Consider the following 72089-nt stretch of genomic DNA (forward strand, 5'->3'; position numbering starts at 1 on the left):
TCGAATCCGGTCCGGTGCATGCACCTCCAACTTTTCAGTTGTGTGCATTTTAAGAAATTAAATATCACGTGTCTCAAACAGTGAAGGAAAACATCATGAGGAAACCTGCACACCAGAGAATTTCTTAATTCCCTGCGTGCGTGAAGTCTGCCAATCCGCATTGGGCCAGCGTGGTGGACTATTGGCCTAACCCCTCTCTGAGAAGAGACTCGAGCTCAGCAGTGAGTCGTATATCTATACTAATATTATAAAGCTGAAGAGTTTGTTTGTTTGATTGAACGCGCTAATCTCAGGAACTACTGGTCCGATTTGAAAAATTCTTTTAGTGTTAGATAGTCCATTTATCGAGGAAGGCTATAGGCTATATATTATCCCAGTATTCCCACGGGAACGGGAACCACGCGGGTGAAACCGCGCGGCATCAGCTAGTGGCTTGATAACGAACGACGACGAATTAATAAAAGCTAAGGATTTCATTGAAAACTTGATTTAAAAATTATGTATTTTTAAAATTTTTCCAAACGTCAAAAATGCTGTCGTCAATTTTGTGACATCACGATGTTACTTGATGTCACTAAAGGAATATACGTCAAACTATTTATTATATATATAACTAATAACTTTGTCACACACTAAACCGTTTGGTTAGTGATTAGTGACGTCATGAAATCTAAATGTATAAATTCAAAAGATCATTCATCACGAAATCTCATAAACCTCTTGACGTACAACGATGAAATTTGGCAGGGAGGTAGTTTATTAGAGGTCCGCTAAGAACTGATTTTGCGAGAGGGCCGGATTAAGGAGGTCTGAGGGCGGATGAAGTCGCGGGCGTCCTCTAGTGATAAAATATAGACCATCGTAGACGATTATTACCAATACATTAAATTAACTACCCCATTGGTACCATTTTGTATGGGGCGTTTTTCAGGGACCCCCGGCAGCACCACTAATCTGACCCTTTAAATCCCTGTAGCTCCGAAATTAATGATCGCAGATATCCTGTTACTTTTACAAAATTGATTAGCATATTCTTAATTTATATACAGTTTAAAAAAACTGTCATCATCCTTAAAGATGCCTATTCACTCTTGCTATGAAGGTATTTACAAATTGTAAGTGTCAGAAAACACAAAAGGCGGAATGTCATTCCAAATATTTCGAATTTTAAAAACTAGAAGAGAAACCGGATTTTGTATCACGCGTTTGTATGAATTTCCTTTTCTTTGGGACGGCTTACCTTCATCTTAATTCCATTCTTCGCCACTGGTACCTACATACCTATAAAGATAGATGCGAACTCAAAACTCACTTTGTCGAGTTTGTATTTTAACTAAATTTTTACTATGTTATTAGAAAAAGTTGGATGATCAGACTCATTCATATGAATATGAAAATAGAATGGACTGCACTTTTAGACCAGGCACTGTGAGCTATTGAGTGTGCATTGAAATCCGAGGACCACATTCTGTTTACAGTTTTAAACTTACAAAAGCATACAGATTACGATTCTGCATGTTGCCATGAGGTTGTTCGTCCATTCTTTTGTTATACCCTTACCCAATAGAAGGACTGAACAAATGCTTTGTAATAGTTTAAGAAAATTTAGGAAAAATAGAAAAAAGTTAAAAGCCTTCTGGACAAATTCAACTGAAACTTGGCACGATTCATACTACGTTGAAGATTATAAGATAGGTACTTTTTGTTGTGAAAATTACTGTATGCGGTCCTCGGATTATGCACATTCAATACCTCTGAGTGCCTGGTCTATTTAGTATATATCGGTGCAATGCTTCCTGGGAAAAACAATAGACACTCAATCGGTTAATAAAATTGACTATTATGATATTGCAGGAGCACATAATAGTGCTTGTTGACAACGTATACCTCTCGACCGAAATTAGACATATGCCGCCACCGTTACAATTGGAAAATTGTCCAATTGCATTTTGCTTCCCGAAGGATATTCAGTATGTACTGTCGTGCATATAAATGTTTATTCGCGCGATTCCAAAATTAACATAAAACTGTTTTCAAGTAGGCTTACACACGGTAGTCCAGATATATAGATAGATAGATACATTCTTTATTGCACATAAAAGATATAAAACAATATTCATCAAGTTTTGCAGGACCTTCTTTTTACTGTATCCTGCAAAACTGGACGATGTCTTTACATGGCAGTTCAGTTTTGCAGAATCCAGTAAAAAGCTATCATTCCTACGCTTAAAAACATTGTCCAGCAAAAACCGCACTCAGGAAGCCCTGTGAAATAAATGTGTGATTAAACGAGATCCCGCTTTGTACTGGGTTACGGATCCTAGTGACAAAATCGGATGGCACAATTCAATCGGAGCGGTTTTTTGCATGATCCCGCATGCGAGATGCTCGTGTGAACGCTAGCATATAAACACATTGGACTTGTGACCAATGCGTGTAAGGTTAAGGATATCCTTGGCAGAATACTAAAACTCCCCTTCTCCACTTGTGTTTTTCTCCCTGCCTAACCAAAGTCATCATCATCATCATATCAGCCGATGGACGTCCACTGCAGGACAAAACGCCTTTCGTAGGGACTTCCAAACATCACGATACTGAACCACTTACATCCAGCGAATCCCTGCGACTCGCTTGATGTCGTCAGTCCACCTGGTCGATCAACACTGCGCTTACTAGTGCGGGGTTGCCATTCCAGTACTTTGGGACCCCAATGTTTTTCGGCTCTTCGAACTATGTGCCCCGCCCATTGCTACTTCAGCTTCGCAACTCATTGAGCTATGTCGGTGACTTTGGTTCTTCTGCGGATTCTCATTACTGATTCGGTCACGCAGAGATACTCCTAACATAGCTCGTTCCTTCGCCCGCTTTGTGACTCTGAGCCTTCTTATGAGGCCCATAGTTAGCGACCAGGTCTCGGAACCATAGGTGTTTACTGCCAACACGCACTGTTCCAAGACTTTTGTCTTCAGGCACTGAGGAATTTCGGACGAAAAGATGTCCCGGAGTTTCCTGAATGCATCCTAGTTGAGTTGGATTCGGCGGTTCACCTCTTGCTTGTCCTTCCTTTCCTTTAACTCCTTTAACTGTAATTTACTGTCTACAAAACACCTAATTACCAGCATAACATTCAAGTTGTTTAAAATAACCGCACACAATTCAACAATTCATACTAATGATATTACTCGTAAGTAAGATATTAGCTTTGAACAACGTGACAAGAGCAATTAGACATGACAGGAAACTGCAATAATAATATAACGCTACAGTCTTTCTTTATTGGTGTATCCTCGGGATAAGACGTGTCTTTAGATTAAAGTTTGACGACCTCTCTGACTCAACTCATAGCTCAGGACCAAGATTCGACATCCAGCTCCCATATTTAACCATATACCAAAAAGGATGAGGATTTTATATTTATATACGTTCACCGATATTAGATACCTACCGTCAAACCATAGATCGATCTAAGAAATCTCTTTTGTTTGAAATTGATATTCCAAGGGTGGTATCGAAAATTCGTATTAAGGCCAACTTATGGCCCAAGTTATTGAATTTTGTATTTTTCTTATTGATACAGCAGCTCAGGTCCGGCAACTCAAGTCAAGAGTGAATAGGAACCTTCAGTTCTTTTGAGTTATGTTCTTCCTTCTAGAGAAGCACGTTGCAACATTCGCTTACCATACAACAATACACCCAAGTGGCAGGCTTGGCCCTATAGTCGGCATTTAAAATAGTCTGGTAATAGTGATGAAGAATCTGGCTTATCATTAAGAACTACTAAAAAAATCATCTAGCACAATCAAGAGGTTTGCTAAATAAAAACATAAGAAATCTTTCTGTAACTGTACCTTGTGTGAAAATTGTTCTCATTTAAGCGACCCCAGGATTTCAATTGAAGGAGCAGAAATAGTGGCGGTGAGGTACATAAAGGTTGTTTACACTATTTACATAATTTAGTCGGCGACTGCACCGCGCTCGCTATGTATCTGACCGCCATGTTTCTGTGGCTGTTTTTTCTTGGTAACGTGAGTTCTTCGCCGACTGGAGATGAACTATTTCGGAGTCTTATCAACGAAGGAGGTAATGAAAGATGAAATATTATTTAGAAAATTTTTGTTGTATATGTAGCTACTTAATTATATTTATTTCCTGTTTTAAATGAATCATAATTGACTGTATTGCTGGTCCATTAATTTTGGCAAGTAACATGAAATCTCGGTTTCGAGTACTAGGTCGGTATACTAAATATTAATCTTTTTTATTCCTAAGAAATTGTCAGTAGAATTAATCATCAACATCTGATAATGATCTTTATAAACTCATACATTATCACCCTAACTGCGCCAAACCAGCCAAACTACAAACAGGTTTAATATTCATATTCCACTATATGGAGGGAAGCCTTGCTATATATTATTGCAGGCTACCTAAAAGGAAATTAAAAAAAAAATCTTTGCATATTGTATTTTATTTTAAAAAAATTCTCCTCTACCAATATTTATATGGTTTCAGAACTTGCGTTAAACGATGAAGCTTTTATCAAGCATATATTACCAGGAGTACTACCTCCTCAAAAACCTGCAACGCAAATCACTCTACAACTAGAAGATGACGTCAAGCATAGAGTGCTAGAGTTGCCTACTTCTAAGGAACCCGAAATGCAAAGCATACCAGAACTTGAAGATGAAATCAAGCATGTAGTGCCAGAGTTACCTTCTCAAAAATCCGAAACTCAAAGCAAATCAGAACTAGAAGATGATATCAAGCATGAAGTACCGGGGTTGCTTCCTCCTCAAGAAACCGAAACGCAAAGTATACCAGAACAAGATGATGAAATCAAGGATGTAGTACCAGAATTGCCTTCTCAAAAACCCGAAACGCTGAGCATACCAGAACTAGAAGGTGACATTAAGCATATAGTGTCAGAGTTACCTCCTCAAAATCCCGAAACGCTAAGTACAACAGAACAAGAAGATGAAATCAAGCAAGTAGTATCAGGTTTGCCACCTTTTCAAAAACCTGAAACGCAAAGCATACCAGAACTAGAAGATAATATCAAGAATATAACACCAGGGTTGTCTACTGCTCAAAAAACTGAAATGCAAAACATACCTGAACTAGAAGATCACATAAAACATGTACTACCAAAAGTGCCTTCTCCTCGTAAACCCGAAACGCAAAGCGTATCTGTAGTAGAAGATGACTTCAAGCATATATTACCAGGGTTGCCTCCTACTCCGAAACCCGAAACCCAAAGCATACCAGAAACAGAAGATGAGATCAAGCCCGTTGTACCAGAGGTGCCTCCGCCTCAAAAACCTGAAACGCACAGTATTCCAGAACTAGAAGACATTATTGATAAGGTAAGCTTAACTTACAGTTAGAGCTTGTATGCGAAATTGTCATAACCTAACCTGCTTCGCTTCTGTAGAATAGTTATTACCTTATTGCAGGCACCTATAACGATGAAATATAAATTATAAGGAAATTTAATTTAAATATTTATACTATACAGTTAACGTAAACGTCAGCTTTAGCGTTTTAAATGTCGGTGGGTTATACATGTAAGATTAAAGGTTAATTTATTTCATTAGAACTAAGAGCTTAATAAAGTTGCATGCGGTATGGTAAATAGACTTACACGAAAACATTTTGCTATTGATATTCATCTTAAATTTATATTTTATAAATCTAACGATTACACATAATAAAGCCCGACAGTTGTTGTCCTGTCCGAGCATTAACTATCAATTATTATTTATTTTTTGTGTTTTTGTAAGTTAGTAATATAGGGGGGTCATAGGGTGATATAAATTACGGTTTTGGACAAAACTAAAAAAAATGTTACAGGTTCACTGTTACTTTAAATTTGAGATCATGTAAATAAATTTATCACAAAAAAACATTCAACAATATAATTGACCGCAAGGGATGAGCTCGTAACAAACGTCAATTATTTTGTATTTATACGGATTAATATATTTCAGGATAACGAACATTACAAGATTTTAAGTCAACATTTTGCTGCCGGTCACACATTAAAAGGGTTGACATTTACAATTTATGATGATAATATGAGAGAGGCTGCTGTCGCGCTCTTTCGTATTTTACAAAATATTGATGAAAGCAAAATAACCATTATAAGAGAATGGGCTCGTAAACATATAAATAAGGACATCTTAGAATACGCTTTACGGCTAACATCACTACACAGACGTGATGACGCTGTCAAGGAATTGGAACCACCCTTTGTGACGAAGCCAAACTTATTTTTGAACAGTGAAACAATACATAAAGCATTAATGTTGAAAATTCATAATGGAAACATCGATCCCCAGGAAGAAGAAATATATCAAATTTTTAAAGAACAAGATCTAGTTATCATAAACACAAACTACTCAGGATGGAATCAACAAAATTTGAATTGTATAGATTATTTAGATTATTTTAGACAAGATATTGGTCTCAATAGCTATTACTATGGAATGCATCTTCTCTATCCATTTTGGATGAGCAATAACGAGCTATCAGCAATAGATTCGAGATATGCTGAGCATTATTATTATATACACAGACATTTAATGGCAAGATACAAAATGGAGAAGCAACATCTTTTTAAGAAATCTATAATTCCGGATTCTAAATGTTATGATGACTTTATCCCTAATTTATCATATGAAAATGGTTTGCCGTTTCCGTCGAGATCTTCAGTACAAGCAGGTTTGAATGAAGAGCAAACCCGTATGAAATCTATAGATATTGCTATAAAAGAATGTATTACAAGAGGAGTAATATTTATGGTAACATTTTTTCATTTACCAAACTAGAATTTCTGGAATTCACATAGTTTTGAATGTTTTAAATTAAATAGTTTATTTTCCATGATTACAGAGCCTATACAGATTTAAAACATATTGCACCATATTCATTTACATTAATATTAAAAAGTAAAACATAACAACCGAACAAAGAAGCTTCTTTTTTTGGGAAAAATACTTTCGCTTTATCCGTTTTCTGAAACTAAAAGAAACTAAGCCTTAACAAGTTTTAAGGTAAGAATATTTAATAATTCCATGACCTCAACTTCATTATTTTCTTTTAGGAGAACGGAACAAAAGTTGATCTGACAGAAGAGAATTACGTGGAACTTCTCACTAAATTGATCCGAGCGAATTATGAGAGCATTCAAGCAGCGAAATCGTTAAGAGCTCTTCTTGGTTATGGAGGAAATGGATATCTCTTAGACAGGTATCGTTGGATCTCATTTTACCAATAAAGATATGTAATAAATAATACTAGACTCGCTTACCTATGTGCTACCTTTACAGCAATTTTTTTATTTGTTTGTTTGGAATACCTATGTCTAGTCATAATTTCTTTATTTAGTAAGAATTAAAATAATTTCTTTAATTAGAAACTAATTGTTCGTTATGAATCGTTTTAGTTACCTGCTACCTAAAAGCCACCACGGTAAAAACTCCAACTCCATCACGTTTTTGAAATTACGCTTTTATGTTTCAGTTACAACCCAGCCCCTTCGGTTCTACATCACCCGCAAACAACACTACGTGATCCGTTCTATTGGACAATGATCGAAATGTTGCTGAAGTACTATAAACAGTATTCACATATTTTGCCACCATACGATTTTTCAAGATATCAAAGTGAAGACATTGCCATCATCGGCTACAGTATTCCACGGATTACCACATATTTTGATTATTATCAAATTAGTATGAACAACGTTTTTAGAAACTATGACCAAATTAATACAGACGTTATATATACCGCTAGGCAGAAGCGAATTAAGCATTTGCCTTTTAATTTTTCTTTTAGTGTTGATTCAAAAGTTAATAAAACTGTTTTAGTTAAATTGTTTCTAGGACCAAGTTGTGAATATGTAAGGTGCTGGGATTTGTATTCTGAATTTTATGAACTTGATGCTTTTACACAAGAACTAGAAGAAGGTCTTAATATTGTTAAATGGTCTTCTGAAACATCATCGAAATATTCTATAGATGACTACTTTAATGTAGAATTGAAAACTTCTAGAAATAATAGATTTAACATGTTCAAGTTTCCAGAAAATATGATCATACCCCAAGGTTTGAATAATGGACTGAACGCGACTTTATTCTTATTAGTTGTGCCTGAATCTGCTACTTATAAAGCACCTTTGGGATTTCCTTTTCATAGACAAGCTTTGATTAATTATACCGAAACCAATAATTACAAGTTTTATACTATTTCAATATACCACAAAGAGAACACAAGAGAAATGGAAGGATATTATTCTCCTCATTTAAATTAGTTAAGTAGTTTAAAAAGTATGAATTAATTAAATATAATAAGTTGTTCTATGTATAATTTACTGGGATGGTGAAAGTAAATGAAAATAATATGTTTAATTAAACCGTTTTTTATTTTTCAATAGTACGGCATTACATTATAATAATATTATTAATATATATTATGTATATTATATTATTGATATATATTTATATAGCAAGATTTCTCTCTCCCTCCTTAATGTTTAGCCACATCGTTGTAGTGGGCTGTGTAGTAAGGAACGTTGTATTTGTAGGAGAATTCTTCTCCTTCGTGGTACACCTCTACATCTTCAAAGAACATGTTGGGCTGCTTGAAGTATACCTCGTGAACTGGACGGTCGAATGGATAGCCCAAAGGCTTGTTGTCCCAAACGAAAGCCTTGATAGAGTCGTATTTCTTTTCTGCAGCAGTGAATGGATAGATCATCACGAACATTTGGTATGGGAATCCACCCTTGTGACCCTTAGGCAGAAGGAGCCTCTTGGGGAATGCGCCAGACTCAATTGACATATCAGCTGGTACTTTTCCATCTTGGAGGAGCTTCTGAATCTCATAAGTGGGTGCGGAGTCCTCTTTGTAGAAGAAGAAGTCGTTCGACGAACGCTTAAACTTGTTCTGTCCCTTGGTCAGCTTCTGTACAAACCAGTCGAATTCAACGAAGTTTTGCCAGTTGTTTTCTAATGGGATAGGGTAGCCCTTGCTGTCGTATTTGGGTCCGAAGAAAACTTTGACAACTGCATCGCCTTCAACGTCAGATTTAACATCAAATTCAATATCGAATTTCTTGTGGTTAATACGTGGCTGGCGAACGGAGTACGTTGGCATATTTCCACTCTTGAATTCCTCCTGGGTGTAGAAGACGTTGTTTGAGACATCAAAGTCGTAGTATTCGAAGTAGGTTATCAGCTTGTCAACTTTAACGTCATTGATTTTAACTCCAACGTAGTGCAGAGTATCTTGGGTGTAGGGAGTCAGGAACTTCTTGTATTCAATGAAGTACTTGAGAACCTTGCTGTACAGTTGATAGAAGGCTGGGTCACGCAGAGAAGTCTGGTAGAAGTCAAGTGCTGTCGGTACGAAGGTGTACCTGTTTGAAAAAATACATTTTAAAAAATGTTTTGGACATTATTAATTACGAGTCTACTGTTACGAATGATTGGCTTAGATCAGCAACTCTGCATCCAATTAGATTGGTTTGAATTTTTTAAGTTTATGTATTTTGACACCATTTGATACTTACTTGTCAACAGGTTCAGGAGCAGCACCCAAGATACGACGAGCAGTGACTTCGTAGGAGTTGTGGTTGTCTCTGCGGCCAACCTTGCCTTGCCAGTCAGCATTCGCTTGCCAGAAGTTTCCAACAAAGTTAACAGATTTGGAGTTGCGGAAGTCGACATCCTGGTTGAACTAAAACAAAATAGTTTCATTAGTAATTAATCACCATCATGATTTAAATAAAACTGAGAAGTTAGAACTACAGCACAGTAAACTTACAGCCTTGAAGTGTCCTTGTTCCAAGTACTGGATGAAGGTCTTTTCGTAAGTGTCAAGAAGTTGTAATTCTTCGTCGTATTTCTCTGGGATTGGGTAGTTCGCGGGCCTCTGGACGAAGGAGGAGAAGTAGTTGACGTATGGGCTGTAGCCAGTTCGGATCGGGTGCCACCAAGAAAAGTCAGGAATTTCACCTAATCCGTTAGATAGACGTTCCAAGTAGTAGCGAGCCAAGAGTTGTTGGTAGAAGTAGTAGTAGACCTCTCCACGACGTTCCTTCATGATTGGGTAGAGATCGCCGTCCATCCAGAATGGGAAGTACGAGTGGAAGTAGTAGTAGTAAGCGTTAAGACCGATATCTTCCATGAAGTAGGAGATTTTGTACTCGTCAGTGTGGTAGGTCAAGTAGTCAGAGTAGTTAGAGTAGACATAGTAGTGGTTGCCTTCTTGGACGATGCCTTGTTCGAATCCAAAGTCAGGGGTGAAAACTCCTTTCTGCATCTTTGCGCGGAAGATTTTGTACCAAACATTGGAGTTGGTGAACAGTTCGGGGTAAACTTCGTAGGGTGCGGGGACGACAACTCCTTTGGTGTCAGCACGGTGGAGCAACGCAATGTAGTATGCGTACAGGAATTGGCCTTCGTTGATGTGAACACGGGCAAATGCAGCTGTCTTCCAGAAGGTTTCGAAGTCCTTGGCGTAGAACATAATGTGGAATAGAGATACAGCTTCCTCCCTCTGTCTTTCGTAGAAGATTGAGAAAGGAACATTCTTGGGTAGGAATCCAGTCTTCCACAAAGTCCAGAACTCTTGGACAGCCTTCTTGTTCTGTTAACAAATAAGGAGAATTAAATGTTAGAAATGATCAATATTAATTATCAAGTAAGCTTGATGTGCCATGTGATTGATTTTGCTAGCAAAGAAAAGCCAAAAAAAATTAAATTTTTCCGTTTATACTTTGCAGTAATTATTATCTTTAACGCTATTCTCATTTAAATGGAATGCTAGTAAAATTTATGTAGATCTTACGGTGTAGTTGTCAATGTTCTTTTCGATGTCATATTCCTTGCCAATTTTGTAGTATTCCGCCTCAGGGTTAACTTGCTCTGGATGGTAGAATAGCTTCAGGATCTGTTGCTGCTTCTGCACGAACTCGGCATCCACTGTTACAAGAAGAATGAATCACGTAACATACGAATAGTTTAAACATACTTTATGGAATAAATACAAAAAAAAACAAAAGAGGTAATAATCGTTAGACTATGTTAGGTTAGATAAATTGATCCTATGATATCACTAATGACGCAAGTGGAGCCGCTGGGTTTTAGTAGATATTCAAAAGTCTCAGCGAGTCCCACATCTAACGATGAGACTTGTTGGAGAAAAAGTTTTTGTGCTATGCGATGAAATGACAATGTAGTGGAGTTGGGCAAAAGCTAACAATACAAAAATATTTTTCAAAGCTCTAATAACAAGCTTGTGGGGTTGTTGGTACGATGTTGAAGTTTATGAGTGAGGCTTTTAGCTTCACCCATAAACTTTATTAATACTACGATTAGTTACTAAACTCACTAAGTATAAAAGCACTACTTGAATAGAATTTCTAAAAAATACCCCATAGTAAAGTTATTTGGAAACAGCTTCTAAGAAGTGGAAATTGGTTCTTAAATAAAGTAAAGTTATTTGGGAAGAAGTTGTTAATGCAATTTGCTTGTGCATAAAAGAAATGATTGTAAATTGGGTGATTGACGACAACAAACCATCTAGGTGTTGAGGATACTAGGCAATTTTTAAGCGCTAATTATTTTTTTTGGGCAATTTTTTTTGAGGCATTGGGCATTTTTTTGGGCAAAATTAATATTTGGCAAATGAACTATTTAATTGCAAGAAATTAATTAGTGTGACTTACCAGGCTTGGTCTTGTAGACCGTTTTTGTCGGGACCACGGAGGCCCCGACCATGGCGAAGGCCAGGCAAGCTAAAACGACGGCAGTCTTCATTGTGCTGAGACCAGAAGGCGACTGTGCTCCAACCCTCGTTCCCTGCACTATTTATACCAACTGGACGCATCTTATCAGCCCCCAAACGGATCAATTCCATAGTAACAATAACTTGCGATTTCTCTTTATCAGTTATCTGACTTTCTGTGACCGCGCGGTTCGAGAGACAAACACGTCTCGCTTACCTACTCGATTGCATCTCGAAAAATTATTACGTAATTTTTCTTCCACTTAGAATTTTTTTACCAAGTAAAACTTGCCAAGATGTGGTGTTCATTTTAAACATACGTAACATTTATTTTTTTTTATTTTATTTTTTTGGCTTGTAATAAATGTATTTAGATTATATGCAAATTTCCAGGGTTGTACATTTTTTTTATAGTAATCATTTATGGACCCAGGGCATGCCTTGTTGTTTCCGTCCGCGTCACCACATGGCTCCACGGAAGACCAGCGCTGCGCTGGTGCATCCATCACTAGCGTAGCACAATATGCTGAGTGGTGACCATTTTGGTACCACACATATAATTTTTTTTAATTTATTTAATTATTACTTTAATAACTTTAAATTAATAGTTTACTATATTTTTTAAATTTCTTTCTTTTGTTTTAAGTATTTGTTGTCTTTTGTGTATTTTGTGTGTGTGTGTGTCCAAATAAAATAATTTTAATTCTTTCTTTCTTTCTACATAGTACCGTCCTGTGTCCATCAACCTGAGGCATAGGTGTTAAACCTCATGCGCATGCAACCTTGAACTTCAGACCGAAACCTAATAAAGCTGATTGTAGGCCAAATCATCATCTTCATTATCAGCCGATGGACGTGCACTGCTGGACATAGGCCTCTTGCGTGGACCTCCAAACACAACGGTCTCGAGCCGCCAGCATCCAGCAGCTCCCAGCAACACGCTTGATGTCCTCAGTCCACCTAGTGGGTGGTTACATTCCGGTGTGGGATCGCTATTTCAGCACTTTGCTGGAAATTTAGCACTTATTTACCTAATTCCTACCTCGCTGGCGCAGTTCTATCTATCTTTCTTTTTTAAAAAGAATATTTGCCATATCTTTTAAACATGATCAATATTTCCATTCCAACTAGTCAGGAAAGTCTGTATTAGGAGTGGGTACGACAATAGACCAACGAGTCGGGGATCGAACCACCACCCGTCGATGATGAGTCCGACCGCTTTAGCGTTCAACGCTAAAGCGGTCGGACTCATCCTGTTGAGGCTTTTTAGTTGGCAGTGTTGTGTTCTCAACTAGGAGGTCCCAGGACCTACGCAACATCGTACCGGAACGCTAAATCGCTTGGCAGTACGTCCTTTGCCGGTAGGGTGGTAACTAGCCACGGCTGAAGCCTCCCACCAGCCAGACCTGGACCAATTAAGAAAATCTCAGTCGGCCCAGTCGGGATCGAACCCAGGACCTCCGTCTTGTAAATGCACCGCGCATACCGCTGCGCCACGGAGGCCGTCATAAAAGATGGGAGTTCTGTAGTTTTTTTAGCGATATAGGTACCTATACAACCATTTCGATTAGGTAGATTAGATGATTTCTATCAACCTAATTTACCTACTTAATCCAATAGGTCCCCGCGACGCTCAAGTTAGTACACGCTTAGCAGTTTAATTTTTGTCACAAAAGATCAAAAATCATAATCAAAATTTGTTTTAAGTAGAATTAGTTTTCCCCGCACCAGGAAACGCAGTGTTGGTCCACCTCTCACCAGGTGGACTGACGACATCAAGCGAATCGCAGAGATTCACTGGATGCTCAGTATCGTGATGTTTGGAAGTCCCTACAAAAGACCTATGTCCTGCAGAGGACGTCCATCGGCTGAAATGTTGATGATGATGAGACTTAGTTTACAAGTACTTTTGAAACGTTTGGCTATTTGTAAAGACTCTACTATCCGTTCGGAAGGAAGGTTCTTTTTTTATGTAGTATAGGCTTACGGCTTACGGTGTGATAGACCTCTGCCTCCGATTCCGGAGGGTGTGGATTCGAATCCGGTCCGAGGCATGCACCTCAAACTTTTCAGTTGTGTGCATTTTTAAAAAATTAAATATCACGTGTCTCAAGCGGTGAAGGAAAACATCATGAGGAAACCTACATACCAGAGAATTTCCTTTATTCTCTGCGTGTGTGAAGTCTGCCAATCCGCATTGGGCCAGCGTGGTGGACTACTGGCCTAACCCCTCTCATTCTGAGAGGAGATTCAAGCTCAGCAGTGAGCCGAATATGGGTTGATAACGATAGGCTTACGCTTGACCACAATCCAGCCTGATGGAAAGCAATTATGAGGTCTAAGATGAACCGTGCTTGCCTAGAAGATGCCTATTCACTTTTGCCTTGAAGTTGCACAAATTATACGTGTCAAGAAACACAAACTCCGAAAGCAATACGCATTGCATATTTTTTTGTGCGGTTGACAACAAAAGGACCGTTGTCGAGTGCCGTAGGCTCCATACCTCAGTGGCGTCACCGGGGGTTTGGGCGAGCGCAGAAGCATCGCCTGATGGGGCCCGAAGGCAGAAGCAGAGTAGATGGGCGAAACGACTCTCTAAGGGCGTCTCATCTGAGACTCAGACCTCGGCTTAGAGGGCCGTTCGGGAAGGGTGTTTTGGCCTGAGTGTATCAGTTAGGGCGCCCTCGAGATCGTGAGTTAAAAAGCCCTTGTCTGGGTGAACGGCGTCTCGCTGTTCTGTGGTAAAATTCTTCTTCTTCTTCTTAAGGTGCCTCTCCGACTAGCGAAGGTTGGCAGTCAGTTTCTTGAACTCGTCTCTATCCTTCACGACGCGAAATAATTGTGCGGCGCTCGCGATCCCGGTCCACTCTCTGATGTTTCTCAGCCAAGACTTCTTCCTGCGACCAACGCCTCTTCTACCAGCAACCTTTCCCATCAAGATGTGGGGCACGTGCCCTAGATACGCGACTTTTCTCGTCTTGACGGTCTGCAAAAGTTCACGCTTCTGATTGACGCGGTAAAATGGGGATTGTGGTAAAATGGGGAAGGAAAGGTTTATTAAAGAAGGAACCTCTATTTTTAGCAAGAAAATAATAAAAGTTGTTATTGTGTCAGTGTAATATTCCAACGAGTGTGACCTCCACCGGTAATCTTCCGACGGTAGCAGTCGCTGTATCAATTGACGAGTTCAAGACGAAAGTAGGTATCGATAACCGAATTAAAAACATATTTTTTCCACTTCTTCTTGCTCTATCATCTATATTCATCATTGACAACCCATATTCGACTCACTTGAAACTGGGCTATCACTTGAGAGCCGTGATAGCCCAGTGGATATAACCTCTGCCTCCGATTCTGGAGGGCGTGGGTTCTAATCCGGTCTGGGGCATGCACCACCAAGTTTTCAGTTGTGTGCATTTTAAGAAATTAAATATCACGTGTCTCAAACGGTGAAGGAAAAACATCTTGAGGTAACCTGCACACTGGAGTATTTTCTTAATTATCTGCGTGTGTGAAATCTGCCAATCCGCATTAGGCCAGCATGGTGGACTAATGGCCTAACTCCTTTCATTCTGAGAGGAGACTCGAGCTCAGCAGTGAGCCGAATATGGGTTGATAATTCCACTCACTGTTGAGCACGAGTCTCCCCTCAGAATGGAGGGGTTAGGCCTTAGTCCACCACGCGTCAAATGCGGATTGGCAGACTTCACACACGTAGGGAATTAAGAAAATTCTCAGGTGTGCAGGTTTCCTCGCGATGTTTTTACTTCACCGTTTGACACACGTGATAATTATTTTCATTATTCAAAATGCACATAACTGAAAAGTTAGAGGTGCATACCCCGGACCGGATTAGAACCCACGCCCTCCATAATCGAAGGCAGAGGTCATATCCACTGGGCTATCACATCTCCCATCGTCATCTATATCTTGTATAAATAAATTTACTTACGTAATACATACTTTTTCCTTTGTGCAAACAAACTAAGCGAATAGTACTTGTAGAGCTTACTGTGCCGTGGGAGACTAACATTCCGAAGGACACAGTTTGAAAGTGAATAAATATTATGACCTAACAAATGAACTAACTAAAAATGGTTATGCAGTCTGTACGTCGTAGAAGTAGGTACGAGAGGATTACCAGCAAAATCTCTCTATAACCTGCTTAAAGACCTTGGCCTCTCTAGAAGTGCAGCTAGTTCTACATTAGAACGAGTATCCAAAGATGCTCTAATATGGTACCAATAATATAATACATATAATAAATATATGTAATAATAATCTTACCAAGGAGTCAAGGAATCCCTAACCCTATATCCTGTAGTCACAAGTTCGGAACTCAAACTCAAACTCAACTCAAACTCTGCTCGGAGTTTTTAGTCAAGATTGAGATGTAGCCAAGGGCTAACTTGTAAAGAATTAAAAAAAACCAAAAGTTTAACGAGTATAGTATGTATGATAATATTCGAGGATCGAACCTAAGGCCTTTCGCCATATCAGTGGTGCTATTTAGGCTATCACTATCCGTAGCCGAACAAGTTGACCACGAAACCAATGGGACATTCATTTAAACAACAAAAGATAACCCTTACTTATCACTACGTGAGAGACAGTTAAAACATTTGTTAATATTTTTGTTTCACCTACCAATCAATGAAAAGACAATCTTTACCGATAAATAAAATTTTAATTGTCTTTCGACGATATAGAAACAAAAAAAATATTTGACAATTCTGTTTTTCACAAATCCCGCGGCAACCAATTTTTTTTCGGGATAAAATTTTATATGTTGCTTTACTCTTCTATCTTTTAGTGAAAGTTCAATTAAAATCGGTTCAGCCCTTCCAGAGATTAGCCTGGACAAACAGACAGACAGACGGACGGACAAAAATTAAAAAAAAATACGTGTGGCACTCGGGGACTAGTATTTTTTATCGACTTATGCAATTACCTATATTTATTTATTTATGCAGTATTTTTTTCTTTAGAAAATAATAAAAGAATAAATAGATAAATAAAAATAAATAAAACAATGTCTTTACGTTGAGCTGGAATCGAACTCTGTTCTAATGAGTTTTGGCCCTTAGTTTCACACCACTTGTCCATTTGAATCGATATGATAATGTCGAAATGTGTTCACTTAATACACGGCTTGGGTCATCATCATCATCATCATATCAGCCGATGGACGTCCACTGCAGGACATAGGCCTTTTGTAGGGACTTCCAAACATCACGATACTGAGCCACCAGCGAATCCCTACGACTCGTTGGATGTCGGGCTTGGGTGTTAGGTTTATATACGTTACGGAATTTCTTGATTTCTGTATCGATGACACAGAAATCAAAAAATCCCGGCCCCCCTTAAGTGTAAAAGCAAAATATAGTAACATTTAACCCCCAATCTGACTTAATTTGGTGCTTCCCGGAGAAAAAAAAAATTTAAGGAGATTTGCGGCTCGTCTATTGGGCCTCCCAACTTTGATACAGGGCCCCAATGCAAGCTACGCCACTTTTAGAAAGTATAAAATCCTTACCCAAGCTGGGAATTGAATTTAGGACGTTTCTGTTGAGAACCTCGACGGCCTCCGTGGCGCAGTGGAATGCGCGGTGGATTTACAAAACGGAGGTCCTGGGTTCTATCCCCGGCTGGGCGGATTGAGATTTTCTTAATTGGTCCAGGTCTGGCTGGTGGGAGGTTTCGGCCGTGGCTACCACCACCACCCTACCAGTAAAGACGATTTAGCGTTCCGGTACGATGCCGTGTAGAAACCGAAAGGGGTATGGATTTTCATCCTCCTCCTAACAAGTTAGCACGCTCCCATCTTAGACTGCATCATCACTTACCATCAGGTGCGATTGTACTCAAGAGCTAACTTGTAAAAAAAAATCCACATCACTACCAATTGAGTTAAAGAAGTCAAAGGTTAAAAGTCCCAATTAAATGTAGGTAAATAATCCATACCCAATATCTCCAAACAATAATATCAACATCCGATTCAATATCAAGATCAAGGTTAATTTTAAGTCATACACAATAGTAAACGCCCGCGGCTTCGCCTGCGTGGAATTATTCTTACCTCAAATAACATAGGACATGTCCCAATTTTGTATGGATGCTGGGCCGAGTGTTAACTAAGCAGAACAAATTATTTATAGGGCTTTATAGGGCTAAAAAAAAATTAGAACCCGCATTTTTTTTAATTATAGTACGCGCGTTAACAACTGAGTCTTAGGGCCATAAATCATTTCTCTATATCTATCTCGCTTGCACTTATGGGTCTTATGGAGCCGTCTATAGTATGCGCGTTATCATCTGAGTCGTCCGGTCATAAAAGTCAAAAAAGATAGGAATGTGCAGCGCGCCTACCTGCGCACCCTAATTATCGATAAACGGCTACCTGCGCACGTGCTAATGATGAGTCAATAATGATTTGGACGATTCTGATTGGTCGGTTTCTAATGTAATTGCATTGCGTATTTTTTTTGCTATAAATGTGTTTACTGCAATTAAATAAATACATTCATGTGTTACTCGTTGCGCACTATGGATACTTTATTTTCTAACGTTGATCTGAAGAAATTACATGGCGATATTAGCCCTCAAGCTCGAACACTGATTCACAACGTATTCCTGTTTCTCAATGAATTGAAAAGTGATCCGAATAAAGTGGCTTCTCTAAATTTCAACAAACCACGTGAAATGGCCGCATTTGTTTGTGGTGTGAGCAGAGCGACAGTGGACCGAATCAAGACGGAAGTATCACAATCAGGCAGTACCTGTATACCAAGAACAAATTTTAAGAAACCACAAACCGTCACTAATATTGACGATTTTGATAAAAGTGTGTTGAAGCGAACTGTAGCTTCATTTTATGAGAATGGAGAGTATCCATCCGTGGCGAAAATTTTAGAAAAATTCCGTGAACAATTACCCGATTTTAAATGCGGCAACACTTCAATGAGAATACTACTGAAGGAGGTTGGGTTCCAGTATAAGAAAAATAGCGAAGGACGTAAATATTTAATGGAAAGAACTGATATTGTTTGTGCTAGAATGGACTTTTTAAGGAAATTGGATTTACTTAGAAGAACTAACGATCAGCGACCACGTTTCTATCTAGACGAAACATGGATTAATCAAAACCATGCAAGAAAGAGGATGTGGCTTGGAAGCAACGATGAAGGAGGTTTCAAGAATCAGCCTGTGGGAAAAGGCCAAAGATTAATAGTTTGCCATGCGGGTTCTGCAAGGACTGGCTTCGTTCCAGATGCGAAGCTAATATTTAAAGCGGTGAAATCAAAGGATGCTGATTACCACACAGAAATGGATGGCGAAACATATATGGCATGGTTTTCCGAATTCCTGAATCTACTTGAAGAGCCCTCAGTTATAATTGTCGATAACGCAAGCTATCATTCGATACAGTTGGAAAAGATACCCACAAGAAACACGAGGAAAGCTGAAATTCAAGAATGGTTGACAAAGAAAAAGATTCCATATTCCAGCAACGAAATTATTGAAGAATTAATAAGAAAAGTAAAAGCCAGTAACCCGCAGAAGGTCTACGCTTTAGACCATCTGGCAAATGAACGAGGTCATGAAGTAATAAGGCTCCCTCCATATCACTGTCAATATAACCCAATAGAATTAATTTGGGCACAAGTAAAGGGAGAAGTTGCGAAGAATAATAATACCTTCAAGATAGCAGATGTCGAAAATCACCTCCACCGAGCCATAGAAAATGTCACACGAGAAGACTGGGCCAAATGTGTTAGGCATGCCGAAGAACTTCAAAACAAAGATTTACAAAAAGCTCTAATTAGAGATCACGCGCCGCTTATAATAAATTTGGCAGAAGACGAAGATTCTGATGATGAAGACTCAGATGAAGATTAATTTTATTTAGTTAATAATTATATAATATGAAATATGTATTATATTAAATCAAATATTGTTAATTTTTTTAATTTTGTGAACAAGATACGATAATAAACTTTACTTATCGATAATATGTCTTTCATTGTTACACCCTTCACTAGACGGCTCCATAAGACCCATAAGTGCAAGCGAGATAGATATAGAGAAATGATTTATGGCCCTAAGACTCAGTTGTTAACGCGCGTACTATAGTGAAGGGTGTAACAATGAAAGACATATTATCGATAAGTAAAGTTTATTATCGTATCTTGTTCACAAAATTAAAAAAATTAACAATATTTGATTTAATATAATACATATTTCATATTATATAATTATTAACTAAATAAAATTAATCTTCATCTGAGTCTTCATCATCAGAATCTTCGTCTTCTGCCAAATTTATTATAAGCGGCGCGTGATCTCTAATTAGAGCTTTTTGTAAATCTTTGTTTTGAAGTTCTTCGGCATGCCTAACACATTTGGCCCAGTCTTCTCGTGTGACATTTTCTATGGCTCGGTGGAGGTGATTTTCGACATCTGCTATCTTGAAGGTATTATTATTCTTCGCAACTTCTCCCTTTACTTGTGCCCAAATTAATTCTATTGGGTTATATTGACAGTGATATGGAGGGAGCCTTATTACTTCATGACCTCGTTCATTTGCCAGATGGTCTAAAGCGTAGACCTTCTGCGGGTTACTGGCTTTTACTTTTCTTATTAATTCTTCAATAATTTCGTTGCTGGAATATGGAATCTTTTTCTTTGTCAACCATTCTTGAATTTCAGCTTTCCTCGTGTTTCTTGTGGGTATCTTTTCCAACTGTATCGAATGATAGCTTGCGTTATCGACAATTATAACTGAGGGCTCTTCAAGTAGATTCAGGAATTCGGAAAACCATGCCATATATGTTTCGCCATCCATTTCTGTGTGGTAATCAGCATCCTTTGATTTCACCGCTTTAAATATTAGCTTCGCATCTGGAACGAAGCCAGTCCTTGCAGAACCCGCATGGCAAACTATTAATCTTTGGCCTTTTCCCACAGGCTGATTCTTGAAACCTCCTTCATCGTTGCTTCCAAGCCACATCCTCTTTCTTGCATGGTTTTGATTAATCCATGTTTCGTCTAGATAGAAACGTGGTCGCTGATCGTTAGTTCTTCTAAGTAAATCCAATTTCCTTAAAAAGTCCATTCTAGCACAAACAATATCAGTTCTTTCCATTAAATATTTACGTCCTTCGCTATTTTTCTTATACTGGAACCCAACCTCCTTCAGTAGTATTCTCATTGAAGTGTTGCCGCATTTAAAATCGGGTAATTGTTCACGGAATTTTTCTAAAATTTTCGCCACGGATGGATACTCTCCATTCTCATAAAATGAAGCTACAGTTCGCTTCAACACACTTTTATCAAAATCGTCAATATTAGTGACGGTTTGTGGTTTCTTAAAATTTGTTCTTGGTATACAGGTACTGCCTGATTGTGATACTTCCGTCTTGATTCGGTCCACTGTCGCTCTGCTCACACCACAAACAAATGCGGCCATTTCACGTGGTTTGTTGAAATTTAGAGAAGCCACTTTATTCGGATCACTTTTCAATTCATTGAGAAACAGGAATACGTTGTGAATCAGTGTTCGAGCTTGAGGGCTAATATCGCCATGTAATTTCTTCAGATCAACGTTAGAAAATAAAGTATCCATAGTGCGCAACGAGTAACACATGAATGTATTTATTTAATTGCAGTAAACACATTTATAGCAAAAAAAATACGCAATGCAATTACATTAGAAACCGACCAATCAGAATCGTCCAAATCATTATTGACTCATCATTAGCACGTGCGCAGGTAGCCGTTTATCGATAATTAGGGTGCGCAGGTAGGCGCGCTGCACATTCCTATCTTTTTTGACTTTTATGACCGGACGACTCAGATGATAACGCGCATACTATAATTAAATAAAATGCATTTTTTTCATTAGCTGACAACATTAGTTGAGAATTTTTGTAATGGCAACATGCTCGCAATTTACACCCTGACAGTTCGTTTAGAGCGTTTTTAAAGCGATTTAAAGAATTGTTTTGTTTCATGCTTCTCTGTCTACAATTTAATGTTTCTTTTTTTAACTTGTGTCTTATTGACATTTGACAATATTACATGACATTGACATTGACAGTTTACACCGGGTATCAATTCAATTCCACTTATTTTTATTGGTACTTACTTACTTACTTTTGAACACTTTTATGTATTGTCTATGTTTTATTTGTAGACAAGGGGGTGAAACGAAATATATCTAATTCTCAGAATACAGAAAACCACCAGAAGGAGTGATAGCGCAAAGAAGTGAAGCCATTTAAACTACACATTTTACGATTACTCACTCTGTGTTTGTCGTGTTGTTTGACGTGCTATACAGGTGACAAATTTAATTAAATTAAGCCGTCTTGTGCTATTCCTTCGTGTAAAAATGCCGTTGGTAAAAAAAAGAAACTGAATAGGATCACATTTCACGTGTAAGTAGCACAAATAAATATTCCTATGTTAAAATAATGAATAATTTTTACGTGAATTTAGTTGTCATAGAAACCGATGACTTCATTTTTTAAGTGTTGCCAATGTAATTGTTTTGATTTTCCCTACTTTTAATTTCAATTCAAGGATTTATTATTTATGTAAAATATTAATCAACTAAATAGGTAGGCATAGGTTCCGGCAATTAAGTTGAAATAAAATTGTGGTAATCAGCGCAGATAAAGAAAGTGTAAAATAATCTTAAAGCTTTAAAATTTTACAAATAACAATGGCGTGCTATATTATAATAAGTTCGTTCGTTCTTGTCTGTTTGTGTGTTTGTTTGCACATTTGTTTGTTTTCGTGTGCTTGTTTGGTCTTTTGTTTGTTTGTGTACCTACTTGTTTGCTTGTTTGTTTGAGCAAGAGGATTAAATAAAATATTTTTATCTTCAAAACACATTCTTAAAAGATATTAAACCAATTAAATGGCCTTATTTATACTTGAATTTTAAGAGACATAAAACGTAGAGAAATAAGACGAGATAATAATAACTGTGCACGCGATTGAAATACATATTTATAATAATAATATAATATAATTATATGGAATATATAAAATTATTATTGTAAATATGTATTTCTTTAGTTTGTTAGTTGATAAGTTTTATAATAACCGTCTTATTATATCTATTATTTATTTGTCCTTGTCTTAAATTTTTTAGAGTTCATTTTCTTGCTGACTCTTAGCAATCACTAGAAAACCGGTCCCACTGTTTTTATTATTTACCATACAAGTTAACATTTAATGTGATGAACTGTACACTTATTGTTTTCCTTTTAACATTATAAATTTTTACCACAAAATAGGGAAAAATTTAACAGCCTCATGTACTAGCAACATTACGCGGGTGAGAATTGCGACGAGTGCAGGCTGTTGTGTACAATTTTTGGACACACTGTGCACTATAGAATGACATCTAAACGTGGCTTCTGGTGGTTTTCTGTATTCTGAGATCTAATTAATGCGGGTTCCAAAAATCTGAAAATTATATTCTCAACAGCAATTCGTATCTTCTATCCGTAAAAAATACTATTATTGACCTGCTTAAAAATTATAAATAATAAAGGCCCATTTTGGGACATTTTCATACAAAGTTCCGCCGCTTCTTTCCCGTCACAGTCTAAGATCAGAACTAGAAAAGATCTTCACTCATCCGTTTACTGAATGAAAATAATGTCTCAAAACGGTGAAGGATAAAAATTGTGCGGAAACCTACATATCAGAAAATTTTCTTGATTCTCTGCGTGTGTGAAGTCTGCCAATCCACATTGGGCCAGCGTTTTGGACTATTGGCCTACTCCCTCTCATTCTGAGAGAGACTCAAGCTCAGCAGTGAGCAGAATATGGGTTGATATTGATGATGATGAAGTAAGTTTTCATTACGATATAATCTAATCGTAGAACAGTGGTGTTGTGCATCTAACATAACAATTTTATACAGTGATGCTACAGTAGTCTGTACTTACAGTAGTCTGTTATAACTTATTGTTTATTCAATTACACGATAATGAAGAATGAAGATAGTTCATAACTTCATAGAAGACAGATGCTGCGGTGGCTTCTTTATGTTCTAATACCGACAATATCTTTTGCATTGACGTTTCTCCCAACAGCTTGTGTGCCCTTCAATCATTAAAGGTTTTTGCTCAGATCGATCTGAACAATCTATATCTAACTTATAACAAAGCTATAATACATTATTTTGCAATTTGAGATTTTACTTATACCATTTGTAACACCAAACGTTACCGTGGCATAACGGACGCCAGCGCCATCGAGATTCTATACTAATAATACGAATTCTGTACATTTTGTACATTCTGTATATTGAAGATTTTTGTTGGGGGGCATTATATAATCGATACTGAAGCTAAAAATATTTTTTTTTACGATTCTTTGTCTGTTTGTCTTTTTTGTTATTCGGGCATCACGATGAAACTACTAAATGAATTCAAATGAAACTTGGCACGGTTTAAGACCATAATACTGAGAAGGTTATAGGATACATTTTTTTTGCAAAAAAATAAGAAGGGGGTGAAATAGGGTTAAAAGTTTGTATGGAAGTTCCTTCAGTTTTAGAGTTACAGTTTTAAGAATTTGCTCATAAATCAAAAAAAGAATACAAAATATAATGTTATTCAAAAGCTTTTAAAATTCAACCCCTAAAGAGGTGAAATAGCGTTTGAAAGTTTACATTGACGCGGACGAAGTCGTGGGTGTACGCTAGTATTTTATAAAAATATTTTGATATTTTTATTGAAAGCTCTTTTCACTGGAAGTCGGTTAAATGACATACCTCCACATAATCGAACTGTCTCTGAGATAAAATATTGGATGACTAGTAGTCGCCGCGCGGTTTTACCCGCGCGGTTCCCGTTTCCGTAGGAATACGGGGATAAAATATAGCTTATAGCCTTCCTCGATAAATGGGCTATCTAACACTGAAAGAATTTTTCAAATCTGACCAGTATTTCCTGAGATTAGCGCGTTCAATCAAACAAACAAACAAACATACTCTTCAGCTTTATAATATTAGTATAGATAAGAAATATTTCGATATTGACCTAGGTCAAATACTCGCTATCTCCCAACTTACCTATATAATTAAAACGATTTTTTGCGTATCATTTATGTTGATTATGTGTTGTTTTATAAACATTATGTACTTACAGAACGTAAGTAGGTAACAACCTGGGTATGTAATCTTAATGCGTGTTTTTTTTTCACGTATGAAATCCGTGATCATTATCAATATTATTATCTAGCGGACACCCCGCGGTTTCACCCGCGTAAGCCCCATTTCATTGGGATTTCAGGGATAAATTACTCGCTGATAATGTAGGTTTCCATCAGCAAAAGAATTATTGAATATTGTTACATTGCTTAGGCGTGAAAGGGTAACAAACAATCTCACATTCAAAGATTTTTTAATAAACAGCAAACTCAGTGATAGCCCAGTGGATATGACCTCTGCCTTGTAGACGTGATAGCTCAGTGGATATGATCTCTGCCTCCAATTCCGGAGGGAGTTGGTTCGAATCCGGCACGGGGCGTGCACCTCCAACTTTTCAGTTGTGTGCATTTTAAGAAATTAAATATCACGTCACGTGTCTCAAACGGTGACGGAAAACATCGTGAGGAAATCTGCACGCCAGAGAATTTCTTAATTCTCTGCGTGTGTGAAGTCTGCCAATCCGCATTGGGGCAACGTGGTGGACTATTGGCCTAACCCCTCTCATTCTAAGAGGAGACTCGAGCTCAGCAGTGAGCCGAATATGGGTTGATAATGACGAAACTCAGAAAGGTTTTTTCTTTGTTAGTTTATTAAATACGGACGCCCGACATTTCGTTCGGGTGGAAATCGGTGTAAGCTTTCAAACCCTGTTTCACCTATTTCCATTTATATTTTGTTGTTTTATAATTATAATAAAAAGTTCAATAAGTAATCATTTTACAAAACTATAACTCAAAACATGAATGATTTAAATATTAAAAAAAACTTCAACCCTTTTTTAACCCTTTAGGGTTAGAATTTTGAAAAATCTTATTTGACATTAATTATTTTATCCCTGGAGTGGTCGCGTGGATTACAGGGGTAGTCCACCCAAAATGGAAAATGGAAAAACGGTTAGCCTTAGCTTATTGCACTTCTAGGTACTTTCAAATGGACGTTTGAGAGATACGTTAAAACTCGCGTAAGCACCAGTCCACAATAATTGTGTCACAGGAGCTCCGCAAAGTGTGATGGATTACATATGTAGTCCACGCGACCACTTACGTTAGTATTTTTGACATATCGATTGAACCAACAATAGCAGCCTTATACAGTTGCAGTCGATGTTGCGTTTAAATACGCAACGTCGACTGGCCTGAAGAGTGCGCGAAGAAGCACAATAAATTCGTGCACAGGGTGCAAAAAGTTAATTTTTGGGTATCATTCATGTTCCGAAAATAGTAATTGAAGTTAGGTATTACAAAATTTTCGTGATAAATGTGGAGATGATTTTGTTTGTGCTCATTATTTTCGTAATCTTTATACAATTAGATTTTATGACTTTATGTAATAAAGAAAGCTACATGAATTATATTATATTTCACAGTATAAAAAAATATGCTCAAATATGTTTTTATTTTACTTTGGAAATGGACTACATTTGTAATCCACGCGACCACTGTAGGGTTAAGTATTTTTCGTGATAGATTTAGAACTTAGCATACAATTGGATTTTATGATTTTATGTAATAAAGAAAGCTACATGTTATACATACATACATATTATATTTCACACTATAAAAAAAGTATGCTTAAATATTTCTGTAATTTACTTTGAAAATGGACGACATTTGTAATACAATTCCAAGTGACCACTCCCGTTACTTTTAGGTACGCAACCACTGTAGGGTTAAGTATTTTTCTGGTAGAACACATACAAATTTTTACAAATTTAACTTGACAAATAAAGGACTTTCCATATAAACCCTTTTCAACCCTTGTTCTTCTGATTTAATTTTTGCGACATGAAGTATCCTATAACCTCCTCCGTATATATTCTCAAATCATGCTAAGTTTCATTTGGATTCATTTGGTAGCGATATATAATGCCCTCCAATTAATTAATATATTTTCAGTGTAAAGAATTATACGTGTTACAGTTTTATTATACTATGGACATGATAGGAGTATGATGGGTTATCTTACTTTATACCTATGGTAGGAACATGGGTTGATACTAAGGTTGCCAACATTTTTCTTAATAAATGTAGTATTTTTCATATTTAAGCTGTAAAAAATATAGTAGGTACACATAAAGAAAATATTGTATTTAATAGAATAAGCAAAATTTAGACGAAGATAATTGCATTTTTAATTAAAAAATTTTATTAAATTAGGATTAAATTTTTTTATTATATTTAGGATTAAGTCACAACTAGCATATTGCTTTCTACACCTCTGGTTAAATCTTGTTTTTTTTTTCTTTTCAGTTAAAATGTAAATGATTCGCAATGAGGTTTTTTTTTAAACACACGTGGGAAAATGTCGTTCTTGTCTTGCAACACTACTGCTCTCTATAATGAAATACTAACAATTCTTAGTAGTTGAGACAACCACGTTGTAACAATTCTTAGTAGTTGAGACAACTACGTTGTAATGTGTGCTATGCAAAACAGATGGCGCTGCACACAGTGCCATAAACAGTTAACAGATGGCGGCTAATGTTGCATTGAGAATTTAAAAACAAAAGTAAAGTCCTTTTCATGAAAGAAGTCTCCTAGACGCGGCTCTAATGTCTTAATAGCGCTCATTGATAATTGGTAGGTAATGGCGGTCTTATTGTCATTTGTGTAAGGCGATGTCAATTTTAATTCAGGTTTTAGCTGACTAGTTGACTGGTTTGAGCGGGACTTCTTTCATGAAAAGGACTCTATTAGCATAAACGTAGTTACCCTAGACCAGGGTTTCTCAAACTTACGGCTTCATGTACCTCTATACCATATTATTAATATGATAAATAATAGAAGATAAGTAGGTAGGTACTTAAAGTTTGTGGTGGTCTCAGGATAATCGAAATCGAAAAGGAAATACCGTCTACAATGTCGAGTTGTGTGTTCAGGAAGTGTAAAAACTATATGTATATACATAAACAAATAATGGAGTTAAAGACAAAACTGTGCATGTGTGCGCTCAGTTTTGTAGCCTATTATTCGGACCACTTTTTTCGGTGATTTTGTAGGGACGTAACCGATTTATAGTATAAAATTATCATTATCTTGAAACCTCTTTTACCAATATTTTTAATAGTTATTTTTACAATTGTATGTGTAGAAACCGATTTGCGTGGCGAAACATTCTTCATATCTTACTGCATAAAAACCAGACAAAGACATCCTCTTCCATTCAGCTTAATAAGTTTTATTTACAGACATTAAATATTTTACTCCATCTAGTTCTTCAGCCATGAGCCATTTGATAGGTACTACTGTCAAATGCAGAACCACCGGAGGTTTGTGAACCCCACTTTGAGAAACCCTGGCATCGAGCAGATCCACTTCCTAGTTGGTTCAGTGGTCAGCCTTTGTGCTTTCAGATCACGGGGTCCCAACTCTCATGTTAGAGTCTTAGGTATAAAATACTGAGGTTAATTAATTTTCAGAAATTTGGTGAAAAAATAAAAATTTGGTGTTGCTACTAACACCCTCGTCCACGGAATACACGTTAAGCCGGCATTCCTGTCATTTATCGTTAACATCATCAATAGCACTAGCTAGCACTATAAGCCCGCTAACCCACATTATAGCGACATGGTGTGTAAGTAAGCTAAGCTAAGCTAAATTAAACTAACTAAATCTAAGCTCCATATACCCTGTTCTATAAGGTGCACTGCCCATGCAGTGGGCCGTTAGATATCAATGTTTACTTGCTATTACAACCGGGTGGGCGATTTCAGGGGAACTAACTGTAATTCCCTTTGACATCGACCACAGCTCACAGTGCGAGGTTTTAAACGGAAATAATACTTTTTGTTCCGTATATGGAAATCAAGTGTCTGTATGTCCGAGCTATGGTGGTGTGTATGCAGTGAAGCAAGGCAAGGCATGGTATCTTCGTGGTATACGAAGCGGAGATCCGAGTGACCGGGGACTTTGCTTTGATAGAACCGTATATTATACTGATTTTCGGAACTATGTTGAGTGGATAACGGTATCTTAAACACGGGCTAGTAGTTTCGGAATTAATTCAAATGCTTTTTTTAACTTTATTATATAAGTAACCTGGTTTTGTTTTAAACAATCTGATCTATATTATAAAGTTTTTATTCAAGAGAGGATAGCGAATTTTTAATAAACCAGAAAAGAACAAGTTGTTAAGAAACTTCATTATTCTTAGTTTTTACAAGTACCTATTTTAAGTTTTGAAATAAAATTATTTCTAAGTTTCTAAGTTGAATTTTTCCAATGTCGGTCTTTTCAGTTTATTTTGAGTTATATACAATAATAAACTTGTAGATTTTTTTTTTTATATTATAATTTATACATATTTACCTTATTTAGTAATTTATTCTATCTTACTATTGCCGTTTAAGTACCTATGATCAATTTAATACAATGTAAAATTTAATTCAAAATGAAATAACTTTAAAATTATTCCTATTTTTAACAGACTTCAAAAACGAGGAGGTTCTCAATTTGGTCGGTCAATATTTTTTGAGATGATGACTATTTGTGTATTTTTTAATTTAGACACACACACACACCTACTAAACGTAACGTACATACAATGTGGGTAGGAAAATAAAAAATTTCTAAATACATATTTTCAAATCATTTTATTTCTTTCTTCTAACAACATAATAATCTAAAACATTTAATATTAGATAGGTGCAATGATTAAGCGGACGATAGAAAGAGCTATTCTTGTAGTGTTTCTGCTTGTTACAGTCAAGTTGCGTAGACCCGTAGACAAATCAGAGTTACCAACATAATGCAAACCGCAAATAAGTGACCATTGGACGACGACGAATGGTTCGACGAAATGATAGACATTAGAACCCCAGACATGCAATTCATTATCTTTAACGTATGTTAGTTGACATAAACGAAGTAGGCAGATGACATTTCTCAATTGATTTGATGTTTATTTCAATAGGTTGATAATAAAGACCAAAATAGTGAATAGGCCAGCTGGGTGTTAGAATGTAACACAACGATACACGAAGCACTTCACTTCCCATTATAGGTGAACCGACCGTCATAGGGAGTCGTTGGATGCAAGCAGTGGAATTCATAGACGTTGTGGGGGCGCCCCCAGGGGATCGTTCACCGGCTGAGTGTCGAATTTAAACTATGCGATTGGGGATTCGACACTCAGCGGGTGAATGGTCCTGGGGGTGCCCCAGGTTTGGTAGTCCACACATAAAAAAGGTAAAGCAGTTTACGTCTATCGGCTGAGATGATTGGTGATAATGAGTATGACGTCATAATATACAATATATATACCAAAAGTCTTAAAATAAATATTGAGATCTATTAACGAGCTGATTGCTATGTAGATTGTAGGTAGTGCCTATTATTAATTCGAGAGCTGAAAGAATTATTCTGTAACTGTTTTATGTACTCGACAGTGTGAGTATCGAGTTGGTTTCTATCTCTCTTTCGTTACAGATAGAGAGAGATTAAATGTTATGTGGGCTATAGTATTCTGGGCATAACTGAAGGGGTTTAATAAGTCTTTGGTATTAAAGCAATAATAAACACGATGTAATTAATAGGATGAACAAAAATATACTTATGGGTAATGTCATTCAATAAATATTATACATACTATACAAAAAAAATTATAAGCCTTTATAAAATGATGGTAAAACGATAATAGTCTATCCCATTGAGCAATCATAAGTTTTAAGTAGCTGATAATATTAATTAAAAATGATAATTAATCAGTCAAATCTCTAAAGTAAATTGACGAGATTTATACTATTTATTTATAGCATCAATGAGAATATTTGTACATTGTATAGTGAAAAGGTTTCTGGCATGGCCGTTTATTTGTATAAATAGTTTTTTTTTGTTATTGTTATTGCGCGTTTACACGGGAAATTTATGGAGCAGCCATCGCTTGTCAACACCATTGGATCAATGCGCAGCAATTAATGAAGGAACCTGGAGCAATTTCAATAAAGTTCGACAATTTTACCGGCAATATTGATTCAAATAAATTATATTGCATATTGCTTAATGTCATTCATAAGTAGATATTGCTGGATAGGAAATTTTCCCAAATTTCTTTCTGTCTTTTTCGTCTTACTTTCGCAAGGACGGGGTTTTGCCAGCCACTATATTAAAATAATTTCAATCAATGTATGTTCCCAGTTTTTTTACACGTTTCTGAATATGGCGTGGTGCTAAATGAAGCAGCTGGCGTTTCCTGATATACTTAGCATAGCTGATTCTGGACATAATATAACAAATATTGCCTATATGGGAGCATTTTTAATTACCCGTGTAAGTGCGCCTTAACTTTTTGTGCTCTTAAGCGAACATGGAGTTAGGAACAATGATGTCAGGCGTAGTCTTATGCGTGATTTGCACCTCCTGGAGCCAGAAGTTGGTCAGTCTCTTGATCTGCCACTCATGCAAGGGTCTGTCCAGGGGGAACCGCAGCGGGTAGCTGGTCATCCTGTTAGCACCAGTACCAATGCCGTACGTGTTTTCAGGGTTGACTCCTGTACCGTAAGGAGTGGCTGGTGCGTGGAACTCATGGATGTATACCAGGAATTGGAACGGCATACCACCGACACGTCCTGTAATAATAGAAAAATTATAATAAAAATATATGTTTACAAAGAGATCCGAAATACGAGTTTTCTGAATGATTATTTTAATTTTAACAGTTGATTATTATCAAGCAATAATAATTAGTTTTTTGAAAAGAGTGAAATAGAACATTTATGGACTTTGTGCCAGGCTTTGTTGCTTTCTGCAGTTTCACGTCTGCCGTGTGTACATTTCACACACATGAATTTTTTTCTTTTTAATTTCAGTAAAAAAGTTATAGACAGGATCTCTCGTGATGATGTTAGTATTGTAACGATATTGAACTAAGTATTATAAATTAGATGTTACAGGTAACATTAGAATAATTAAACTGAAAGTAGCACACTACTTTTGTCTTAATTATATAAAACAACTCAACAAGTAATCTATACTTACACTAGCTAACGCCGCGCAGTTTCACCCTCGTGGTTCCCGTTCCCGTAGGAATACGGAGATATTAAATAGCCTATAGCCTTCCTCGATAAATGGGCTATCTAACAGTGAATGAATGTTTCAAATGGGACCAGTAGTTCCTGAGATTAGTGCTTTCAAGCAAACAAACTCTTCAGCTTTATAATAATAGTATAGGAGTATAGATTAGAAAGAGAAAAGATTTGATTGTTTGTTTGCATTGAATAGGCTCCGAAACTACTGAACCGATTTCGATAATTCTTTCACTGTTGAGAAGCTACACTATCCACGGGTACTTTTATCCCTGTATTGATACGTGAACGGGCACTATGCGGGTGAAACCGCGTGGCGTCTGCTAGTATGATATAAATATTGTTGTATTATTTTCAACTGATGATGCAAGCCACAAGAATAACCACACGAGTGGATACGTGGGAAGCTGAAAACTATGACCTTTCGAATTACAGTCCGCCCACTAGGAATTATAACAGATTCGCGGAACAAGCAGGTATGTGTGGAAATAAACTCATAACAAGTTCAAGTATAAAGCATATTTTTAGGGTTCCGTAGTCCACAAGGAACCCTTTTAGTTTCGTCATGTCCGTCTGTCTGCCCGTCTGTCTGTCTGTTCGTCCGTCTGTTCGCGGTGTAGCGCAGAGACTATCACTACTAGAAAGCTGTAATTTAGCATGATTATGAACATGAAAAATGTCGACAAAGTCGTACAATAAAATTATGAAAAATATTTTAGGGTACCTGACCTACGAGTACTTAAATTAAAAATGGGGATGATTTTTTTTCGCTCGTTTAAATATATATATATATTCACGGTAGTATGGTATATATTGAAATATTATATTAGCTAGAAAAACTATTTGCAAGAAAAACTATATTAGCTAGCTACCAATTCTTAAAGAATTATAATCGATCGACGTAAAAAACATAATTTAAACTTAAAAATTGCATACAAAATCCGTTGCTAATTAAATAATAAAATCGTTCTTAAGATTAATCAGATTCTCTCAAAACTAGAACTATAGATGGTAAAAAAAAATTAAATACAAATCTTTTTTGGGGTTCCTTCCCTACATGTAAAGTGAGGATGATTTTTTATCTCGTCTATCCCATAGTGTGGTAGCATGTGCCACTATCGGTATTTTTGCATTATAAGGGTAAAAGTGCTCATTTTATCTACGGAACTCTACACTGCGCGTGCCTTGACACACTTGGCCGGTTTTATTATTTTTAAGGATGGTAGTGTGAGAAAAATAGATTAAAATTTAATTAAATTTTTTCATCAAAGCATAGTACATAAAGTTTACTTTACTTTGAAGATAATTAAGGCTTAAATTTCTCTAAGGCCGCAAGGGTTTGTCTCTCTGGCAAACATAATAACATAATATCTCATATATATTATTTACTCCAAGAAAATTGTATGTAAATCCAAAATATAAAAATTTCGTTTCATGATGTTTGATGTCTGAATCTCCGATCACTCGACCGATTTTAATTTATTTTTTTGGATTTTTGTAGATATGAGAATATATCGTAATAGTATATGTATATATTACTGCCCTCTACCCCTGTTAAAGTGAACGCAGCCATCCCTGCATCTGACATTTGGAACGCTGTATACGCTCTTGTCTTGTCACTGTCAATGTCATGCCAGTAATTGTACTCGGCCTTCTGCTATCGGACAGATTCAAATCCAAATCGCATCTCTGTTTTGTTATATTAATCATATTTCTACTAATTAAAGTGTATATTCATACATCTTTGTTTCTATTATTTCTCAAATAGTTCTCATTAACCCCCACCCTACGATTATTATGAGTATTAATTAGTATTAGTAATGAATGTTTTTTACACGGCAGAACAAAATTTGCCGTATCAGTTGATAAGGTTAATTCTTAATTATTCTTCACTTACCCTTAGGTATCAAGAGTCGGCGTGGGAAGCCATCAAAGAAGTTGTTGTTATCGATAACGAATTGGCCGTTTCCGTGCAGAGCGTTGTATGCCTTCCTGTATATGTCATAGCCAGACGTCCATTTGTCGACCTTGAATACTTTATCCGCGTCCGAGTCCCGTTGGATCACCGTCTCTCCTTGTGGTACTGAAAATTAATTTTTAACCTTAGGCTAATAACCTATAGAAGTAAAGTAGTTTAAGGATAAAATCCGGAACGAGGAAATCCGTAGGAGAACGAAAACGTAATTGATATAGATAGGTATAAGCTTCGATAGTCCTAATTGTTTTAAAAAGAAATTAGATAGAGTTAGATAGTGTTTTGTTTTTGTTTTTTGTTCTATACACACATATTGAGTTTTACATGTAGTTTAACTTTAATCTAAATTTAATATTGTTCTTTTTACATTATAATTCTGTATTAATTATAAATTATTTTATATTATTATACCTAGTTCGAACTACTTTCTTGTTTTAGTCGGGTGCCAACGATTTTTGGTTTTACCGCCCAAAAATCGTTTGTACTCGGCTGGATTACTGGAGTAGTGCGAATTAGGCCTTATCCTTATCCTTAGTGCATGCTGTGACAACCAATAAGTGAGTATGCAATAATTGCCGTAACTTATATATTTCTTTATATTTTATTATAAGATTTTTATTGTAACCTGTTGGTGTACTGTTTAAAATAAATAAATAAATAAAACTTGTGGTTAACAATAGTGGGCCAATAATGACAATGCTGCAACATGAAACCACGGGCATGTCTCTCAATAAGCTTAAAGTTTATAAAAACTTTGAGCTTATTTCAATTAGGCTTAACTTCCGTATAAAAAACGCAAGCTAAGTCTAATTGAAATAACTATATGACTTCAACTTTGATGATGAATGAATAAAACATCTAGAATGAATAGAACATTCAGTTCTACTTACGTTCATAGACGAACTGATCGAACTGGAAGAAGTTTTGTGTGTTCTCATGCAGAGGGATTTCGAAGCCTTTGCTGTCATACTTGGGTGCTAAGAAGAACTTCACAACTACCGTCTTCGGGACTTCGCTCTTGACATAAACTCGGACCTTGAACTTCTTGTGGTTCAGTTGTGGACGTTGTACTAAGACGCTGAACTCGTCTGCTTTAACTTTACCTGCAAAATTGTTATTAATAAACTGTAGGTACATATAATGATACGAGCTTTTGTACGAGTATTTACTACTTCACATTGATGGTAGGATTCCACTGATCCGCATCGTAAGTATCGGATGCGTCGCATCAAATGGATTTTTAATTTGACGGTAGATAAAATCCCTTCAATGGGATCCGTAGGACAATGCAGATCAGTGGACGCTCTTACTCACTTATTCTATACAAAGAATATAAAAATCCGTTAAATGCGATGCGTCCGATGCATACGAAACCGATCTGTGGACGCCTGCCGTAAACCGACACCGATCGCTAAAGTGCATTTCTTTGCAGACTTTTTTGTACAAAGTCTCGAGCCAGACATAGATAGCTCATTCACTCGTTCATTGAAGTTATTCTGTGCACTTAGCATATACACTACATAAGCATGCATAGCACTGTGTGCAGGCTAGTTAAGATGACAAAAATAAAAAAAAACATAACGCATTAATGCATGTGAACGACTGTATGTATAATAAAATTGTATATTTTCTGATGTCGGCTAGCTTCAAACACTTGAATGAAGCTTTTCTGGCACGGAACTTTGTTTCTTTGTCCAAATTGTCGCAAAGAAATGCACTTTGCCAAGCGAGGTAAGTTGTAAGACATATACCTATTATCATCTAAATAAATATTTCCATATCCTAAAAACAAAGTCTTCCGCCTGCCTTGTCTGTCTGTTTGCAATGAATTCAAAAACTACTGAACAGATTTTTCGTCTATAGATAGATGATTCATGAATAAGGTAAGATTAGGATAAACAAGTGTAGTAGCTAAATTGGAATCACTTTTTGCGGTGATTTTGTAGGCACGTAACGTAACTAACGCTGTTACTAATAAAAAAATGTCTACCTACCAGTAATTATTGGTTCCAGGCATAATTACTTACTTTCAAACTCGTTCATAGGCAGAGCACTAGTAACATTGAGATAAGTATGCTCGAAGTAAGTGACCAGTTTATCAACTTCGACTTTCTGTATCTTGAGTGTGGAGAAAGCTAACTCTTCAGGTTTGTAGACGGGCAGGTAGGACTGCCAGAGTGTGATCAGATCGAGGACTCGTTTCCATATCATGTAGAAGGCTGGGTCACGTAGAGTAGTCTGATAAAGTTCTAACGCTGAAGGGCGAACCAGTGGGACTTGGCTGCAAAACAATCGATTCAATTTATAACCGGTCAAGTGCGAGCCGGAGTGGAGCACCTAGTGTCTAGAAGGTAGGAAGGGTTTTTAGCCTGTAAAAGTCCGGCACTACCCATCACGGATGTCCATGAGGATTTTCCACCCTAATAGGAAAAAAAAATAATAAACTGCGAGTTGTAATGTTGAGTAGGTACAATTTAAGAAAGTTAAGTGTTTACCCGAAGTTTTTTTACCAACTGTAAATAAGTTTATTGGATAGTAAGTAAGTCTTGATTATTTGATTTTTTTCCTTTAGTCAGCTTTGTTATATTTTTTTGTTTAATTTTTCATAATTTTAGATCAAATCAAAATCCGGTTTTGATTCTCTTGAGCATTTTTTGTTTTAGAAATTATGTTTCTATATAATTGTGTTACTTTTAAAATTATGAGAAACATAGTTATTTTCAACAACTATTAAAATAATGGAAAGGAATGGCGTAAAAAGTATCCAATAGGTACCACAATTATAAGCTATATGTTTGAGTGATGTATATAAAATTCAACTCCAAATATTTAATTTTTTGGAAGAGATCTACAATTATAAATATTATATAATTACATAATATAGTGATAATAGTAAGATAAATAATACATACTCATGCCAATAGTTGTATTTAGTCGCAGCCGAGTTTCCTAATAGATTTTTCCAGGCTGTAATAACACTGCCATAGTAATAGATGTTGGGAGAATCAACATTTCCTTCTATAGCTTTTCCTAGTACATCAATGGCTTCTGGAGTTCTTAAGTCAATTTTCTCACCTTTTTGCTAAAAAAAGAAAAATCCTTCAAAATCAGACAATAAATAATAAAAATCATATTCCGGCTTTTAAACCATTTTTGTTAGGATTTAGTTAGAGAAAAGTTACGAAAATTAGTTTTATGTCATTATCAAAGAATTAAAGCTTCATAACATGCATCTACTTCTAAAATTAAAAATAAAATTATATTACGTTAATTTCTTGTACCATCTTTGCCTTTCAAGTATCATGACTTTACGCTTAGTCAATACATTGATCTAAACATTCGTTTACAAAAATAAAACCTTAGGTATTGCTAAATTCTACTTTGTAATAATGACATGTATCTACATGTAATATCATATCATATAATGCCATATCATCTAGTATTTTGACCAAAAACCATACAGAAATATAGAATTTCATTTGAACTTACATTAACGAAGTATCCAATCTCGATCGCATCCCGAATTCGCCTCTCCAAAAGCTTAACCTTTTCAACGTATTTGATGAGTTTCGGTTGGTAAAGGTAGAAAAAGTTAGGCCTGTCAGGGAACGGAACACCGTTGTAATGTACTAGACCACTCGAATACCCCTCGACAACGAATTTGAGGTTGATATCCGAAATCTCATCCAGTCCATTCGACAGACGTTCCAAGTAATAACGAGTCACAAACTGTTTGCTGGCGAAATAGAGCATTTCTCCGCGTTTGAATTTCGATAGAGGACCTTGCTTCCCACTCATCCAGAATGGATAAGTCAGGTGATAGTTATAGTAAAGTGCGTTCAGAGCATAGTCATTCAAATAGTACGAAACTGGGGCGTAGTTCTCTACATAAGGCCAGATTGTCGTGTTCCATTTGATAACCACATTGTCTTCCCAAAGATATGTCTGGGGATACTGCTTCACGTAACGCTTGCCATGGCTGTTGATTCTCTGTGCAATGTTCATGATTTCCGCGTTATGGAAATATGATGGGAACACTTCGTATATGGGTGGAATAATGATCCCTTGAGTTTCTGGGTAGTGAAGAATAGCTACAGATAGCACGTAGATGAACAAACCCTCATTGATAAGTTCTCTGAAGTAAACTGCTGTTTTGTAGAAAGTGGTGTAGTCTTTTGCTGAATACAGAACGTTGAATAGAGTTACTGCCTCCCATTGGTGTCTGGGTTCCAAGATGTTAAATGGAACCGAACGAGGCAGCAACATGTTGTATTCCTTTAGATCGAAGAATACCTTCAGTGCGGTAACATTCTGGAAATATAAATTTTATCGCTGTATTAATATGTCCTAACTAACCTTTTAACTGCCTCTTTGGTCGAGTGGTTAGGTTAGGTTTAAATTTGTCTACATATTGATCTTTTTTGTTTCATCGCCAAATAACTTTCTTTGGCCTGTATGGACCGTTGTGTACACAACGTAGTAGCTTAAGTTTTAGATTCAAACAAGGAACTTAATATTCTGCACCTCTAACTACAGCTGAAATCTAGATCAACATGACAGAATTGATATTAAGAAAAAAAGCAATATAAAAGATAAGATAAGATAAATATACTTTATTTGCACACCACAAAGACAAAAACAAGTGAAATAAAAAACAAATTAGGAAGAGATCAGCATATAAAAGGCGGCCTTATCGCTAAGTAGCGATTTCTTCCAGGCAACCTTCGATTTAGGAAAACTTAAGGACATCAGCAGGTGGCGTAAAACAAAAATAACCATAGTATTAGTAATACACATACATACAAATAATTAACATCCTAATACATAAACAATATAACACAAATACCTACAATAATAAATAAAATACATATCAAAATATACTAATAAATACATTATATTGAAAATAAATAATATATACAGATCGTCTTTACTGCACCAGATAATGAGTCTTTACGGCATTTTTAAAAATGTCCAGTGTCTTTGATTGCCGTATGTTCATGTAATTTGGTGACGTTATAATATAGCATATTATAACGTCACCAAATTACATGAACTAGTAAAATGTAGTAGATTCATTAATATTCATAAGGAAACTGTTAGGGTGAGCCTTATCAAATGACTGTAGTAACACAGACCCTAATATAGCGACCCTTAACCCTAGTTAAGGACTCTCATTAGTTATAGCATCCTCTATTTCTAAGAAAGCCTCTTGACACATCCGTTTCAAGGTCTACTTGTTTAGCTTATGTCTTTGAATCCTTTGATGCAGCCATAAAATTAGTTATGCCATTTTCTGTAACCTATTTGTTATCTATCTATGTATTTAATATCTATATAACCTAGTCGTTAGAAGAACTGCGTTAAGAGCGCGCAGCACGTCGGTACGATATGGATAAAATTCGAAGCGCAAGCGAGACGCCGAATAATGACTTTCACGTGAGTGAAAAGCACGGAGCGATTGACGCGCGACGCAAATTTTATGACGTGAGCGCCAAAACCATTTTACCTAATTGCAAGTAAATTAAACAACATAACGAAAAACAAAATGGCCATATTCAAGATATATACCTAATTTTCTATACAAAACAAAAAAGTTTGCTTTTCCTGAGATTGAAAGCAAAATGTGAGCAAAACATTTATTTTAAAAAAATAAACTATCGAGAAAAGTTTTACAAATTGTGTATTTTGTATATAACGCATTGCATAACGAAGCTAAAACTTTGAAATATCATTTACCCAAATATCAGGCTCCTAACTTTTCCAGAATCTGAGATCCAGAACCATTTGTAACCACCAAATTACATATTGCACACTCTTAAACTTATACAAAAACGTTTATATAAAACGTGAACATAATATTCACAAAATTGACTATGTTATCTATTCGTTATATTATAAAATCATGGGCTATGCAAATTCAATTGTCGTTTCTACATAATTAATATCATGGACCCTTTTTCTAGTAAAGCCTGTTCACTCAGTCACCTTTCAAAACACGGTAGGAGTCAAATTAAAATATTCTTACTTCGAATTTCTGGATGTTTTTCTCCAAGTCCCAAGTGTCGGCGATGGTCTTCAGTTCCTTATCGTATAGGGGCTCAGTTACGTGTGTGTAAAGTTTGTAGAGATCTATCTGCCGTTGTAAAAATGTCTGATCGGCTGAAATAATAAAGTTTAACCATGGTAAATAAAAACCCGTAGTGCTACATCGTAACGATGTTTTATAATCGACAGTGCGAGTTTCGAATTAGTTTGTATCTATCTCTATCTATAGTAATGTGTTAGACAGAAAAAGATAGAAACGAATTCAAGACTCATACTGTCGAAATACAAACATAGTTGCAGAATAGCGCTGCTGACATTGTCTTCTTGCTTGTCTTATCTAAACTTATATAGCACACACATAGTTATCAACCTATATTGGGCTCAGCTCGGCCTAATCCCTCTCAGAATGAGAGGGATTAGGCCAATAGTCCACCACTCTAGCCCAATGCGGATTGGCAGACTTCACACACGCAGAGAATTAAGAAAATTCTCTGGTATGCAGGTTTTATTATTATGGTAGAGAGTATCAGGGTCTTATTATATTTAAGCAATCTTTGTAAACCTGCTTTCTGATGAATAAATAAATTATATTATTATTATTATTATTCCTCACGATGTTTTCCTTCACCGTTTGAGACATAATATTTAATTTCTTAAAATGCACACAACTGAAAAGTTTCAGGTGCATGCCCCGGACCGAATTCGAACCCACACCCTCCGGAGTCGGAGGCCGAGGTCATATCTACTGGGCTAGCACACACATATCAACTTGGCAAAGCGCAATGTTGGTTGATTCCCCACTAAGTGAACCGAGGACATCGAACGGCTTGCAGGGAGTCGCTGGATGCTGGCGGCTTGAGGCCGTTTGGTTAGGAATTCCATGCAAGAGGCCTATGTCCAGCAGTGGACGTCCAGCGGCTGTTAAAGATGACGATTCAGGCAATAACTTGTATTTTGGGTAACTTACCAATCTTCCCCGGTTGGGCAAGGAAATCCTTGTGGTCAGCGACCACGTGCGCGACCAGCAAGGCGCACACGCCTTGTAAAACCCGCATCATTTTGACTGACGCGACTTTCGCTGCTCAGGTATATTTATACCCAAGATTAAATAATTAAGTACAGTTTTATCTCTTAGGTCAATTGTTTTGTACTTTCTTTTAGTATCGATTGATAAGGGAGTCGATGGATCGAGAGAACATAATAACGAATCGGTGCTTACCTATTCATTCATTCATTATCAACCACACATCACATTCGGCTCACTGCAGAGCTTGAGTCTCCTCTCAGAATGAGAGGGGTTAGGCCAATAGTCAACCACGCTGGCCCAATGCGGATTGGCAGACTTCGCACACGCAGAGAATTTACTAAATTTATTGTAAATGGGGACACCGATAGCTTGTCTACAAACTCCAAGTCGCTCAACGTGCTATGGAGAGGGCTATGCTTGGATGGAATCTCTTTGAGGGATAAAAAGCGCAACAAAATTGTTACACAAAGAACGAAAGTAACCGACGTAGCTATCACATTAAAGTGGCAGTGGCTGGTCATGCTTATTGGACGGCCGATAGCCGATGGAGGTCCTTGAAGGTCCTTGAATGTAGACCGCGTCTCGGTAAGCAGATTGTAGGACGCCCCCCCCCATCCCCCCCAACTAGGTGGAGCGACGACCTCCGGAAGGTGGCTTTCATGCAAAAAGCCAAAGATAGAGCGGGCTGGCGCGGCTTAAAGGATGTCTATGTTCAGCAGTGGATGCGTAATGGATGATGATGAAGATGTCATAATTTCCGAAGCTTAAACCAATATCCCAAGTAGATTTCGCTTGTCAACGCCATTCAACGGCGCGTATTGTGAGAAGGTTCCTCACTCTGAAACCCTAACCGCCAATTGCTTGTTTATTGTAAATTGAGAACCAAAAGCCTTTGTTTAAAATTGAGAACCTTTATCAATTAAGTTCATATGTAAGTCATACCAGTGCAATTAGTACTTATTTATTTGTATAAAAATTTTATTCTTATCATAGCGAAAACAAAAATATTTTCAAAAGAATTATACGTGGCTTATCTACCCAAAGCTGTAATTATTAAATTATTTACATAATTGAGTCTATAAGTTTCAATCAACTATTGGATATTAAAACAGATTATGTAAATTTTATTGTACCTAATTAAAATAGCAACACTGATGTTTAAAAAGAATGATATAATCTATGTCCAATTTCCTCTTTCTTCTTTAAAAATGGCCGATGTGTAAGTACGTGTTATTACAAGTGATTAACAATATAGTTACATTTAACAAGAATTCTCGTTTATTTTATCCACTGCGCACCTTATGTTATTAGGTTATGGGCCCAGAATAATAAAAAAGTAATATTTACAAAAAAGTTTAAAAAATCGAAGAGCAAGTTGATTGTCATCACGTGGTACCGGCAAATAACCTTACAAGTTACAAACGAGAAAAATGAACGACAAAGGAATGTCTGTTGAAAAGTTTAATGGTGAAAACTTTAGACAATGGAAGTTTCAAATAAAATGTGCTCTTAAGGCAAAAGGAATCAACTTAAAAGTGGAAAAGCCTGCTATAGAAAATCAGGCATGGTTGAAGAACGATGGGATGGCAATGTACATAATCACGTCATCAATGGAATTGAGCCAGATCACATTAATTGAAAATTGTGAAACTGCATCAGAAATCATGGATAAGTTAGAATCAATTTTTGAGCAAAAGTCAGAACTTAATAAAATGATGTGTCATGAGCGTTTTTATCAGTATATAATGTTACCCACTGACTCGATGGCTCAACATATTTGTAAAGTGGAAAATTTAGCAAAACAATTACGAGAAAGTGGTGAAAATATTAGTGACACTGCTATCATGACTAAAATCCTAAGTAATTTGCCACCAAAGTATCGTTCAGTTCGACAGGCATGGTTGTCATTAGACCCTAAATTGCAAACAATAATTAATTTAACTTCAAGGTTATTAGACGAAGAAGCAAATTTAACTAAAGAAGATGAAGTGGAGACAGCTTTGGTAGCTGGCAAAAAGTGTTCTAACCAATTTTCCAAGGTTAAGAAAGATAATGTTACCAATCAGAAATATTCATCGGCTGCTACTAGTAATACAAAGCATAGATTTGTTTGTTACAACTGTAACCGTAGGGGGCATTTTGCACGGGAGTGCAGGTTCCCTAAGAATTCTGGGAAGGAAACCCAAGAGCAGAATAAGTTGGCATTTAATGCCGAGTGTTTACAGTTAGAAAAAGATGCAGATGTTTGGATTCTTGACAGCGGAGCTTCTGTGCATATGTCATACAGACGTGAGTTCTTCTGTGAGTTACAAGAATATAGTAAGCATAACAGCAGCAGAGATAGAATAGTGAAATTGGGTAATAAGAAAGAATTAGAAGCGCAGGGCGAGGGCACAGTGTTGATAAATAGATGTGTCAACGGACAGTGGGAGCAAAGTGTTCTAACTGATGTGTTATATGTACCCGACCTACGCAGAAATTTATTCTCAGAAGGAGCAGCTACTAGAAAAGGCTATACAATTATTAAAAAGGACTGTCGAGCCCTAATTTTGAAGAATCAAATGGTTGTTATGTCAGCGACTTTAAAAGAAAATAATTTGTATGAACTTAACTTCAAATCAATATTAAATGAAAATTGCATGGCAGTAGAATCAAGTTTAAAACTATGGCACGAACGTTTGGGACATTTAAATGTCAAAGAATTAAAGAATATGTGCAAAAATGGTGCATTACCAGTGACGTTCACCAATGAAGATAATGATTTTATCTGTGACGCCTGTCAGTATGGCAAACAGAGTCGGTTACCTTTTGGGAAATCTGATAGATGTCAAACCCAGTCTGGAGATATAGTCTATAGTGATGTCTGTGGACCCATTGAACCTGTTTCAGTATCTGGTGCAAGGTACTTTGTATTATTTAAGGACGGAGCAACTAGTTACAAGTATGTTTACTTTATTAAACACAAAAGTGATGTCCTGAGTTGTTTTAAAAGATATGTTGAAATTGTCAAAAATAATTTTCAACATAATGTCAGAATATTGCACACAGACAACGGTGGAGAATATGTGAATAAAGTGTTTAAAGCATATCTTGATCAGGAAGGAATAACTCATGAGTGCACAGCCCCCTACACGCCTGAACAAAATGGCAGGGCAGAGCGAGAGATACGCACCATCATGGAGAGTGCAAGATCTATGTTATATGCACGTGACATCCCTTTGAAACTGTGGGCAGAAGCAGTGAATTGTTCAGTTTATTTGTTGAATAGAAGTTCGTCTAGTCAAACTAAAGATATATCGCCATATGAGCTATGGACTGGCAACAGACCATGTTTAAAACACATAAGAGTGTTTGGATCAATAGGATATGTTCATGTGCCCAATGAAAAAAGAAAGAAATTAGACAAGAAAAGTAATAGTATGATACTAGTGGGGTATGATAACCAGAACTACAGGATGTATGATCCCCAAACAAATAAAATTTCTATATCTAGAAATATTTGTTTTGATGAAAAGAATGTTCCATTAATAAGGAAAAATATTAGTCAAATATACATAAATCAAGAAGAGGACACGTCTGAGCCTTGTGTGAGTGGTTCCCCACGTAGAGTGGAATCTGATATTGACCAATACTTTAGTGATGAGAGCCCTATTAGCTCCAAAGAAAAAGATGAGTCATACCAACCATCTAGAATTCTATCAAGCGATGATGAACCTGTTATTTCCTTAAGGCCGAGGAGACGTAGAATTGAAGTGAATCTGACAGAGTTAAGTGTGCCTGTTACTTATGAGGAAGCTATCTTAAGTAAAAATAGTCAAAAATGGAAGGAAGCCATCTCAGAAGAATTGCAATCTCATTCAGAAAACAAGACCTGGGACATTGTAAAGAGGAATGATCAGAAGACCATTACTTCTAAGTGGGTGTTTTCTGTCAAAAGAAATAGCAATGGTCAGATTGATAGATATAAAGCTAGGCTTTGTGCCCGTGGATTCACTCAGGTGCAGGACATTGATTATAAAGAAACTTTCTCACCTACTGTAAGGTATGATTCTATTAGGTTTTTGTTAAGTATTGCAGCTAGGGAGAAGTATGAGATACAACAGTTTGATGTCAAAACTGCTTTCCTCTACGGTGAGCTTGTAGAGGTGATTTATATGGAGCTACCTGAAGGTGTCCAAGCTGAGCCTGGAATGATATGTAAGTTAAATAAATCTTTGTACGGTCTTAAACAAGCATCTCGATGCTGGAATAAAAAGTTTACTTCATTTTTGTTGACATATGGTTTTAAAACATGTCATTCAGATAATTGTATGTTTGTTGGTTACTTTAATAATTACAAAGTTATACTTTTGCTTTATGTAGATGATGCCTTATTATTTTCAAAATGTAAAGAGGTTTTGTTATTGATAATTAAGGATCTTATGATGAATTTCAAGATAAAAATCTTAGATTTAAGTTCTTTTGTTGGTATGGAAATTGTTAAGTGTAGTGATTCAATTATAATTAATCAAAAACAGTATACAGAACAGTTAATTAATAAATTCTGCATGTCAGATGCAAACCCATGCAGTACACCTGCTGATAATAATGTAGTCTTAACAAAAAGTTCAAGTATTTGTAAAATTGATTTTCCATACAGAGAAGCTGTGGGAGCATTGTTGTTTTTAGCATCAGTATCTAGGCCGGATATAGCATTTGCTGTGAATATTGTTAGTCGATATATAAATAACCCTAATCAAAGTCATGTAAATGCTATAAAAAGAATAATTAGATATTTAATTAACACTAAGAATTTGTGTATTTCATATAATTGTAATAGTAAATTAGTTGGATTTTCTGATGCTGACTATGCTTCAGACCTGGACTCTAGAAAGTCAAATACAGGATATATTTTCATGATGAATGGAGGGCCTATAACTTGGTCTAGTAGAAAACAAAATACAGTGGCTTTATCAACCACAGAGTCAGAGTTTATGGCGGCAGCAGAGGCAGCAAAAGAATTATTGTGGCTTAGGCAACTTTCTATAGATATTGGAGAGTCTCAAGGTTTAATATCTCTTTGTATAGATAACCAAAGTGCAATTAAGTTGATTCACAACCCTGTTTTTCATAAAAGATCTAAGCATATTGATATACGTTATAATTTTATTAGAGAAAAGGTTGAAGAATCTAAAGTAATGAATGTTGAGTATGTAAGAAGTGCAAATCAGTTAGCCGACTTCTTAACAAAAGCATTGCCTCCAAGTAAGTTTGTAATAAATAGAGACCAAATATTATCTACAGTGTAATAATGTTGTATAGTTGTCTATATAGAGATATTTAATAATAAAATTTAAGTGGGAGTATTGGATATTAAAACAGATTATGTAAATTTTATTGTACCTAATTAAAATAGCAACACTGATGTTTAAAAAGAATGATATAATCTATGTCCAATTTCCTCTTTCTTCTTTAAAAATGGCCGATGTGTAAGTACGTGTTATTACAAGTGATTAACAATATAGTTACATTTAACAAGAATTCTCGTTTATTTTATCCACTGCGCACCTTATGTTATTATCAACAACCCATAATATTCGGCTCACTGTTGAGCACGTGTCCACTCAGAATGATAGGTGTTAAGTCGTAGTCCACTACGTAGGCCCAATGCGGATTGGCAAACTTCACAGACGTAAAGAATTTAAAAAATTCTCATCTTTACTTACACCAAAATTATTTGTGGGAGTGTGGGTAGAATGACCAATTACTCGTTTAATGTAAATACACCACTAACTTCCCAGCTAAGCAGAATATTTAATAATCCCGTTACATCTTACCGGATATCAACCCCATGAGGGGTAACGACGTAAAGGTACTTTTACACATGCTCTAAAATAACATGTTAAAAACGTGATACACATGCTCTAAAATAGCATGTTAAAAACGTGTTATCCTCCATACGAGCATGCTTATCATCAGTTTACATTTGCTAGCAATAAGCATGGTATTTTTAAGTATGCTCCTGAATAAGCATGCTCAAAGCAAACGTTCCAATTATACATGCTAATTTGTATCTATCGCTCTCTGTCTATAGTATCGTGTTAGACAGGGAGAGATGAAGGAGAAAAGAATACAGAATAGCAATGCTTATCGACTAGCATAAGCAAACCTGTTCAGACGAGCTAAAAGCACGCCCCCTTCCACCCGCGCAGCAAATAGCATGCTCATAAATCGCACGACTGTTGATTCTTGAGCAAGCTCGGTATGCTCATTATTAGCAATGTTGTGATGCACATGCTAATAAGTAGCAACTGCTCAATAGTAGCATGATTTCATGCTTGAAATGAGCATATGTAACAGTAGCTTAATCGAGTGGATGGGAACTTTTAAGAAAACTCTATACCTACATACCGTTAAAACACCGCATGCGATTTGATGTAGTTATTTCGCCGAATTTAAAAGCAAATTCTAGACCGTAATAGTCTAGAATAGCACATATAAGAGGCACATATAAGAGGAGAGAAGAGAGAGGAGATATTCGGCTCACTGCTGAACTCGAGACTGGCCCAATGCGGATTGGCAGACTTCACACACACAGAGAATTAAGAAAAATCTCTGGTATGCAGTTTTCCTCGCGATGTTTTCCTTCAACGTTTGAGACACGTGATATTTAATTTCCTAAAATGCACACAACTGAAAAGTTGGAGGTGCATGCCTCGTTATACTTTGTTTAATATAAAAAAAACATAACAGCCTCACAATACGCACAAACAAAAAGACTTTGAAGGTAAAATTCCAAAACAACTCCCAAAATTAAAGGGACATCCGCATACTAATAGAATACCTCATTAGGATAAACGATTCGACCGCATTGAGCGATTAATTAATCGGGCATATTAAAAATGGTAGAAAAAGGCACAATGGTGTGACAAGGTCCAATATATCACTCGTTGTACTGCACCGCGCGTCCAAAGTTTTGACATGTGAGTAATTTATTGGCCCAAAAAAATAAATTACTGGATTGCCCACACATTTGTTGGGCCCAAGGTGGAATCGGGTGCAAAAAACGAACCGCCTCGAGCTCTGTATTAAGGCGCTACTTGCTTTAATCTATATGTAATTGTATGGTAGCAGGTAGACCTTGCGAAAGCCTATTAAGGCCTTATTTGTTAGTTTTATTGCTTACTTACACAAATAAAGGGTGGCTTTATTACATTTCGGTTTACTTTGCCTTCAGGCATTCTTTCATGAATATGAAATTGATAAAACACTCGAATAAAAAAAGCAAACATGTTTCAATCCGTCACATTATTAATTTATCATTTTCTGTTACTAAACATTATATCTATATCTATATATTTACTAATCGTAGGTATAAAGAGGTAAAGTTTGTGGGGTTGTAGGGGGTATCTGGATCTACTGAACCGATTTTGAAAATTCTTTTACCACTAGAAAACCACGTTAATTGTGAGTGTCACTAGCTATATTTTATCTTCGTATTCTCACGGGAACCGGAACTACGCGGGTATAACTGCGGGGTGTCGCCTAGTAATATAAAAAATCGAATGGTCTCACTCATCACAAAATACCCAAAACCGCTTGACGTACCTAGATAGAGAAAAATTGGCAAGAATTGTTAAAAAAGAAGTTCCCGCAATTGTTATAGAAAAGAAAAACTTTGCGCCAAGGCCGGATTAAAGAAGTCTAAAGGGTGGACCATATCCCACTTAAGTGGGGTCGGAAAAATATGTCAAATCTTTTACATTCGTCTCTATTACTCGTCATCTAATCATCCACTCCTTTTACACACATGTATCAATAGATATATATTATTGTAATGAATTTATACTTGTGGATATATGAGAAACTGCAGTTTGTATCAAGCGGCATTTTTTTACCTTTTCTTTGAGAAGGTTTATTTTCGTCTTAATTTCATCCTTCGCCACTGGTATCTACATAGCAGTGCGAAGCTGGGGTGGGTCGGTAGTTAATATAATAATAAACGGTAAAATTTTAAAAATAATCTCGTTCCAATATAGAGAGTTAATCTCTGACAAAGGCTTATTTCCGTTTAATATTCATGTATTTGTTTTCCCCCGTTTCGCTCGACAGCTTACTGATGAGTGGGTATTAATTATTGTGTCCACTCGTATATAGCATACGTTGAACTCTGAACTTATGTGTAATTGGTATGGAGTGTTGATATTTCTGATTTTGGCACTGGAAATCGTTGCACAAACATAATATAAAAACAATTTAATTAATCTATATCATTGGTTCTGAAAGTGGTCTAGTTGAACCACAAAGTGGTCCAGGTGGACCTCTAAGAGTCCACGGAGACTCAACAGGGGTCTAATTGGGGATAAAAATTGGGTTCACGGTTCGTAAGCGGGTTTCAAGAAACTTTATCTGATTTCATACTGAAAGGCGCGTTTTCTAAATAAAACAAGTGAGAATTTAATGGATCCTTGTAGAGTAGATGATGATGCTAAATGATTAAAAGTAAAGTGGGATGGGATAAATTTTTTTATTGGCTAACTTTTCTTTTTTACATCCACTCATAGCACAAGAAATTAATTAATTCAGCAATTAATTCTCTTTTTTCTTCGAGTACTTAAGAAAAGCTTAAGTGCTTTCTTGGTCAAAGAAACTTTGACATGGCTAATATTAATAACATAAAATTGAAAATTTTTAAAAACCCCCGAATGTCATGAAATTATTAATTACACTCTTGATCAAGTCATCAATATTCTCTTTCAGTGCGCTTTCATTTGGGACCCCAGTCGAATGTATTTGTAGACATTCGGTTGTTCTTCCCCATATTCACCCCCCACAACTTCTAAACAGCTCAAGCAATTTTCATCAAACATGTCTAAGAAAACTCTCCACAAAGAGACATATCAAACTTATAACACCCCTCTTTTTGCGTAGGTGGTTAAAAAAGCTGTACTCTCACTGCGGTCTAGCGAACAATAAGAAATGAGATGTCAAACGAAAGTATTATAGTTAATCCCTTTCAACAAACAAGATTTAGAGGATCAACGGGCAGACAAGAGGACACTGCAAAATATTTTGTCAATCTTGTGTCACAACTGGTGGTCGTAATCCCTACTTTCTTTGTTGTTGTCCTTACATTATTACACTAAGTACTAGTTGAAGTAAGTATTTCGTGAATATTGAGATTTTGAAACACCTCAATTGTCTGCTTAATATTAAAAATATTTATCAATGAACAAAAAAAAATGGAACCGACTTCAAAATCACAAAAATAAACTAAAAAGCAAAAAATAACTGTGCTATCTAAAATGTAAAAATCTGAAACCTGCACATACGATTACTTTGAAGGCGGTGCCAAGTCAGTGACATATTTTATGTATGACGTACTTTATGTAATTAAAGCCGTTTCTGAAAGAACCACGGGAAAGAACTTTTTTAAATGTTAATGCATCATTGTGTTGGCACCACCTTCAAAGTAATCAGAAGGTAGCACATACATTTTGTGATTTTGAAGTCGGTTAAATTTGTTAAAAAGATTTTATTTTTCTGTTTTTAGTGTGTCCTAGTATTTAATTTTCATGAAAATTATATGAGACCAATCTGAAAGTACTCTTTAAACAAAAAAAAATTTTTTTAATTTTTTTAAAATATTCTTAGGAGAGTTTGATCCAATCGAATTTAAAGTTTCATGTTTACCGGTTTGGGATGTGCCTTGTCAATCAGCCATTGTAGACAGAGCTTTTTATATGTATAGATTATTTCTTTGTATCGGGGTGGTAAAAGGGAAAATTGGATATCAACAGGGTGCTTACCCCTTTCTTATAAAGTGTAAGCTGTTAAACAAAAAGGTTTTGTTGTCAAACGATGCTTTCACTTGAACGAACTTGAGTACTTTCTTTGTAAACAGTATTAGTTAAGTGTTATAAATAGCACTCATGTAAGTGTTAAAACTAGAGATGCGCCGAGTAACACTTTTGCCGAGTAACGAGTACCGAGTTTTACTCGGTTAATTTTTTTTTCAACCGAGTACTCGGCCGAGTAACTTGGTTCAATCAAATTCCCATTTCGCGCCCGTAAACAAGTATTAATTCAATTCAAAATTGTTTTTTTCAAGTAGGCTTAGTTTACAAGCACTTTTGATACGTCAAGTTTGACTATTTGTAGTGACACTACCACCAGCTCAGAAGGCGCGGTCTCTGTTGAGAAGAGCGACGGGAAACTCAACAGTTTCTCTTTTAAATCTTTCATTTCAATTTTATTTAAATTTAATTTAGATTTTAAAGATTTTCTGAATTACTAAGAAATACTTTTTGATTAACACTGTTGCTTTAATTATATGTACCTTAATAATACTTTTCTGAAACAAGGTATACTCGGCATTCACCGACCGAGTTATTCGGCCGAGTACGAGTATTAAAAAATCCGCCGAGTACGCCGAGTACCGAGTATCAACCGAGTACTCGGCCCATCTCTAGTTAAAACTAATAAGTTATAAGGATTTGGCATGGTATGTTTTTTGTTAAATATTAATTACTAGCGAACGCCCGCGACCAAGGCCGCGTGGAAATTTGTTTTTCACAAATCCTTCGGAAACCATAGATTTTTCCGGATTAAAAAGTAGCCTATGGGTTAATCCAGTTAATATATCAATACCAAGTTTCAGCTAATTCGGTTCAATAGTCGAGGCGTGAAAGAGTAACAAACAATCATATCATCAAAATCATTAGTTTTCGCAAATCTCGGGAAACCATGGATTATTTCGGGATAAAAAGTATTCTGGATTAGCCTTTGTGTTTATCCAGAGTAAAATCTATTTCCATTCCAAATTTCAGCAAAATCACTTATATTTAAAGAAGCAATATTTTTTAGAGTTACATCCCCTACATGTAAAGTGGGGATGAATTTTTTAGTTAAGAAGGCTGTAGCTGGACTTTTAAATTTTTAAAAAGTCTGCATTCTAAAATGATATAAAGCACTCGTAGAAAAAGAAATCCGTCAGTATTAGTAATATATCTGGTATTGTAAGTATATAAGCGGTAGTCATCACTTAACATTAGGTGGTACTCTTGCTCATTTTCTATTATCGCAGTATAAACGATTTTACGTCTAACATATTTACAAATTACATGTTCAAGGCATAACAATATAATCCTAAGTTCTCATAACGTTGCTAAAGTTATATCTCGAAATTATACGTTGCAGACTATTATTCTCGATTTACTCGAATTGAGTCATTATGATTTAACCTTTATACGCCGCTCTATTAATTAAGTCACCTACGATATTATTACAGAGTGGCTTTTCAGCAAATGGAAATATGTTATTAATGTCGTATAAATTAGCAATATTATTTAAAATTAAAATAAATTTGTGGAATACCTATCTGTGTTGTATGCTAGGGAGTTGGCTTTTAATACTGTGGCTAGATCCATGATAGCCCAGTGGACTCTTAATACTGTGGCTAGGTTGAGCCGTGGTAGCCCAGTAGATATGACCTATTCCTCCGATTACGGAGGGTGTGGGTTCAAATCCGGTCTGGGCATGCACGTCCAACTTTTCAGTTATGTGCATTTTAGGAAATTGAATATCACGTGTCTCAAACGGTGTAGGTGAACATCATAAGGAAACTTTCATCCCTGAGAAATTTCACAATTTTCTGCGTGTGTGAAGTCTGCCAATCCGTATTGGGCCAGCGTGGTGGGATGTAACACCACCAAATCGGGGCTGAGATTTTTTTTTTAATTTATTGGAAAAAGGAATAGCATAATATTTGACAACCCGTCCCAGAGCTCGAATCCAGGACTTCGGAGATCGGAAAGCCACTGGTAGCTACCGGATAAACGAGGTAGTTTCACAAATATTAACGACCGTATCGCAGTGGTATGCGCGGTGGATTTACAAAACGAGGGTCCTGGGTTCGATCCCCGGCTGGACCAATTGAGATTTTCTTAATTAGTCCAGGTCTGGCTGGTGGGAGGCTTCGACCGTGGTTAGTTACCACCTTAACGACAAAGACGTACAACCAAGCGATTTAGCGTTCCGGTACGATGTCGTGGAGAAACCGAAAGGAGTGTGGATTTTCATCCTCCTTCTAATAAGTTAACCCGCTTCCATCTTAGATTGCATCATCACTTATCAGGTAAGATTGTAGTCAAGGGCTAACTTATAAAGAATAAAAAAAAATCGTGAATCGGAACTTTTATATTCCACAAGCCCCACTAAAACACTTCACTCGTGTCGGCCTCCCATTAAGAAAACCCATAAAATCAACGGGATGAACACGAATCTCTTCGTAGCTCACATCTCCGTGACTCATCTCAATAACGATCCCAACTCGTTTACAACTCAAATTAATTATTACAATAAAAAATTATCACACATACTTTAATTATAGTACAAAAAAAGGGTTACAAAACAAAGTTTTGAGCATCAATAGTTTCACGGTATAGGGATGGATTCAAATTAGAATTTGGATTTACTCGAGAAAGCAGGAAAATTCTATAAAGGTATGTAGGTACTAATTTCTGTATAATTAACTATAAATAATATCCTCATATGGTGGTAGTCCTACCTGCTTACGTTCTTGTGGTCTTCAGACTATGTGCGACACTAGCTTTCGTTTAAATTTAATTCCCGTTTTTATCATTTCCAAAATAATATTTAATAATAACTTTAAATAGTTTAAAAAACTAAAAAACACGCTTTTAACATGCACTAAAAATTACAGTTATTGCATTTGAGTAACGTTTCATTTGATATCCATATCATGGGGGTGGATTTCAGACAGCCAGTCCACCATATTAGGAGGCCGCCATATTAGCTAGTCATGTATTGTCATCAGAACTCAGAGATGCACAATATCATCCTACACGAAGACCGAGAAGTGGGTCAAATTAAGATTCCAAGATTTGTCTTTCCTACATAGCTAAAGTGATTGTGGAGGCCGCCATATTAGATTTGAAATGACGTTTCTTAGCTAGTCATGTATTGTCATCAGAACTCAGAGCGTGTGCAAAATTTCATCCTAATCGAAAACCGAGAAGTTCGTCAAATTAAGATTCCAAGATTTTCTTACATACATAGTTACAAGTGAAGCTAATAAAAAATCGTGTAAAAATAAAATGGATTTATTTACAAAGTAAATCATTTAAAGCACCTAATGGTAAGGTTGTTTGAACTTATTTAATATACGATGAAGCATGGTTTTATGCAAAATTTCATCCAATATTAAAACACCCTTGGTATTTGATAAAAGCTTCCATAAATCTTGAAACATTTTTATTCCGTTATTTATAAAAGACCGCTAAAAATAATTTTACTTAATTCAGACGGGTTTTCTACAAATACTTGCGCCTACATTATTAATTTTTTATACTTACCTACAGGAGCTGTGATTGCCCAGTGGATATGATCTCTGCCTCCGATTCTGGACGGTGTGGGTTCGTATCCGGTGCGGGGCATGCACCTCCAGTTTTTCAGTTATGTGCATTTTAAGAAATTAAATATCACGTGTCTCAAACGGTGAAGGAAAACATCGTGAGGAAACCTGCATACCAGAGAATTTTCTTAATCATTCAAGCTCAGCAGTGAGCTGAATATGGGTTGATAACAAATACTTACAGTGAAATTTTCCTGTATGCTACTCTACACTAAACTACAAACCATTAGTCATTTTGAGAAAATCACAGAAACAGATGAACAACGATCAATTACAATTATTTTCTAAATACCTACTTATTCTTAATTAATATTCTGTCTTGCTCCAGTCATTTTCTGTCCGCGTACTTGCAAGTGTAAACTAGGCTTATCCATATGCTCGTTAACCATGATCCGTCCGCATGGTTTCAGCGATCGCATCACACCTGTGCCGCGATCAAACGCGCCGCCTCACCCCGCGCCGCGAGACCCAAGGCCCACTCCCATGAGAACAACGTATCTTCGGCATGCGCTACTAGATGTGGCATGGGGGATCGTTGCAACTCAGGTTCACATTTATATTATACTAGCAGACTATACGCGACTTCGTCCGCGTGAATGTAAACTTTCAATCCCTATTTCAACCCCTTCTATTTATACTTTCGCATGTGCTATGTATCCTACTAATATTATAAAGGCGAAAGTTTTTGTGTAAGTGTGAAAGTGTGTAAGTATGTTTGTTTCTCTTTTACGCTGCGGCTACTGAAGCGATTTGGCTGGGAATGTAAATAGATTTTACTCTGGATTAACACATAGGCTACTTTTTATCCCCAAAAAAATCCAAGGTTCCCGCGGGATTTGTGAAAAACTGAATTTCACGCGGACGAAGTCGCGGGCGTCGCTAGTAGTAAATAGACCACTAACCATTATACAAATTTATAACATAAAACATGAAAGATTTATATTAAAGAATCTTCAACTCCTTAAGGGGTAGAATTTTGAAAAATCATGAATGACATTATTTTACTACTTTTTTAGTAGTAGGTACCATACATACCAATCTTTTCAAATGTAACTTGATAAATTAAGGTCTTTCCATACAAACTTTGAACCCATGTTTCACCTCATGTTTATTTAATTTTCGCGACCAAAAGTATTCTATAACCACGTATTGTGGTCTCAGATCGTGCCTAGTTTAATTTAAATCAACTCAGTAGTTTCAGCGTGATGCCCGGTTAAATACGATCAGACAGACGTATAAAAAATGAAAAAAAAAAAATATTTTTGGCTTTAGTATCAATTATTATAATGTTCTCCAACTAATCAAAATATCTTCAATGTACAAAATTTGACCTTTTACAGTTTTATTATAAATATAGATTAAAACTTTTAGAAGTACTGTGCGCAACTCATCTCGTTGATCCAGAAGTTGAATTTAACCTCAAGATCATGAGTTCACAACGACCACGAAGAAAAAAAGAATCAAAAATGCATTAAAACATGGAGATTACGAAATTTATATTTTATATCTCTTCTTTGTGATTATTTTTGTAGCTTTCTGAAGTTTCAATTTAACGTATGTGATTTGAAAACACACATACACTAATATATTATTTTATTTACAATGCGGCGCAATAGAAGAATGTTTTATTTACTTAGTACAGATAAGATAATATAATATTATAATCTGTAGAAAACTTAGGCACTTCCAGCAACTTTATTTCGCTTTAACAATCCAATAATGGTCTTTTCAGATTTTATTGATTCGAAATACCTAATCGTCAGATTGATTTCTTTATAGCCAGCCCGAAGCGGGTATGGTCGTTCGTCTAGATATTATTGTGTTAATTATCAAGGGATTAATGATCTTCACGCGTCTTTAGGACTTGTTTTGGCACCTTATTTGGTCCTGCCGGGCTCGTTATAATAATAATACTTGTTTAAACTTTTCATTATGAAATTTATTTTAAATTGCCGCCATCCAATAGATTTAAAAAAATAATTTGGCAATTATAGCTAATATATAACAAAAAACTAGTGGACGCCCGCGACTTCGTCCGCGTGGAATTTTGTTTTTCACAAATCCCTCGGAAACCATGGATTTTTCCGGGATAAAAAGTAGCCTATGTGTTAATCCATGCTATAATATATCTCAATACCAAATTTCAGCTAATTCGGTAAAGTAGTCAAGGCGTGAAAGAGTAACAAACATTCATATCATTAAAATCATCGGTTTTCGCAAATCTCGGGAAATCGCATGGATTTTTTCGGGATAAAAAGTAGCCTATGTGGTGTAATCCAGAGTTAAATCTATTTCCATTCCAAATTTTAGCCAAATCCCTTCAGTAGTAGCGGCGTTAAAGAGTAATAAACATCCAAACATCCATACCTACAAACTTTCGCGGTTATTAGTAGGATATAACAAAAAATAAAATTACATATTTTTACATCTAAAATTATATTTTTATGTAAATAAAATATTAGCTACTGGAACGGTATTTTCGGTTTCCGAAAATACTTAATATATTTGAGACGGCGTATCAGGATTACGTTCCCGTTTATCGCAAATCCCTCTTCCATATTAAAAGACTTCCAATAAGCTTTACGTGGGAAGACATTTATATACCTACTCATACTTGAATGTTTCTTTTTTTTTCTAAAAATAAAATGTCCATCATGCACTCTACAGGGCATACCTATGCCTCTTTTCTGTAGAAAAGGTTTGGAGCTTAGACCCACCACGCTGGTCTTTGGAGGTCTTCATCGACCACTATCAGATATTAATGGTAATGACCGAGATCGACGAGTTAACGTGTTCTGCTATCCAGGTCCAGGTCCGGCTGGTGGGAGCCTTCGGCTTTGGTTACTTACCACACTACCGACAAAGACCCCCAAGCAATTTAGCCTTCTGGTACGATGTCGTGTAAAAACCGAAAGGGGTGTGGATTTTCATCCTTTTCCTTACAAGCTAGGAAGCTTCCATCATAGATTGCATAATTTCTTACCATCAGGTGATACTTGTAAAAGATAATTTAAAAAAAACACCAACTCCACGCTGATATTTTCTTTTGTTACTGCAAATGGCCGGAATTTGTATGGAGCTATGCCCTAAAAAAATATCCATGTTCATTGACTTTTAGTACCCCATTCTAAAGCTTACGAGTACTTGTTTACCGTTTATGTTTTATGCCCGACCGAGGACTTGAAACTAGGACCACGTGATCAAAAGCCACATAGGCTAACCACTGTACCAATGAGGCACTCACCTATAATTGGGATGATGACAGTTTTTTTTAAAGCAATTTTGTAAAAGTAATAGGATATCTGCGATATATATAATATCTTTGAGATTTGTGCGTTTAAGTTTATAGTACATTTACAGTTTATTAAAAAATGTCACATTAATGTAAGGAAGCAAAAACTGTATGAATTTTCATTTAATTACGATAAAAGATTTTTAATAGTTTTTCGAAATTTTATAATATTTATTTCGCAAATATCCAGACAATCTTTGCTTTTCATATATAAATTAGTTAACATTGACCTTATTTACCCGAACGTATCATAAAAATCTATATATTCAAACCTAGTCATCATCCCTATTCATTGACAACTTAGTCCACCACGCTGGCCCAATGCGAACAGGAAGACTTCACAGACGTAGAGAATTAAGAAAATTCTCAGGTATGCATTCTCACGATGTTTTTCCTACACCGTTTGAGATAAGTGATGTTTAAAATGCACTTAACGAAAAGTTTAGTATGAGGTGCATGCCCAGGACCGGATTCGAACCTACGCCCTCCAAATCGAAGGCAGAGGACATGTCCATTGGGCTATCATCTATTCTTGCAACACCTAAATAACTCAAAAATACAGAACAATGCAACATCAAAGTCGACTCAGCAGCAGTTCGAGTTCTCATAAAATATTTTCGAAACCCAACAAAGACATCAATTGCATCACATTTCATCTCAAATTACACGTGTTTACTCTCAAAATGGACCTTTGACTTAACACTGCTATACATTTTGTGCTAAAATGCTCAATGTACCTTCGTCGAATGCCACGGGCAATACCTAAATTAAGACGGTTTCTAAGAAGCCGTTACTTCAGCTTTTTTGTTTTTATACTTGTTTGGTATTTTTATACGTACTTAAGGCTAAATCTTACTTTTTAAATGTTAATTCTTATTCTGTTTATTTATATGAACAATATCAGATATGTATTTGATATAGTTCTTATTAGATAGATAGATAGAGCCGTGATAGCCCAGTCGATATGAGCTCTGCCTCAGATCCCGGAGGGTGTGGGTTCGAATCCGGTCCGGGGCATACACCTCCAACTTTTCCGTTGTGTGCATTTTAAGAAATTAAAATATCATGTGTCTCAAACGGTGAAGCAAAACATCGTGAGGAAACCTGCACACCACAGAATTTTCTTAATTCTCAGCATGTGTGAAGTCTGCCAATCCGCATTGGGCCAGCGTAGTGGACTATTGGCCTAACCCCTCTCACTGAGAGGAGACTCGAGCTCTGCAGTAAGCCGAATATGGGTTGATACCGATTGTTCTTACTGAACAAACAGAATTAGAATTTAAAAAGAACACAAAAAAATATATATGAAAAAAAAGACAGCCTTAAATCCGTACAAAAATTTCAACCAAGTATAAACACCCTTTAAAAAACAAATCTTAAGATGAGTTTTTTAATTAACATTTTTTTTTTAATTTAATACACACCTGTCCGATCGGTGCTTGAACTTTTCTTTATAATATGATTGAATTAAGTTTAAGCTTAGGTTTTATTCTACAATGCAATAAAGCTAAAATGCCATTTATTAGCTTTGTAAAACTTTACCCAAATATACACAAAAAAAACGTTATTATATTTCGAAGTAAATTAAATTAACTAAATGTTTTTATACCATCAGCTTTTCAATTCTAAGCTTTTACTGAGAATTTTATAGAAATAATCACAAATTAACTTGTATGTTTTTCCAACAGATTACACGAAGTTTATTAATTGGAGTGCATATTGGAAACACAACAGAGTAAAAATTCAACGTACGCCATTAAAAAGCTACTCTTCTTTTGTATTTTTAATCCTTCGTGGAAAAACAATTTCAATCACGCTTTCTGTATGAAAGCATAAAAATAAAATACTCCTACGATACATTTCAAAACTATGGATTATATATAATCGGTTAAACAAGTTGTTCTCTGCGACTGTGTTCGTTTATCTTCTTTACATATTATAAAACTAGCTGACGCCGCGCGGTTTCACCCGCGTGGTTCCCGTTCCCGTAGGAATACGGGGATAAGATATAGCCTTCCTCGATAAATGGGCTATCTAACATTGAAAGAATTTTTCAAATCGGACCAGTAGTTCCTGAGATTAGCGCGTTCAATCAAACAAACAAACAAACAAACTCTTCAGCTTTATAATATTAGTATAGATATACTCCTCCGTCCTATCTGTTCAGGATAAACTTTATCATTACAGAACGGATTTTCATGCGATTTTTACCAATAGAGTGATTCGTGGGAAATGTTCCATTTCCATTTTTTCCAAGGTATACTCAATTTGTCACGATCGCAAACGGAATATGTGTTAAACTAATAATGATAAAATGTGGGTATTAATAAGGTTCAGAGGTTTACACACGGGCGAAAATTCGAGCATATATATTATTATCTTTATATACTCAAACATATTTTTTATTATATTTTGATTCGTTAAAAAATAGTTCGTGTCAAAAAACAAGTTTTTATAACAGATGGTGCAAATTGGTAGCATTGAAAACATGACAGCAAAACAAAAGATCTAACGCTTACAAAAAGCTCGTGTTACGATTAATCACAATGAATTAGGACTGTAACACAATCAGTAATTAATAGTCCATATTTATCGGTATCAACATAAATATTGCTCTATAATAAAGGCAGCTCAAAATAAAATATTTTTGATCGGTAGACCTCCAGGTGTGAGTGCATAAATATATACAGACGACCCGCTGGCATACTCATGCCCGCTGTCATATTAACTGTTATATTAAATTACTGCTACAAAACTGATCGACCTTTAGTACTTATTGTCTTAAATAAATACAATGAAAAACATACTTTAATTTGAGGTAAATATAGTTCAAAATCAGTTATGAATTTACAAGTCAATACGACCTTTCGTTACAGCGGTATGCCAGCAATGTACCGGAGCTCGCACATTGATTTCGGCTCATTCGAAAAGATATCTTTTTTGTCCATTTGTTTGTTTTAATAATATTTTATCCGGTGTGATGGAATGAACGCATTTGTCAGCTCGTGAAATATAGCTCCGCTCTGAGGCCGGCCTAATTAATTAGTAACCTTGGTATGTATGGTAATGGAGGATTAAAGGTCTGGAAGGTCTTACTTTACCCGGACTAAGCAGATTAAATACCCAGGCAATAATCATGACTTACAAAAATAATGTTTGCCATTAATAAATTAAATCATCATCATCATGTCAGTCGATGGATGTCCACTGCAGGACATGGGCCTTTTGTAGGAACTTCCAAATACAACGATTCTGAATCGCCTGCATCCAGGTAAGGGGTCTACGAACCATCGCCATTCCAGCACCTCATAATTATAGGCGTTTAAAGCGGGATTCCAGTGCTCACCCTAGAATACTGGGCTACCAATTCGAAATTCTACGATGGACGCCGAAATACTGATAATTTTACACAAAATATCATTTAAATATCAAATAATAACAATTTATAATAAAGAAAAACCTATAAGTAATAAACATTTTGAAAAATATATTAAGACCTTTTCTGATACCTACCATAGATACAAAGAAAAAATAATAAATAAGAGCCGTTTCAGAGGTCTGCGTCTACAAATATTGCTAACGAAATTTTTATATTGAGTGTCGACTCTGTCAGTGATATGTAGGCCCACCCAAACCACCCCAGGAAATAATCCTAGATACGCCAATGCCACTGCCAGCGTAGATTGAATATTTTATTACTAACGTTGCCGTTAAAAGGTCACAAACTAAATAATATTACGTCGTATCCATCTTCTACTGAACAAAATTGAATCAAACAGCCTTTTTCTTGACGCGAGATTATCAAATTCAAATTCAAAGTTAAATCCATCCTGTGAAGCCTAAATTCGAAAAGTTCAAACCTCCCCCGCAGTTCAGTCACACTCACTTTTAATGCCTACTGGCTGTTTTACTCAGAGGAAAAGGGGTACTAATTATACCACAAAAATGTGGACATTAATTTGTTAAAACAGAATTACTTGATAATATATCGCCTAACCTACGTTGCATTTAATTATGTTAAAGTTATTTCAAATGGTTATTTCAGTAAAAATACCGTGCAATGAAATTAAATTGCACTAGCGGACGCCCGCGACTTCGTCCGCTTGAAATTTAGTTTTTCACAAATCCCTCGGGCACCATGGATTTTTCCGGGATGTAAAGTAGCCTATGTGTTAATCCAGATTAAAATCTATTTTCATTCCAAATTTCAGCCAAATCGGTTCTGTAGTTGCGGTGTTAAAGAGTAACAAACATCCAAACAAATATCCATACAATATCGCGTTTATAATATTAGTAGGATGTAATTTAATTTACATAATAAAATCATGAATTATTTACTAGCAGACTTCTTCCGCATGGATCTAGTTTCCGTAGGCATACGGGGATATATAGCCTTCCTCGATAAATGGGCTATCTAACACTGAAAGAATTTTTCAAATCGGACCTATAGTTCCAGAGATTAGCGCGTTCAATCAAACAAACAAACAAACTCTTAAGCTTTATAATATTAGTATAGATGTTAGCTAAGTTAAGCACTACAAACAGATAATAATTATTAAAATCAAACTCTTGAAATCTAATAAAACCTGTCTTTAGCATTATAAAATATAAAACCAAAGAAAAACCAAAATCCTAAACCCAAAGTTAATTCTTAAAATATTAATAAACACGTAACATAAGTTTGAAGCGAATTTCAAATTCTGCTGAGATAATAAAATTTGCTCAATAAATGATGAGGTAAATATCGCGCAAAGATGGAAGATGGAGCCATTCATCATTTTGATGGAAAAGTCGCGAAGTACCTATCGGTGAAAATAGATTGAGTCAAGTTTTTTTTTTAACTTCAAGATAACAAACGACGGATACCCAATATTGCTGTTAAAATTTACACTTCATAACGGCAAGTGTATAAATCTATTTTTGCCATGAAATTAAAAATATCAACGCAATGAATTTGCACAGCTTGCGTGCAATTTATTTTTTACTAAACGGAATAGATATTATTCAAATTTTTCACCGACTGACATACAATGTGTGTATGTTTTTAATTGTTAATTTAAATAATGATTAATATTGAAAGTTACCGAATGGAAATTTGGCTTAATCCATCGATTGACTAAAATTGTACCATTTAAAACTTATATTATTTTCGGTATACCTAACATTTTGCATTTTACCTCATTTTCACAAAATCCTTTTAAAAGTTGTACCAGGTTTCTTCATCATTAGGTTCCTTGCAAGTTGATTTGGCTGTTTACGAATACGCTTCTGGTATGTTTTCATTGAGTGTGCTTTAATTTTTAGTTCACGATGCAGGCGATCATTTTTGATGTACCAAGGAGCATTGGTAATCATGCGCAGCATTTTGACTGGAACCGTTAACGGAACCATATAAATAAATTTCGTTTCTGAGGTTCTGTAATTGTGTGACTTCGGAATTCGGTCATTATTATCATCGACGGCCGGTGGCACATGCTTTCTGCATCCACAGTCGTGGGTTCGATTCTCAGAATTGGAAAATATTTGTGTGATAACCATTGGTGTTTTAAAAATTCATCATCATTATCAGCCAATGGACGTCCATTGCTGGACATCGATCACTTGCATGGACTTCCAAACACAACGGTCTCGAGCCGCCAGCATCCAGCGGCTCCCTGCAACCCGCCTGATATCCTCGGTCCACCTAAAGGGGATCGACCAACACTGCGCTTTACGGTGCGGGGACGCCATTCCAGCACCTTGGAACCCCAACGTTGCTTACTTTGGGGCTAAATAGTGATGTGTGTATTGTGTTTTTTTTTCTACAAGTTAGCCTTTGACTACAATTTCACCTGATGGTAAGTGATGATGCAATCTAAGATGGAAGCGGGCTAACTTGTTAGGAGGATGAAAATCCACACCCCTTTCGGTTTCTACACGGCATCGTACCGGAACGCTAAATCGCTTGGCGGTACGTCTTTGCCGTTAGGTTGGTAACTAGCCACGGCCGAAGCCTCCTACCAGCCAGCCATGTAAGTATATTTATTTATTTTATAAGTATACCTACTGGCGGACGCCCGCGACTTTATCCGCCCTTAGAGCACTTTACACCGGCACTATCGCAAAATCCCTTCTTAGCGGATACCTATTAACTATAGTTTATTCTCTAACCCCTCTAAAGAGAAAGGTGGCATTTGCCCTGTAGTGAGACTTGACCCTGTGAATCATTAGAAATAGACTGATGATGGCGATGACTCGTTATTAACACACTTGTTCGCCCAAACATATCGATATCATAGTTGGTCCAAACGCAGCGTATCCAATACGATTCAGCGTCGGTTCGTTGGCGCGTTCGCTAACAACTCGTAATGGGAGGCCGTCATTAGGTGTGTTAACCCTAGTGTCTCTCGTTTGAGTGTGAATGTGCAAGTCACCTTACTCTTAGAAGGGTTTAACCTTTCGTGATAACGTTTTTGATAGATTCAAACTCTAACTAAAATTTATTTTCTGTAAAATGTACATTATAGAGGACTTAATATTTGATCTGATCGGATTATTGGCAGCACATATGAGTTAATTACCCGTTGAAATATAAAAAAATATTTGATAATCCTTTTTTAAGTCATTAGTTACGATTCATCAGTTAGGTAATTAATTTACAATATATTTTATACAAATTAAACGTTATTAATGTTGTCTCAAATCTACTAAGTTGAGCGTGTCTGAACTCGGATTCGGAGAGCCGTGATAACCCAGTGGATATGACCTCTGCCTCCAATTCCGGAGGGTGTGGGTTCAAATCAAAATTTTCAGTTGTGTGCACTTTAAGAAATTAAATATCACGTGTCTCAAACGGTGAAGGAAAACATCGTGAGGAAATCTGCATACCAGAGAATTTTCTTAATTCTCTGCTCGGTCTTGAAGTCTGCCAATCCGCATTGGGCCAGCGTGGTGGACTATTGGCCTAACTCCTCTCATTCTGAGAGGAGACTCGAGCTCAGCAGTGAGCCGAATATGGGTTTACAATGATAATGATAAATAGTGTCTCAAATCTACCGAGTTGAGCGAGTCTGAACTCGGATTTATTCTATGAAATATAGATGTTTTCTTTCTCCTGAGAAATGTTCAATGAAAATTCTCCGCCCAAAGATAGGAAATCGGTAGTGTTGCGCCTCGCAGTACATCAAACCGTCGGCCCCGATCATTACCATCAACATCGAATAGTGGTCGCAAGAAAGCCTGCACTTTAACAGTGTGTGTGGGTGCAAACTCTATATCCCTAAAGGAGGGAGGCCTGGTCATTAAAATAGGCTGATAATATTTGAATTTAACGTTTGATGAGTGTCAAAAACTCAATAGTACGAAAGGACAAGGCGGCGCATTTTGTCGGTGCGGGACAATCGGCCCTCATGATCCTACTTCCCGATTATGAGATACGATAGCGACATCGGCGCCTCTGAACTCTTTCACAGCGCCGGCCCACTCGCGACATACGAAAATTGATTCTTTAGGAAAAGTACCCGCTACGTTACAATCGTACGTAGAGTATACTTATTGAATTGCAAGGTTCTGTAGGGTTTTCTTTTTATATAACTTTTTTTTTTTTTGTTTATTCTTTACAAGTTAGCCCTTGACTACAATCTCACCTGATGGTAAGTGATGATGCAGTCTAAGATGGAAGCGGGCTAACTTGTTAGGAGTAGGATGAAAATCCACACCCCTTTCGGTTTCTACACGGCATCGTACCGGAACACTAAATCGCTTGGCGGTACGTCTTTGCCGGTAGGGTGGTAACTAGCCACGGCCGAAGCCTCCCACCAGCCAGACCTGGACAAATTAAGCAAATCGCAATCTGCCCAGCCGGGGATCGAACCCAGGACCTCCGTCTTGTATATCCACCGCGCCTTCCACTGCGCTACGGAGGCCGTCAAAACTGCCTAAATTTCAATATTGAGAACTATCTAAGTATGAAGATGTCTAAGATTTTCTCCTCGTGCATCAGATCTATGTTAAGAATTAGGGATGATGCCAGTTTTTTAAATTGTATATAAATTAAGAGTATGCTAATAGTAAAGCAATTTTGTAAAGGTAACAGGGTATCTGTGATCATTACTTTCGGAGCTACAGGGAATTAAAGGGTCAGATTTGCGGCGCTGCCGCGGATCCCTGAAAAATGCCCTATACAAAATAGTACGAATTAATGACGCTATAAGTACATAATGATCGTTAAATTTGTATGGGCGTTAAAACAAAATTACTTATATCTTTGTTACTTGTGCATTTATTTTTATGGTTCATATAATAAAAATGTCGCATTAATTGTAAGGAAGCTAAAACTGTATGAATTTTCATCTAATTACGACAAAAGATTTTTAATAGATTTTGAAATTTTATAATCTTATTTTTTTGCGAATATTCAGATAATCTTTGCTTTTTATGTATAAATTAGTTAATATTGACCTTATTTACCCGAATGTATCTTAAAAAACAATATATTCAAACCATCATCCCCATCATCCCCAATCTATGAATTAAAATTAAAAGCTACTTCATGGCACCGATGGCACCTGATTGGACTCTGGTAGGTATACTATTCGATGTCAAAAAACAGTATTACGGTAAAATGGAGTTCTGACCTTGTTTTAAAAATTATTTAATTTTTAAAGCAAATAATAAAAATGTCCAAGGATCGTGATCAATGAGTATCATTTGAGTGTATGTGCATTATGTATAAGAATTTGTGAGTGAGTGTGTGTATGAAAAATCTATTGAAATTCCATAACACATCGACTAAAAATAATATTAATAATATTATTAATTCTACTTCCTTTGTCAAGGTAACAGCTAATTTTACCTACATGTTATTTTATTCTTTTTTTTTTAAAGAAAATTTTATGTTTATGTTGTATCTACCTAACTATAATTCACAGGACACATCTTGGTAGAGAATTTAAGCTTAGTAAGGCGGAATTCCAGACACCCGAGATATCCGGGAACTTTTCCTCTGTCACCGAATAATGTTTGGAACTAAATTAATTATTACTCGGAGAGTCTTCAGTTATATTTTCTAGAAATTGGTGCAAATATTTTAATTAAAGGATACCATGGTTGTTTTCTCGTGTATGCTGTCCGATTAGATTTATTTTGTCACGGCTTTGTAATGACGGTCAAAATCAGGGCTCATATTCTCTCTCAGCCCACTAACACTTTGGTCACAACTCTTAAAATAAAATATCTAAATTCGTGTAATTTATCTATCAGCCGATGGACGTCAACGTCGGCCTCTTCTAATCCAAACACTAAACCCTCAATCGCATCAATCGCGAATCGCTCAATCTGTGTTTCCATGTTCCAACTTAATGAAAATTAATGAATGCCTTTGAGCAAACATTTTCCACAAAACTAAATATTCAACTACAGTGAAAGTTTTCATTTTTAATCATCATCAATCAGGAAATTTTACAGTTTTATTCCATGTTAATTTTCATTTGTTTTTGAGCTGAAAGCCCAAAAATAAATGCAATAACATCTCAAAATTACCAAATTAAGGTCAAACCGAACGAAAAGATTTTGAATTCACTGTATTTTAAAACTAGCGGACACTTGTGACATTTTTGTTAACTTATCTAGGTTTTTTATACTGTATTACAATCCGTAGCGTAGTTTAAATTATCGCGCACAAATGCGGGAAGTAACTTCGTTTTATAGTATCTAAAATTATTGTATTAGGTAGGTACACAAGTTCGAATTTACTTTAAAAATTAGGATGCCTAATTTTAAACTAACTTTCGGCCTAAGTTAATAATTTCAACCACTTTATTCCTCCAACAGAAACAAGTCCGAAACATTCATAACCGGTGATAAATTAAGTCGCAAAGAATTTCCACGTATTTTGAAGCACAAACAAGTGCAAAGTGGTGTGAGTCGTAAGTTTTATCGGCGTATTGTTGCCATCCAAGAGTTTGTTGAGAACAGTACCTCATAACGCTTTGAGAAATCCCTTTGAAATTTGTTTCAGCTATTCGTCTTACTTTCCGCCGGTAAGAAATGGGACATCAGTGTCGTTAGACCACCTGGCCGACGCGTAAGCTTACAAAGTTCTTATAAAAGCTTACATAAAACTTTTATTGTTTATAATTTTCCAATTTTAAAAATATACTAAGGTGCGCGATCTATAATTATAATATAATAGAAAGATGTAGATATTTAAACAAAGATTTTAGAGGAGACTATTTTCCTGTCGGTTCCGCAATCAATGAGTGCCATATATTACTTCTTGGACCTCAATTCAAGTAGTCGCATTTGCAAATTCAACCTTAAACTCAATCTTTAAGGTTGAATTTGCTCTGAATTTGGGATTTTATTGTATTGGACTATATTTAAAGGCCTTTATTTATAATTTTCTTTACCAATAATTCTAAAAATAATTACATAATTATTCTACGATTCTAAAAATAATTACATAATTATTCTACGATCCCTAGGTTTCCTTTAAATTTAAGAGCTACTCAAAACATTGCTAACTTTAAGAAAAAAAATATATTTGTTCACGTTTTTATGACTGGAAAAGAAATAGATAACGGCCAATGAGATAACAACAGTAAAAAGAAGAGTTGATAACAAGTTATTATAAAACTTTTTGTTTGTTTTGTGTTTTCGTAATCTCATGACAAAGATACCGAAATATGCTAACTAAAGTAGCTCTGGTTTTACATTATAACTAGATTAACTAGGTGACCCCGTGACTTCGTCCGCGAGTATGATGTGACCAAATTTTTAAATCATAAAATAGGTATATTAAGTTATATTTAAAATATAGACATTTTTCATTTGTGCATACAGTAGCTGACGCAGCGCGGTTTCACCCGATTAGTTCCCATTCCCGTAGCAATACGGGATAATATATAACCTATAACCTTCCTCGATAAATGGGCTATCTAACACTGAAAGAATTATACAAATCGGACCAGTAGTTCCTGAGATTGGCGCGTTCAATCAAACAAACAAACTCTTCAGATTTATAACATTAGTAGAGATTTATTAATTAAAGAGTAATGATCAACTACAACAGAACATAGAAAACGCTAAAGCATTAGCACAAATACCACATAAATTGCCACTTCTATCACCAATTCTTTTCTTTTTCTCATTTATTTATTTGTCCTTTTTTAATTTTTAATAATGTTAAAATAAAAATATAATACAACACTATTAAAAAATTATAAAAAAAATTATTATTATTATTATCATCGTAATCAATACACAAAATTATTGAAACTTTTCTGATAAATCACTACAAATTGTTATGCTATTTTCACCAACAGATAGTAGGTACTATCTGTTGGTGAAAATAGCATCAAAATTGATTCAATATTTAGAAAAAAATTCTACTTTACAAGCTCCTAAATACCATTCTCTGTAATTGTATATCTAAATTGCAACCACTTAACTACTGATGTTTATTTAGACTCGAACAGGGAGTTCAGCTAAACTAGATAAACCTGTAGAATTTGGGCTCATTATTTTGTATGTATGTATTGGTGTGCTCTGCAATATGATGTTTGGACATTATATGAGGTGATTTTACTCGTATATGAATGAGTAAATGAAATTTGTTAGCTTAAATTATATATAATTTAAATCTAAAGCTCGATATATTTTCCAACTCGGCGTGCTTTACAAAACTGAAAATTTCATCTGAATTTAACATTACATTTTAATATTACTTTATATCAGACTGTTTTATATTAGCTAAACCACCGCCTCTATCCGTCTATATGCTCCGTGATCAAAAATGAACAAAATTGATATTACGAGAACAAACAAATTTTTGCTTTCCCTTTATTTTTTATTTTTTTTTCTAAAATGTTATTGAAAACTATACAAAATCACAACAACCACCTGATGTTGCGAAAAGCGTCCACTTAATATTCGTAGAGTTCTCAAGACTTCCCAACCGATATGCCCTAGTTAGCGGGTGTATACGAAATTAAGTTTTTGTCGAGAATCTTCGTAAACCGCAGAACAGATCGCGCGGTCAAGCGTGACTGTTGTTTGCAAAAAATCCGTTGACAACAATGTTACCACAAAACGACAAAAATCAATATGGCAGTTCCCACGATTTTAATCTAATTTCACTGCACTGTTTAATTTATCACCACAGTTTGAGAGGAAGATTGTTAGCTTAGAACATCAAATGTTTCACCAATTAAACTTCCATCGAGAAAGTAAATAAATTGATCAGTCTTCCGGCTATAAACGGTAACGAACTCATAGATATTGAAAATTATATTAAATGCGTGATCTTTCAGACTCATATTCTACTCGATTTATAATTTGCTAGTCACAGATTAAAGAATAATAGGCAGATTAAAATATAATAGGATCACAACGGTGTCGTAGCCGATCTAAATGCAAAGTTCAAAAACTGTACGACATGATACGTCGCATCAGTAATTTTCAATATTATTCAAGAAAAATAGCGTCTTGTGTTTTTAAATATTTTAAAATCTGTTCACAAAAACTAAAAAATAAGATGTTATTAGTAATTATTGATTAAAATTGATTAAGAGCCGTGAGAGCTCAGTGGATATGACCCCTGCTTACGATTCCGGAGGATGTGGGGTCGAACGGGGCATGCACCTCCATCTTTTCAGTTGTGTGCATATTAAGAAATTAGATATCACGTGTCTCAAACGGTGAAGGAAAACATCTTGAGGAAACCTGCATACCTGAGAATTTTCTTAATTCTCTGCGTGTGTAAAGTCTGCCAATCCGCATTGGGCCAGCGTGATGGACTATTGGCCTAAACCCACTCATCCTGAGAGGAGACTCTAGCTCAGCAGTGAGCCGAATATGGGTTGACAGTGATGATGATGAAGTATTATGAATTATGACTGATGTTTTGGGCGAAATGACGATGGAGCAATGCGATATAGGTGATCTTAAAAAAATATATGCACATAAAGTAAGATAAATCCAGAGATACTCCAGATCTCCTCCAGACAACCCGCATTGTGAGATTCAAGCTAAAGAAAGAGAGATACTTTTGTACATATCGCGACAGTAGATATTATGAAGAGCAAACTACGTAGGTACATTTGCTACAAATACAGGGTGCTCGGGAGTAGTTCCTATAATTCTAGGGTTATATTATCTAAGAAAAAATAATTAAAAATGTCTAAAGGATATGTGTTCAAAAATGAATATTTTCGGAGTAAAATATATCTCTTTTGTAAATAGATCTTAAATTATGTCACATAAATCTCATCCTTATATTATGACCTAGCCAAACTTATTCATTGATAAATATCAAAAGTAGCTTACTAGTGAAGTGTCAGTTACAATATCTCGTCGATATCGACAGTCTTACCACTACGATTACGTATTTTAAAATGTAAAGATAGATAAAGGCGTGTGTGGATAGTCGTAATTATTTGAATTATTTTGTATAAAAACTTGAAAAGTATTTTTAGTTAAAACAAAAATTGTTACGCAGTTCGGCTCCTTTATGTGGACTTGTTAACAACTTGAAGTCACGGGAAATACTCTCGAGTAGAATACTCAACAAAATTTAAACAGGATATATTTTGTCATATTGAATACAAATAAACCCATGCAATAGGAGACCGTATTGTATTATTCTAATATTGGATAAGCATCTCTTTGATCTGCATTTCCGAGAATAGAAAGGAAAATGGAAAAATATTTTCTTATCAACATTATTTTACTCGTAACTCACAAACACGTGTTCCTTCCCTGTTGAAATCACTGACCCCTTTAACTTTTTTTACCCTCCCTAATCTCCCACAGCATTTATCCAAGTCTATATATACTGTCTTGTATTTGATAGATTTATTATTATATTATTATTAATAATTACATCTGCGTGATCGAATCATATATGAGGCCTAACCTGACCTAACATAGCTCGTTCCATCACCCGATGTGTAACTCTAAGCCTTCTTACGAGGCACAGAATTAGCGACCAAGTCTCGGGACCATAGATCATCAACAACACGCACCATTCTAAGACTTTGGTCTTCAGGCACTTAGGAATTTCAGACGAAAGGATGTCGCGATATTCGACCAAAAACTCAAGTTATTCAACCAAAATTTTTTTTTATTGGTGTCCAATTAGTCATTGTGACGTGTATTTATGACTGTATAAATTATGGTAGAATAGCCTAGAAGGGTTCTGGAAGCGCCCAAAGTTAACTTAAATGAGTGAAAAGTAATTTCACGGCTTAGAAAAATAATAACTAGCCACCTTCGCAGCCAAAAACTGATCGATCAAATGAGAACATCTGCTG

The 72089-nt window shown here is 36.0% G+C and overlaps 3 protein-coding genes across 3 annotated transcripts; 1 reads left to right on the top strand and 2 right to left on the bottom strand.

Moving 5' to 3' along the window:
• Positions 1–3919: 3919 nt before the first annotated feature.
• LOC112045102 (arylphorin subunit alpha-like) lies at positions 3920–8413 on the top strand. The gene is made up of 5 exons (XM_024081177.2): positions 3920–4080; positions 4513–5363; positions 5988–6800; positions 7103–7248; positions 7522–8413. Exons 1-5 carry the CDS (start codon positions 3981–3983, stop codon positions 8309–8311), a joined length of 2700 nt encoding a protein of 899 aa, XP_023936945.1. The 5' UTR covers positions 3920–3980; the 3' UTR covers positions 8312–8413.
• LOC112045103 (arylphorin subunit beta) lies at positions 8404–11877 on the bottom strand. The gene is made up of 5 exons (XM_024081178.2): positions 11732–11877; positions 10852–10985; positions 9826–10650; positions 9572–9738; positions 8404–9418 (listed from the first exon to the last, which is right to left on the bottom strand). The coding sequence occupies exons 1-5, from the start codon at positions 11820–11822 to the stop codon at positions 8527–8529; spliced, it is 2109 nt and encodes a 702-aa protein (XP_023936946.1). The 5' UTR covers positions 11823–11877; the 3' UTR covers positions 8404–8526.
• A 17732-nt stretch (positions 11878–29609) lies between these two features.
• On the bottom strand, positions 29610–41123 carry LOC112045127 (acidic juvenile hormone-suppressible protein 1-like). Its single transcript, XM_024081207.2, has 8 exons — positions 41033–41123; positions 40046–40179; positions 37510–38331; positions 36933–37102; positions 36048–36301; positions 34911–35123; positions 33943–34128; positions 29610–31589 (listed from the first exon to the last, which is right to left on the bottom strand). Exons 1-8 carry the CDS (start codon positions 41121–41123, stop codon positions 31318–31320), a joined length of 2142 nt encoding a protein of 713 aa, XP_023936975.1. The 3' UTR covers positions 29610–31317.
• Positions 41124–72089: the final 30966 nt, after the last annotated feature.

The sequence above is a fragment of the Bicyclus anynana genome, chromosome 19 (genome assembly GCF_947172395.1).
Source record: "Bicyclus anynana chromosome 19, ilBicAnyn1.1, whole genome shotgun sequence".
Classification (NCBI taxonomy): domain Eukaryota; kingdom Metazoa; phylum Arthropoda; class Insecta; order Lepidoptera; family Nymphalidae; genus Bicyclus; species Bicyclus anynana.

Bases quoted from the DNA above. Each gene is read 5' to 3' on its own strand.
- LOC112045103 (XM_024081178.2), bottom strand. From the start codon at position 11,822: ATGAAGACTGCCGTCGTTTTAGCTTGCCTGGCCTTCGCCATGGTCGGG. The intron at 10,651-10,851 runs GTAAGATCTACA...ATTTGTTAACAG, and splicing joins AGAACATTGACAACTACACC to AACAAGAAGGCTGTCCAAGA. The intron at 9,739-9,825 runs GTAAGTTTACTG...ATTTTGTTTTAG, and splicing joins AACAAGGACACTTCAAGGCT to TTCAACCAGGATGTCGACTT.
- LOC112045127 (XM_024081207.2), bottom strand. From the start codon at position 41,123: ATGATGCGGGTTTTACAAGGCGTGTGCGCCTTGCTGGTCGCGCACGTG. The intron at 38,332-40,045 runs GTAAGAATATTT...TTATATTTCCAG, and splicing joins AAAACATCCAGAAATTCGAA to AATGTTACCGCACTGAAGGT. The intron at 35,124-36,047 runs GTAAGTAATTAT...ACAATTTTGCAG, and splicing joins GCCTATGAACGAGTTTGAAA to GTAAAGTTAAAGCAGACGAG.
- LOC112045102 (XM_024081177.2), top strand. From the start codon at position 3,981: ATGTATCTGACCGCCATGTTTCTGTGGCTGTTTTTTCTTGGTAACGTG. The intron at 4,081-4,512 runs GTAATGAAAGAT...ATATGGTTTCAG, and splicing joins GAGTCTTATCAACGAAGGAG to AACTTGCGTTAAACGATGAA. The intron at 5,364-5,987 runs GTAAGCTTAACT...AATATATTTCAG, and splicing joins TAGAAGACATTATTGATAAG to GATAACGAACATTACAAGAT.